This window comes from Typha latifolia, chromosome 9 (genome assembly GCF_019914945.1).
Source record: "Typha latifolia isolate L0001 chromosome 9, TyphaL0001v2, whole genome shotgun sequence".
Lineage (NCBI taxonomy): Eukaryota > Viridiplantae > Streptophyta > Magnoliopsida > Poales > Typhaceae > Typha > Typha latifolia.
Genome location: NC_133094.1, coordinates 8,067,592 through 8,139,680, shown reverse-complemented (window position 1 = coordinate 8,139,680; position 72,089 = coordinate 8,067,592). Strand labels below are relative to the sequence as shown.

At 37.8% G+C, this 72,089-nt stretch overlaps 3 protein-coding genes across 7 annotated transcripts; 1 reads left to right on the top strand and 2 right to left on the bottom strand.

Moving 5' to 3' along the window:
* Positions 1-27,709: 27,709 nt before the first annotated feature.
* Positions 27,710-31,405, top strand: LOC140795501 (cytochrome b5). Its single transcript, XM_073148107.1, has 3 exons — positions 27,710-28,991; positions 30,626-30,692; positions 30,772-31,405. Exons 1-3 carry the CDS (start codon positions 28,911-28,913, stop codon positions 31,020-31,022), a joined length of 399 nt encoding a protein of 132 aa, XP_073004208.1. The 5' UTR covers positions 27,710-28,910; the 3' UTR covers positions 31,023-31,405.
* LOC140795077 (uncharacterized) lies at positions 27,759-28,517 on the bottom strand. The gene has a single exon (XM_073147446.1). The coding sequence runs from the start codon at positions 28,515-28,517 to the stop codon at positions 27,759-27,761; it is 759 nt and encodes a 252-aa protein (XP_073003547.1).
* A 13,559-nt stretch (positions 31,406-44,964) lies between the features above and the next one.
* Positions 44,965-66,694, bottom strand: LOC140795156 (uncharacterized). Of its 5 annotated transcripts, none has more exons than XM_073147568.1 (14): positions 66,428-66,694; positions 66,009-66,162; positions 65,623-65,880; positions 64,943-65,117; positions 64,651-64,712; positions 64,397-64,560; positions 64,148-64,245; positions 49,557-49,639; positions 49,334-49,468; positions 48,962-49,206; positions 48,714-48,870; positions 46,285-46,360; positions 46,171-46,218; positions 44,965-45,318 (listed from the first exon to the last, which is right to left on the bottom strand). In XM_073147568.1, the coding sequence occupies exons 1-14, from the start codon at positions 66,676-66,678 to the stop codon at positions 45,101-45,103; spliced, it is 2,124 nt and encodes a 707-aa protein (XP_073003669.1). In that variant the 5' UTR covers positions 66,679-66,694; the 3' UTR covers positions 44,965-45,100. The 5 variants fall into 5 exon arrangements, with proteins under 5 accessions (XP_073003669.1, XP_073003671.1, XP_073003670.1 ...); XM_073147570.1 differs by having other exon boundaries at positions 66,521-66,694; XM_073147569.1 differs by having other exon boundaries at positions 49,557-49,615; positions 66,428-66,693.
* Between the last annotated feature and the right edge of the window lie 5,395 nt (positions 66,695-72,089).

Here is a 72,089-nt window from a genome sequence, read left to right as displayed (position 1 = left end):
AACACCTCTCTAGAAAAGTATTATATTTGTAGTGCTAAAGTATGCATCCATCTGCTGACCCATCCCAACTACATATATAATAGAGTTATTCAGATATCTCACTATAAACACCAACTACATATATAATTGAGTTATTCAGATATCTCACTATAAACACCTAAGTAAATGATGTTGTTAGGTTTTTAATTGTTGGTAATTGTGTTCAAAATATTCTAAGTGTATTTTTACATGTATATGAGCTTTACTCAAGTCTAGAATATCTCTGGTGTGAAGAATTGCAAGATCATTGGAGAAAAGCCGTCGCGTTCACACCGCGTTCACAAACGCGAAATCTGCGTTCACCCAGACAGAGAGTCGCGTTCACAAACGCGTTCGAACGCGAGCACTGCGTTCACACAGACCGAGAGCCGCGTTCACAAACGCGTTCAACGCGGCACCGCGTTCACACGCACCGAGAGCCGCGTTTACAAATGCGTTCGAACGCGGCACCGCGTTCACACAGGCAAGAGAGCCGCGTTCACAAACGCGTTCGAACGCGGCACCGCGTTCACACGGGGCGAGAGCAGCGTTTACAAACGCGTTCGAACGCAACCTGAAGAATTCAAGCTGTTGCGTTCGAACGCACTTGGGCCCGTTCGAACGCACCTGAGATCAAGTCAGGCCGTTCGAACGCACACGGGCCGCGTTCGAACACACCTATGAAGTTTGCAATTTATTGGATTTTCGTGAGTACGAATATAACTTGGATTTGGCTCTATCTTGGAGATGATATATAAGGATAGTGTTGCCCTAACTTGAAGGGTTGAAGAAGATTATTCAAGGAGACTTTTTGGAGGCTACATTGGTTCTTCAACTCACAAGGCTCTTCTCATCTACAAATCTTAATCTTCGTCTTAAGGGCTATCGAGACGAAAGATCAATCTCGAGGGTTACTGAGATTGGACTTCAATCACGAGAAGCAGTGAATCGTGGGTTCTAGCGAGCAAGACTGAGAGGAACAAAGTCGTTTGGATCGACGGGGTGTTTTGTGAGTCAGTCTTGTAACTGCTACTATTCTAGTGATTGGTTTTGATCTGAGTTTGGATCAGTGGTTTTTTCCCGTTTGGGTTTTTCCACGTTAAAATCTTGGCGTACATCTCTGCTTTTGTTTTTAATATTTCGTCTAATGTTTACTTAAGCAAACGAAAAATATCTTTGCCTAGTGTTTAGATACATACGTATGTCTAGGGGTTATTTCAATTGGTATCAGAGCGGGTTCTCTCACTCTTTGAGAGAGATCAGATAGGCATGGATTTTCATAGAGATGGACCCTCATCTATTAGACCTCCTATTCTAGATGGATCAAATTATGGATATTGGAAAGCTAGGATGAGAGCTTATTTGAAGTCTATAGATGAGTGTGTATGGATGGCCATTGTGAACGGTTGGAGTCCACCAATGTACATGGTGAATGATAAGTTTGTTGAGAAACCGATTGAGTCATGGGATAAGACAGATTATGAAAAAGTTGGCTAGAATAGCAAAGTAATAAATGCAATTTTTAGTTGTGTTTCTTCGGAAGAATTTAGAAGAATTTCTACTTGTGAAATAGCAAAAGAAGCCTGGACGATCTTAGAAATAACTCATGAAGGAACTATGGCTGTGAAACTTTCGAAACTTCAGAGGTTGACTACTAGTTTTGAAACCCTACGTATGGAGGAGAATGAGATATTTAATGAGTTCTATGCAAAGCTGAGTGATATAGTCAACTCCAGTTTCAACCTAGGAGAGAAAATTCCTGAAAAACGCAATTGTCCGTAAGATTCTTAGGTCTCTTCCGAGAAAGGTTTCGGGCGAAAGTTACAAATATTGAGGAAAGTAAAGACATCGACTCTATGAAAGTTGAACAATTGGTAGGAAATCTTCAAACATTTGAGTCCAGTCATTCAAAACCGAGGAAGTCCAAAGGGATGGCTCTATCCACTGTTGAACAAAATTTAGAGGAGTCTGATGATGAAGGTGATTTAGATGTTGAGATGTTGGCTATATTTGTCAAAAAGTTCAATAAATTCTTTCGGAAGCCAAACAAGTTGAATGCTGAAAATTTTGAAAAAAATAAAGCTTTTGTGAAAAAGAAGAATACTGTGAGTTCGAATACAAGTGCTAGCAACAACAATGTCAAACAAAAAAATAAGAATTCTGAGAATAAAGTTCAATGTTTTGAATGTTCTGGTTTTGGACACATCGCACAAGAATGCCCTAATCGTCTTAAGAGAAAGGGTAAAGCTATGAAAGTTACTTGGGATGATTCAGATGAATCTAATGATGATTCTGAAAAAGACGAAGAAAACTTTGTAGCCTTTGCCTCTGCTCTGCTTAATACTGACTCTATTGTTGATTCTGATAGTACAGATGATTTTGATATGCTACCAGCTGAGGAAGATGAATCTGAAATTCAAAAGGCATATAATGACTTGTACTTGGAGTCATTTAAACTCAAGAAAAGCAATCTTAGACTACTTCAAGGACTCAAGGTAATTAAACCAGAAAGAATTCAATTTGAGGAGAAGTACAAATTGGAGCTTGAACGTGTCAAAAACCTTTCTGAACAACTTGGCAATGCGAAAAATAAAATGAAGGCTGATAAAATTGAACTAGAGCGATTGCATAAAGAAGTTACATTTCTAAAAGGGAAGAACAAACTGGACGAGATACTAAAAGCTCAGATCTCTGAAAAAGACAGGTATGGTGTTGGATACAGTGGTAATTCAAATAATAATAAAACTGTTTTTGTTTCTGCAGGTATACAAAAGGAAGAATACCTGATGCCATCAACCGCATTTACAAAGAAATCCTGGATGAATGCTTCTAAACTGAAGTTGAAACTACAAACTAGTGAAACTTCGACGGTACCAAAGGTAAACTCTAGTCACACTCCTCGACAAAAGGTGAGTAGAAAAAGGTTTGTTCCGACATGCTATCATTGCGGCATTCTAGGGCATATTCGACCTCATTGCAAACTTTTGCAAAAACCTAGAAATGCTTTCATTTATGGGATGAAAACAAAGGCCATATGGGTCAAGAAAAGTGATTTAAGATGTTATGTTGTGCATACAGCCTTGAAAGCTTTAAATTCTGATTTGTGGTATTTAGACAGCGGCTGTTCAAGACATATGTCGGGTGACAAGTTGTTATTTTCTAATCTTGAAAAACATGAAGGGGGAGTTGTGACATTCGGAGATGGTAATTCATCAAAGGTAATAGGTAAAGGAAAGGTAAGTATTCCAGGGATTCTTAGTCTCAAAAATGTTCTGTATGTTAAGGGCTTGAAAGCAAATCTACTGAGTATCAGTCAATTTTGTGATGAAGATTATGAGGTAAAATTGTTCAAAAATGATTATACTATTCTAGATCATGATGGCAATGTTGTATGTTATGGATCTAGAACATCTGATAATTGCTATATTGTTGGAACTTCACATAAACTGAAATGTAATAGTGCCTCTTTCGACATTGCAAATATCTGGCATCAACGTCTTGGACATGTGAATCACAAGGAATTATTTACTCTGTCCAAATATGAAGTGGTAAGAGGAATACCTAAGATGAAAGAAATGTCAAAAAGAGTGTGCGGTTCATGTCAAATTGGAAAACAAATTCAAATCTCACACAAGAAGGTAAATTCAGCTACCACCAACCGTGTGCTTCAATTAGTTCACATGGACTTGATGGGTCCAACAAAAACTGAAAGTCTTAGAGGTAAACGCTATATATTCTTAATGGTCGATGATTACTCTAGATATACCTGGGTTGCCTTTCTACGTGAGAAGTCTGAAACCTTTGAAGTTTTTAAATCACTATGCTTAAAATTGCAGAATGAAAAATCTACAACCCTTGTTAGGATTCGTTCTGATCATGGTAGAGAATTTGAAAATGAAAATTTTTCTGTATTTTGTGATTCTCTTGGTATTCAACATGAGTTTTCAGCTCCTATAACTCCACAACAGAACGGGATTGTTGAAAGAAAAAACCGAGTTGTGCAGGAAATGGCTAGGTTTATGCTTCACGCTAAAAATGTTACTCAAAGGTTTTGGGCAGAGGCGGTCAATACAGCGGTACACGTGATAAATCGTGTTTATCTCAGACTAGGTACAAAAATGACTGCTTATGAAATCTGGAAAGGTAAGAAACCTAGTGTTAAATATTTTTGAGTTTTTGGTAGTAAATGTTATATCTTGCGTGATCGAGAATATTTGACTAAATTTGACACTAGAAATAGCGAAGGCATCTTCTTGGGGTATTCGAATAATAGTAGAGCCTACAGAGTATTTAATCTTGACAATTCTACTGTTATGGAATCTGCTAATGTTATGATAGATGAATCCACGACTGACTTAACTAAAGCTACTCCTGTTTCTGTTTCTGCAGATACAAATTACGAAGAAATAGGAAAGGAGCTTGATCTGGAAATTGAGAATTAGAACGAGGACAAAGTTGAAATGAACAAAAATGACTACAACATACCGGAACCATCTGCTAGAGTGAAATCAAATCATCCACTGTCACAAGTGATTGGAGATGTGAATGAACCAATTAAGACAAGACGACAAATCCAAAGTGAGGTATCATTTACTTGTTATACATCTTCTTTTGAACCTAAAAATGTGAAGGAAGCATTGTTAGACGATTCTTGGGTTAATGCTATGCATGAAGAATTAGAGCAATTTTCTAGGAATGATGTTTGGTATTTAGTCCCTAGACCTAAGAATGTGAATGTCATTGAAACAAAATGGATTTACAAGAATAAAAGTGCTGAACATGGCAATATAGTTCGGAATAAAGCCAGACTAGTAGCACAGGGATACACTCAGGTTGAGGGTATAGATTTTGATGAGACTTTTGCTCCTGTTGCTAGATTAGAGTCTATTCGTATACTGCTTGCCATTGCTTGTCATTTAAAATTTTAATTGTTTCAAATTGATGTTAAAAGTGCCTTCTTGAATGGTATCCTGAATAAAGAAGTTTATGTGGAACAACCTAGGGGTTTCGAAGATCAAAAATTTCCTTATCATGTTTTTAAATTGAAAAAGGCCCTCTACGGGCTAAAACAAGCTCCAAGAGCTTGGTATGAGAAGTTGACCACTTTTTTAGTGGATGCGGGGTTCACTCGAGGGGGAGTGGACAAGACATTGTTCATTAGACGGTCGAACAGAAGTTTAGTTGTGGCACAAATATATGTGGATGACATTATCTTCGGGGCAACGAGTCAATCGTTAGCTAAGGAGTTTGCTGATCTCATGCATAGTCATTTTGAGATGAGCATGATGGGTGAGTTGAAGTTCTTTTTGGGACTTCAAATTACTCAATTAGAAAGAGGGATATTTATCGCTCAAACCAAATATGCTAAGGATCTAGTGACTAAATTTGGTTTAGAAAATGCAAAACATGCTAGAACTCCTATGAGTACAACTACCAAACTAGGTAAGGATATTTCAGGACAAAGTGTTGATCGACACACGTATAGGAGCATGATTGGTAGTCTTTTGTACTTAACTGCTAGTAGACCTGACATTGCATTTAGTGTCGGTGTATGTGCTAGGTTTCAGTCTGAACCTAAGGAGTCACATTTGTTTGCTGTGAAACGTATCATAAAATATGTCAAGGGTACGTTGATTTAGGTATCCGGTTTACGTATGACTCGGGTGCTATCATATCGGGATACACGGATTCTAATTGGGCAGGTTCATGTGATGATAGAAAAAGTACTTCAGGTGGATGTTTTTATGTTGGAAACAATCTGGTTGCTTGGCACAGTAAGAAACAAAACTCGGTATCTTTATCTACTGCAGAGGCCGAGTACATTGCAGCAGGGAGTTGTTCTTAGTTACTATGGATGAAACAGATGGTCAAGGATTATGGCATTGAACAAGATACTATGGTGCTTTATTGTGACAACATGAGTGCTATTAATATATCGAAAAATCCTGTTCAGCACTCGCGTACAAAACATATTGATATTTGACATCATTTTATACGCAAGTTAGTTGAAGACAAAACAATAGCACTTGAACATGTTGAGACGGAGAAACAGTTGGGTGATTTGTTTACAAAACCTTTGGATTTATAGAGATTTGAGTATCTTTGTACTTCTTTAGGGATTTGTGCTTTGGATTGATTTTATTGGGATTTGAGTTCTTTTTAGTTTGCGAGTTTCTTATCGTTTCGTTTTTTTTTGTTTTCTTTACTCTGACATTTTCTTTGGTTTTAGTTTTAGATTCGTCGAGAGTTTTTGTTATATAAAAAAAAAAAAATTTGATGCACTCCTAGATTCAATACTATACTCTTGACATAAAAATATGATTTTCCTTTTGATTATGAGTTATTATAGTCAAGTTTGTCATCTTGTAGTATATTGTTTCAATTTTAATTTGGTCACTCCCTCGACTTCAATAATTATAAATGTTTAATGCACTCATAACGTATGTGTATTCTTGTGTGAGCATGATATCATGAATATTTTTTTTAAATAGCTCTCTATTAACTTTGATTTGCACAGTTTGACCTCATGCTTAGTTATCAAATATATTTTTATAAAAGATCAATGAAAAGGGCTACAATGAGTTAGTGTGAAAGCCGTCTTGTTTCGAGTCCAGTTTGACTCAGTACATTATTTGCAATTTAAAAAAAAATGATATATGTGAATCTCTTCTTGCACATCGGTTGATTTGTACTACAAGAAAAGGGCTACCTACTCATGTGTGAAAGCCGTCATTGCACATATATGTTTCAGTAAAAAAAAAAATACAGGAAAAATTCCTGTTGTGTTATGGAGAATAAGTCGAAAAGTGCAACATTTCCATACTAAGTCGGTTTGACTACTGTGTTGCATCATTGTTGATATAGAAAAGTTTGTTTAAAAAGATTGGTTCATGTTATTAATGCACATCTTGCATATGCATATCGTTATGATCAATCAAGATTAATGTAATTTTGAGTGATGCATTCGAATTGATTATAATATGCTTTTGATGATTTGATTGATCTTGTATGACTTATTTCATTTGATTGTCATATTCTATGTCTTGAATATAGTTTGGAATTCTAGAAGTGCATCTCCAAAATGATTTTGAACTTATTTTTAGCTTATAAAAAAAAGAAAAAAAGGGCGTTCGAACGAGGATTTTTGAGTTCGAACGCACTCGTGGGTTCCTTAAATACTGCGTCCGAACCCAAGGGTTTCATCTTCCTTTTTCCGCCAAAGGCAGATGGTGCTTGGAACATGTGAGGCAAATGAACCTGAAATACCTATGGCTAACCTAGGGGTAGCCACAATCAATGGATTAGCCATCCACTTGGGAACAGGAGGAAGACTTGCTCCTTACTCCTCATACATAAAAACAACTAGGGCTAGGGGTTGGTTGGCCTTGCAGGTCCGATACCTTCCCAAAGGAGATCCTATAGGAGGGCCTATATAACGCCCCCGCCCAGCATGAGCACGTGCACGCCTACGCGTCCACACAATAAGCGCGACGCACGTGACAAGTCGGGCGGGGACCGTCACGCACAGATGCATTCTTGTGCACATATAATTATGACATCATCAAACAAAACCTGCTAACATATCCATGATCACATAATCCATTGCCAAATAAATCATACTATTAACCAAATAAACATGTTAATATATGAATATCCAAGTCCACAATAATATGGTAGGACCCACACAGGTCATGACGAACCATCAAGATACAACTAAAATAATTAATACAAGAGCACACTATGATTCGACATGTATTATACAAATCATCGTCTAATACAAAAGAGTACAAATATCAAATACTAGTACAATTTAATTTCTATATAAACCATCATCTATACCGTCTCGCATCTATATCTCACCTCATCATCGCTCTAAATTATCTTCTTAAGATATCTCAAGTCGCTATCACGTACCACATATCTGAGGGGGTTAAGATATCCTGACGCTTTCTATCAATTATTCTATCAATCATATTTTATGCTTTCTTTCTAAATGATAGATCATATGCACATATCCAGTTGAATAACAAGTCAATGCGTAATATGAATTTATGTGGAATAGGAATCAAGAGAAAAATGATGCAATGCAGTCTCCAACCATGTAGTCAACACATGCATACACATGCTAATCTCTCACAACATGCATACTCATGCTACGGATCAATTAGACATAAAATTATAACAGTATAGTCAGTTCTAATCATCTTTATATATCATCATCATACTCATATCCAAGATCAGCCTAATTGCATGCATGATAAAATATGCTCGACTGTAATTATCTTTAGATAAAATCATATAATCATACTAGAGGCCAAAACATGTATATACATAATACATAATATAACATAATTTGAGAAAAGTGTCTAGGGATAAGACTACTCACTTCTGATCAGAAGACAACTCATGTATCCTTCACATCTGGCAACCGAGTGACAACTCGTCATAACAGGATCCATGGGGCCTCACATAAGGGGTTCGGGATCTGAAAATATTTAAGTAGCATGAAGTTAGTCGTTCATCTAATTAAAATCCGTTTATGTAACATATGATGATTTATTAGGGTTTAGAATTTCTACTTATCTCTATAACTAGCTAAATTTTTAATTATAAATAAAAATATAAATATAGATAAAAATCTAATTATAATTAAATTGTGGTTCTCACTCTATCTTGATTAATTAGGGACTATGTAATCATTACTTTATAAAATAATAAATAAATAGATAAGCCTAGTATTTTATTTGTTACAAAATAAGAATGTATTATAAATTATTAGAATTACTTAAAATGTACCTCATAAGAATATTAGTATAGAAAATTTGATAATTATAATTTACAAATCTATATATTAATCTAATAGAGAAATAAATAAATAAATATAAGTATTACCTATATTTATACCTAATTAATTATTACTTATACAAATTATAATTAAAAATAATCATATTAAAGAATATATATTATTATTAAAATAATTAATGTCTAAATAATCAATTTGCATTAATTAAGAAGGAAATACCTAAATAAATAAACTAAACTAAATAAAATAGAATAAATAAAGCACTGACACTAGTGCTGGGCTTGGCTCAGCACTATGCAAAAAGAGAAGGAGAAGAAGTCGAGGAAGAAAAAGAAGAAAGGAAGAAGAAAGAAGAAAGGAAGAAGAAAGAAGAAAGAAGAAAGAAGAAAGAAGAAGAAGAAGAAGAAGAAGAAGAAGAGGAGAAGAAGAAGGGAAAGAGAGGAGGGGATCGGGCCGGCGGGGAGGGAGCTCGGCCGCTGTTGGCCAGCCAGCGGCTGGCCTCTCGCCGGCGGTTCGGTTTAGGTGAACCCGAGAGAGAGAGAGAGAGAGAGAGAGAGAGAGAGAGAGAGAGAGAGAGAGAGAGAGAGAGAGAGATCTAAAGAGGGAGAGAAGGTGGTGGAGGAGGGAGGATGACGGCGACCCCAAGGTTTGCCATGGCAGGTGAGATTTTTTTCTCACCTATTGGGCTTGAGTTGGGCACGAGGCCGGCCACAATGTGGCCGGTCACGTCGTGCCCAAATTTTCTTTCTTTTTCTCTCTTTTTCTATTTTTTTATTTTTTATTTTATTAGTGCTAGGTTGTTACAGCCTAGCCACACTCCAAGAAGGCCCCTCAACTGGGGAAAGGAGGGAGCCTCCAACTATTCATGGTGCAGCAGTGGCCAACTTGAAACGTGCTTTAGGACATGGACAACTTCTAGAGGAGTCTGTGGCCATGGAGACTGACACAGAAGCGCTGCAATTGGCGCTGGTGGGATACAGTGGCCCGGCGAGTACTGAAGGGCTACCTGAGGCAGCGGAAGAGTTGAGGGAAGGCAAGCCAGGGACACGCCAAGCGGGGAGGAAATGCTAACGGTCTTTCCCAAAACTTAATCCCTAGTGTTATCCATGATCAAGACCATATTGTGGAATTGCAGAGGGGCACTCAAGAAGGAGGCTTTGGACAGGTGTAGAGATTTGAACAGGGAGCACCACTTGGACGTGCTCATCCTACTGGAATTGCATGCGAGTTGGGAGGCAACAAAGAAAGTGGCGCGTGAGCTAGGCCGTGGTTGGCGTTGGTTCACAGTCCCGACAATCGGAGTATCAGGTGGTATTATCATCCTATGGAAGGTAGCGCTTAGGTGGGTGGACATTGTCGCAGTCTCATGGTATGTTGTCCACCTGGTCATAACACCTAGCTCAGGCCAACTGTGGATGTTGTTAGCTGTCTCTGCCAACAATGATATCCTTTGCTAGGGTGAACTGTGGGAGGAACTAACCTCCATGGCAAAACTACATGTCCCTTGGATCGTAGGAGGAGACTTCAATGCCTACCTATCAGAAAACGAGAAGCGGAGCAAGGGCACGGTGGAACTCGGCCCAAATTGCAAGGCGTTTAGGGCCTTTGTTGAAAACACAGAACACTGTGACCTCGGCTTCCAAGGGCACCCATTCACTTGGTGCAATAACCAGCGAGGTGCGGGGAGGATCTAGGTCCGCCTCGATCGAGTTCTCGCGAATACGTCTTGGATTGGCAAGTATGCTCAAACAAGGGTAACCACCTCGACAAGACGGCATTGGACCAAGCGCCCCTCCTAGTCACTGTGCAACTCATGCTTGATAGGGTCTCCTGGCCCTTTAGGTTTGAGTTGTACTTGCTGGGGTACAAGGATTGCAAGTGTGAGGTGAAGCGGATCTGGCGGCATGCAGAGAGAGGCAACCTGCTGCATGCTTTCATGCATAAAGTGTGCATGTTGCAGGGTGCCCTATGTAGGTGGGCCAAGCTCACTGTGGGGAACCTTGAGAAGAGATTCCAGGAGACTAAATAAAGTATACAAGAACCGGAGGGCTGAGATGCGGTGGGGAGTCTAGACGATAACGACCTGCTTGCACTAAGGAGCCTGCATAACCTCAAGATAGCCCTTAGCAGGCAAATCAATCTAAAATGGTTGGAACATTAGCGGCTATGATAGGTCCATCAAGGAGACAGAAACTTGGGGTTCTTTCATTTGACTGCAACCATCCGCCAACAACACAACCGCATTCTAGGAATCATGGATGACCAGGAGGAGTGGATTCAAGACCTAGTAGAGGTCAGCAGAATGTTCTCGCATTTCTACGGTAACTTATGGGGTTGTGAAGGTGCAATTAACACCATTGGGAGGGAATGGCCTGTGTTACCATGCATGGCACTGGAAACCAGCCAAGAACTAACATGGCCTATTACCGAGGATGAGATTAAGGACGCCCTATGGACCCTAGCCCGGGGGTAAGCGCTGAGGCTGGACAATCTACAAGTGGAGGTCTATGTTCGCTACAGGGACATCTTGGGCGATAGCCTTCTAAATGCAATAGAGCACTTCTTTGCCTCCGCCTCCCTGCCAACCCGATGGTGTGAGACTTTTATTACGCTCATTTCAAAGCGTGACCATCCCATGCACGTCCATGACTACCGACCGATCGCGTTATGTAACATCGCATACAAGGTCATCACTTGGGTCCTCATGGCAAGACTCAAGCCAACCTTGCCATCCCTGGTCGGGTGGGAACATGAGGCTTTTGTGGTTGGTCGGAGCATCATGGACAACACGCTCGCTGCTTAGGAGGTTGCTCATTCGATGTGCTCGGGCAGGAGAGTTGCCTTAGTGATGATGGCAAAGGTCGACATGGTGAAAGATCGGGTTAGTTGGGAAGCGGTTATGGAAGCACTCTCCCGTATCGGATTCCCCGCTGGCTGGATGGCATGGATATCAACCTGCATTTCCTCCCCCCGCTATGCTGTGTTGGTTAACGGCATGCCTTCTGAGTGGATCTGGCTTTACCGCAATCTCAGACAAGATGATCCGCTATCACCATATCTATTCATCCTTGTCTCGCAGGTGCTCACAAAACTCCTCAATGGCAAGGTTAGGAGTGGGGAGCTCCAGGGCTTTCAAGTGGGAGAAAGCCAACTCTCCCACCTCCTATACGTCGACGATATGTTGATCACGGCCCAAGCAATGCAGGCGAATGCATCGTGTGTGCTTAACTGCCTATGCCACTACTCGGCACTCACCAACCAAAAAGCCAACTTTCAAAAATCTACGCTTTATTTGTCAGATTGGCTTCCTGGAAACCAGAAGGCTCTTCTCGGCGAGACCATGGGACTACAGGCGGCAGACATGCCATTTGTGTATCTGGGCATGCTCATATTCGACAAACGAGTTAAAATTAGAGTTCACCAAGCCTTGGTGGACCGTGTCAATTGGAAGCTTGCCGGATGGAAGCGAGGGATGCTATCGACGGCTGGGAGGTGCACCCTTATCAAGTCGACACTGTTGGCCATCCTAACTTATTGGCTAGGGAGTACCTGGCTGCTTGATGCAGTCCCAAAGGAAGGTGAGGTCCTTCCTTTGGGACAAATAGAGTGGCCACGACCTGCACTTAGTCAACTGGGGGGCGATCACCTTGCCATGGGATGAAGGTGGCCTGGCCATACGAGATCTCAAGCGGGCAAGGGCAGCGCACCTTAGGAAGCTGGTCCTAAAAGTTCTAAACCGGGAAAATGTGCCTTGGGTGAACCTACTCAAGGCCAAATATGGGACGTTGAACCCGTGGGAAAGACCTCGGAGGCAGCCGATATCGTGGGTCAACAGGGCTCTTAACAATGTAGCGGGGAAGATGAAGCTCAGCTCTACCAGCGGGGCGGCAGAGCCGTGGCTGACCTCCATGCCATGGAACCGACAACCAAGGGTCATCTCCCCTAACCTACTTCAAAAGGGGCTGCGGGTTGCCGACATTCTTGACAGACAGCGCTGGGATAGCCATTGGCTGGCTGGGGAGGTGGGGACAGAACTAGCCTTTGAGATCTCAATGTTCCAGATGGGTGGCCCTTCTACTCAAGATCAGTGGATCTGGTGGCCGCATCCACATGGGATGCCGATGGCTAAGTTCATCTACACATTCCAACAGCAACAAGGACTGTGACCTTGGGATGGTTGGAAGGAGGTTTGGATGCTGTAGGTTGCTCCCAGGGTGTAGACCTTTGTTTGGAAGCTGGCATGACAATGACTGCCAACCAAAGACTACCTCCATCGCCTAAACATTGGCCAAGAGGGCTGATGTGCATTCTGCGAGCGACATTGTGAGACTTGTACTCACCTCTTCTTTGCATGCCCCTTCAGCCTTGAGTGCTGGGCAGAGGTGGAGCAACAAGTGGGGTATTTGGCCACCCAGATCAATGAGGAATGGCTCTCTAGTGTCTGGAACCCGAATTCATAGGCAAACAAGAGTGTCAAGGCATTAATTGTGTCAACACTCTAGCAAATCTAGAAGCAACGCAATGCTGTAGTGTTTGGAGCAAGTCGTCAAAGTCCTAGGATAGTGGTAAAGAAGGCAATGCAGCTAGCTAATGAGTACGCAAGACCGGGGAGGACTCCTTCCGCATCCAAGGACAGGAGCTTGGTCAAGTGGGAGGCCCCGGCGGAGGGGTGGCAAAAAATCAACATTGACGAGTGCTTTGTAGAAAGGAGCTATCAAGGGGGAGCGGGTTTTGTGATCCGGGACCCTAACGACCGGCTTATGAAGATGGTGTGGGAACCTTGCCCAAGCATTTCCAGCTTGTTTACTAAGACTTGGGCTGTCCAATTAGGCCTCAGAATGGCAGATAAAAGGTGCAGGTTACAGCTCGAGATGGACTCACTAGTCCTCTCACAAATTCTCCGACATGAGGCAAGTTACCCATGGCAAGTTAGGAACTTGGTGGAAGATTATAGGGTTATGATGAGTGGGATTAGGGAGTGGAAAGTCTCCCATGTGCTACGCGAGGCTAACCAAATAGCAGACTGGGCCGCCAACTCGATTAAAATGGGCTCGGCCCCTACTATATGGGATCCAGGGGACCCCTATACACCCGATCTATCTAATCTGTTATATTTTGATTCACCGGGTTAACCAACCAAGCAAACTAATCTAGCTGACACCAGCTCCTTTCACCTAAAAAAAAAACATGTTCTCAAATAATAATAATAATATATAAAAAATCAAAGAACAATAGTTTTATGCAAATTTGCATAGAAATCATAGTTGGTTTTTGATTGTGTGAGCCTAGCCCCTTTTCGGTTCTATTTGCACATGAGATTTAAATTCTCTTTCTTTTCCAACTTTTTCTTTCCTGTACTTGAGTGTGGCTGGCTGAAGAGACTACAATTAATGATTTTGAATTAAAAATTTATTTTTTTTCCTTTAGTACTTAAAGAACGAAATTGAGTTTTGCTTGAGGATATCCATTGAGCCACCACCTTCGTTCTTCTAAAGAACTCTAGGGTTTTTGTTTCATTGATCAGTTATTTAGCAGTGCTAATATATGTATAAGGGTGTTAATGTTGATATTTAGTAGTGTTACTATCTTTTGAGGTTTTTGTTAAATTTTTTTACTCTTAAGTTTTTATCGGAATTCATCATTTTTATTCATATTTTGTAGTGAAGAAATGAAATCAATGAGTATATACCCATTTTGTAAGAATTTGTTAGACCATTCATTCAGAAAGCCCTCTTGATTTCATTGGATTGTTATTGAGATAGTTTAATTAGGTTTCCATTTTTTCAGTTAATAATATTATGACCAGTTGTTTGTATAGTTATATTTGCATTTTAGGGTTTATTAGTGAATGAGAGAAGATATGAGTAGTTGTAATGTTGCTTTTGTAATTAAATTACCAAAGTTGTAGTTGTAACTTTGGTTTCGCAATTTATTGACAAAATTTGTATTTGTTATTTTTGTTTCGCAACTTATTGACTAAATTGGAACTTTCTATTTTAGTTTCATAGTTTATTGATAAATTTGGTACCGATTATTTATATTTTAATTACCAAATGAATTTTTATTTCACGGTTTTATTACGAATTAGCCGTTATTGAATTAATGGTATAACCTCTTAAAGTTTTATGCGAGGCATATATTTTGTGTGTTGGACAATTATATTTATGTTGACTATTTGAAATCTTATGTTCTTATGATTTGTTCAAATAATTTGGATTTATCTAATCTCAAAGACCAGGAAGAGAGATTCCACTAATTGTAGTGAAAATAAAAAATGTGAATTGATGGAACCTCAACCAAGTCAGACCTCTCTATCAAAGAGGAAGAGAGACTCTAATGATAAAATTTAAACTAATCAGACCCTTCGTCAAAGAAGAAAATTGATAAAGCCACAGAGGGATTTGATGTTAAATGCCGGTAGAGAAACTATAGGGTGTTTAAATCATGCTTGATAACCTCACGATGTTATACAAGTAAAATCAGTGAATTGTTCAAGTTCGTTCGTGATCGACATATGGAAATTGCTTCCAAAACACCTTTTAAATTTTTATTTGACTTTCCTCATCTTGCACAAGGCACACCACTCCTTTGAGAGGTAATTAAGGGATGGAGAAGTGGATCAATATTTATTTATGGAAATTTAAACTTTAGTTAAAGGTAATAAAAAGTGTCGTAATTCTTGGATCAATACGAATGCCTTCTGAACCCCACGATCGCTATGAGCCCAAATCTGACAATAGGATTAGATTCTAACTCTTTACCAGAAAGATAAGGTTACCATGGATTGTCAAGGTTAAGAGCTTACTTGAAATCCAATGGTTAGACGAATGTGGGTTTTTGGGGATAGATTTGGATGAAGGACAATCCATTAGCGTGGATCGTGAAAAGGAGAGGTTGAAGTGGGTGGTGATGATCCGGTCTAAGGTGGCAGTATGGTAGTGGCAATAGTGATGGTAGAAAATCAAGTAGTCGGTTGTGAAGGTGACAGAGAAGAAGTAAAGTCGTTCCTTAAGGTCAAGGTGGTGTAGTCAGACGAGGAGATAGGCAACGGTGGCCGACCTAGATGGTGGTTAGGGCGACCATGGCTGAAGCTAGTCGAACAAGGAATGAGAAGGTAAATCTTGAGAGAATAATTCAATAATCACAAGATAATTCAGATTTGGTCAGCATAGCTAAGTTAGCTTAGGTCCAACTGACTCAAACTAGAACACTAATGCATCAAATTAAAGGCTAGGTTGTAGGCCTAACTTATTACAATTAGCTGTGCACTACAAGCTTGGTGGGTACCTAATTTGACTCAACCAGCCCAGCTTAAAGAGCTCGGGTCTGACTAACCTAACATAAATTCTAAGTAGCAAACAACTAAATAGAAAATGAGTAACATAATCAAATAGATAAATAGATGGATTGGATGCAAAAGTCCTCGGCCCTTCCTTCGTCGCCAGAGCCCAATGTGATTTGGCTCATCCTTCAGGTTGGTTTGTAACAGACCACCACACTTTCATCATCTTATCCCCAAAGCGTGAAGTTGGTGGTCACACATCTAGGCTTGCTATCTCATCTCATGATGGTCCGTTCGCCGGTGATTAAGTGTTGTTCTAGCTTGGATTGTCAACCATGTCATATGGAAGATTGATAATTCAAGTTGGGACAAACATTCAATCCCCAATTTAGCCTCCGTCTGAGGTTTCTCGTCGCTGAGCCTTCATTGTCCTCTTGAGGAAAAAAATGATCTCTTTATATTATCAAGTCGCCAAGAAAAGCACTGCCCAGTGCGGTCCTAGAACTGTCTCCCCCCTTGGGCTTCCTGAACCGCCACTGCCCTTTAAACTTCTCCATCGGTGTTGGCCTAATTGGGTTGCACCTGGGTTCATCTTGTAATTTCCCCATCTTGATTCCATATGACTCTACTGCCTTTGAGTTCAGCTTGGGTCTAATCCAGCGCATTGCATTTTTAATTCTACAACATTTTTAAGTCAAACTTGGCCCAAATATGGGTGAATTTGGGCATGCTGAACCAAACCACGTTCCATGGCCTTAAAGGGTCCGAGTCCCCCACATCGGGCTCAAGCTTGGCCATATCTAGACCCTCTAAGCTAGCTCTCATTGGGTTCCTTAAGCTTTTTCTCCTATGTTGGCTCGACTAGGCCGCACAATCAACTTCAAACTACATCATCCCAATTTGGCTTGACCACATGGCCTTAGGGTTCAGCTTTGGACCAACGCACTGCTCCACAAACTTCACTTTTCCAAAATCAGCTCGGTCAAGCTTGATGAACTCAATCTCTTTGCATTCAGGTTCAAGCTCGTGGAAATGAACCATTTGCATCGATCCCTTGGAGTTTGATTTCACCTTCTCTATTTCAAGCTCAATCCAATTTGGTCCTCCATTTTGGCTTATATTCTGGTTTGAAAAACAAGGTAAAATGCGGTAAAAATAATCAATTCAGTCGGTTGGGTCATCTTGGTGAAGGACCTACTCCTACCCATACCCGATTTCTCCGAACTCGAGCTCAGGCAAAGCCTCCAATTCCCTAGGGTCCATCATCATCATCTCCTTTGTCCTTGGTGGCCAAGACAACTCCTCCATTGAATGCAAAGTGAGTCTCGGTCCAGTCTTCACCCCTTCTAGTCGAACCACTTGCCCGTCCCTTCGAAAGGTCATCCACATGCTACTGAAGTCAAAAGTTATCAGTCACAAACTCTACAGCCATTGGGTGCCAACGAGCATGTCTGCACATCAAAGAGCAAGTGGGTTTCACAATGACCTCGTGACCCTGCACCCAAATTCCCAATTGCCAGCATAAGTTATTTACCCATAGCTTGGAGCCATCCCCGATAGCTACCTCAAATCCTATCGTCGATTCCTCCTCCAATCCCAACTTCTAGACCAGCTGCTCATCTAAAAAATTATGTATATTACCCGAATTGATGAGGATATGCATGCATTGCTTCTTGACTAAGTCGTCCACTCGAAGAGTTTTCGGCGCAATAGTCCCCAAGTACGCATGTAGTGACATCTGTGTTTGCACGCTATCCTCCATGCCCTCCTCTCCATAGCAACATGATCCTCTTCCACTTCATTAAGGCCATCTATCAATATAACACTCCCTGTTGTCTTTACGCATCATTGGTCCAGTATAAAGAACTCATCACAACGAAAGCAAAGTCCTTTCACTTTTCTTTGCTCGACTTGTGTTGGGGTAAGTGTTTAAACAACAAGTGGTCAACCTCCTCTCACATCAACTGAAGGCCTAAAGGGAACCTTCGAACTGGAAAACATAGTGGCTAGTCTCGATAAGGCAACAAATCCGCCTTAACTTTGTTGTTGGTCTAGCCGGGTAGAGGTTGTCCTTGCTGGTCCATATTGTATTGCTTTGGCTCCTCGGCTCCTTTTGCTTCCTCTCCATTAGGATAGCATATTGGAAGGAGTCATCAAGGGTGGCTAGACGAAGAGCTTTAACATATGCTTGGATGTCGCCTCGCTGCCTAGACACGAACATGCTTCACAACAATGGGTTCGACCACCTCGGATTGAACCGGCTACTAATCCACTCAAACTCTTCTTGGTACGCTACCATCATTATCCGCTGCCATCATTATCCGCTGCACCATCTTTGTGAGTAGAGCATCAAAGTCCTCATAGGATTCCGATCCAAAGTGTCGAGATATGCTGGCGCTAAAGTTCGCCCACCTCTCCAGTCGATTGTCAGTAGATGCCGAATTGTACTAATGAAGAGTGAAAGCTTAATTCAAAATGAAAACTTGCTAGCAACACCTTAGACTCTTCTGCTATCCCTTGGAAGGTGAAGAATTGCCCCACATGATAGAGTCACTCCAGGGGATCACTTCCTTGGAACTTCAAAAAACTTAATCGAGTTGATTGAGGTTGGATGCCTCAATCTTCCACTAGTGGACACCACGATGCAGGTGTGAAAGGAAGACACCCTTGGCCTATTCGATGGTAGCCTCTCATGTCCTCTTGTTGTGGTTCATCATCTTTGGAGTCATGGCACCCACCATCTTCTGCGAAGGCCATTAGATTCACTCGATATATCGGTTCACCCTATGGTGGTAGAGGTAACTCCTTCTCCATCGCTTCTTGCCTTGGCGAGTGGGGCAGCAAGTGTTCATTCCTTGGATGAGGACATTCCCTAGATTGGTCAGTGGGTCTGGTTCCATGGGTGCGGCCGCCGGTGGATGGTTCTGACCAGTCACCCTAGCCACAAGTGCATCGGCTAAGATCATCATCATCCTCTTTTGCCTCATCTTTTCTAACATACGGAGGAGTATCATATCTGTGGAGACATGTCTACCCTCCGATTCAACATGGCCAACTATGGATGGTTTCGATTAGCTAGGGTCGATTGGAGTATCCCCAAATCTTTCTTCTTGGTTTGTGGTGATCGAATCACCCTCTTCAACAATCCTCTAAGACCTTGTGTTCACCATCATTGGAGATTCAAGATAGTCCAAGGTCCAAATTGCTCTGATACCACTAATATGAACGACTTTCGAGCCCTACAATTGTTGTGAGTCCAAATCTAAACATAGAATTAGATTTTGACTTTCGAGCAGAAAGCTAGGGTTATCACAAATCATCAAGGTTAAGAGGTTGCTTGAGATCCAACAATTAGACGAACATGGGTTTTTGAGTTTATGATAGATTTGGGATGGAGGACAAATCTATCAGAGTAGATCATGGAAAGAGGAGGCCAAAATGGGTGGTGGTGATCGGCCTAGGGTGGCGGTATGGTAGTGGCACTGATGATGGTGGAAAATCAAGTAGTTGGTAGTGAAGTTGATAGAGAAGAAGTAAAGTCATTCCCTAGGGTCAAGGGGGTGCAACCAAATGAGGTGGTAGGCAATGATGGCCAGCCTAGGTAGTGGTTAGGGCGACCATGGCTTGGAGCTAGTCGAATAAAGAAGGAGGTCGATCTTGAGAGAATAATTCAATAATCTTAGATAATTTAGATTAGGGGCACACCACATGTTATATAATGGCTCCCTAGTTGACTTGGTTAGCCCAGCTAAGTAGCTTAGGTCTGACTAACTCAAACCAGCACCCTAATGCGTCAAATTAAAGGTTATGCTCTAAGCCTAACTGATTACAATTAGGTGCGCACCACAAGCTCGATGGCTACATAACTTGACTCAACCAACTTAGCTTAAAGAGCTTGAGTCAAACTAACCTAACACTAAGAAAACAACTAAATAGCAAATAAGTAACATAATAAAATAGATAAATAGCCAGATTGGATGCGAAAATCCCCGGCCCCTCCTTTATCGCTGGAGCCCATTGTGATTTGGCTCTTCCTTTAGTTCAGTTCGTAGCAATGGTGTAAAGGTAGTCTTCGTCATGAGCAATCCTAAAAATGCAAAAGTGAATGATGAAGTCTATGACATTCCTTTTATAAAGAGACACTTTATTTATGGAACGACAATAGTGAGAAAGCAAATGAAGGATGTGTTGGAGAAGTAGTCTCCCTTGGATGATGAAGAGAGCATATTTGATTTTATTAAAGTGTACATTTTTATTACTATTTTATTTTATCGCAGTAATTATTCTCGCCCCTTAGAGTTTATCACCTATATTGAAAATCTTTAATATATTTGTAAATATAATTAGGGACTCATTGTCCATGAGTTCCTTTTTAATTCCTTCCGATTGATAGTTGAGAAGGTCAACTTCATGAAGGTGAAGGGGAAAATAAAAATGAAGTGTACATGAGTGTTTGTAGCATTGTATTGATGGTAATCACGATTATGTCGATAATTATATATTTTTTACTTTTGATTTTTCTAACTATCTTTGCTTTTCTCACTATATATGTTTGGTTCTTAGAGCTTTGCCAAATTTTGAAACTCAAATTTCCTAACATGACTCATAGAATATTTTGATGAGATAGTGTTCCCAAGTTCGAGAAAGCACTCTTGCAACTATAATACCTCATATTTTAGTGTTAAGATGGTAGGTCAAATTATAAAATAATTTATTACATAGTTATTTTTTTGTGCACGGCATGTTTATATAAACTTTATCTTTTGCATATTCTTCCTCCCATTTAGCTATGTGAAACGAATGGTTAAAGGATTGGATTATGGCTCAAGTGAAATTCTACTAAGAATACATTGTATACGTGATGAGAAAAGAAAAAAAGACTCATATAGGGAGACGTTTTGAGGAGATATAAATTGAGAAGGCAACTGAGATTGTTTAGTGGATTGGTTCACCTAGTTGGTCAATTGTGGTGGACCTAAAAGAGATGTTCAGACTTTGAAGAAGTCCTTATATATGCTTCGTAACAGATTCGGCATTATTCAGCTGCTTGATAATTATTTTTAGATGGGGAAAGATAAAGGAGAAGAGGAAGAGAATGATGTTGAAGAGCATGAGAAAGACGAAGAGAAGGAAAAGAAGGAAGATGAAGAGAGGGAAGAGAATGATGAAAAGGAAGAGAAAGAAAGGGAAAAGGAGAATGATAAGGAAGATAATGGGGGGTAATTGCAAGAAAGATAAGAAAGAGGAGGGGGAGGAAGAGGAGAGAGAACTGTCTAAATAGAGGTGTCGAAAAGTATCGTTCCTTTGGGGGACATAGAATCTGATGGCGGAGTAAGGAAAGCCCATGAGGAACACAAACTAGATCTATTACTTATTGTCGAACTAATTATTTTAAGGGAAAATTGCATAGTCTTTTAACAAAATTATGGTTTACACCCTAAATTTTTACTATTTGCAAATCAAGCCCTATAATTTAATGAATGTGTAGAAAAAACAATGCCGTTGGATAAGTTAGTTAAACTTAACTAAACCTATGGGTTAAGTTAACCATACAAAAATACCTTCAACCAAGTCATACTAAGAGCATTTTAGTTATTTTTAGAAATAAGGACATTTTAATTATTTTAGAAATAAAAACATTTTATCATTTTAAAAATAAAATATCGCTACTTAACGAAATATTCTCATGGTGTTATTCCAAATCTTACACATGGTGTTTTCTGCATATATTTACTAAATCATAATGCTCAATTTACAAATAGTGAAAATATAGGGTGTAAACTATAAGTACATTAAAAAGTAGGGTGTTATATGCAAATTTCCCTTAATTCAATTAAGAACATTTTCTTGGGCAAATAGGAAATTTCTTTGGGAGACAAAGGTGGCAAGAAAATGAAAGTCAACTCTAAAGAAAAAAATAAACATGTCACATTTGATTATCTTAGAACTCAATTTCTGTTGAAAGATGACAAATGTTTAATTAAATGAATGCTTTCGTATCCTAATATCGGGGTCTTTATTTGAAAAGTTGATAAATCGATAATGGAGAAGTATCAGCTCCTACCTCTACTAAGTAATTATGAACTACTTGATGATCAAGTGATCAATTATTTTAGCAGAATTTGTTTTTACTAATAATTAAAGGATCTTGGTTTGTACAACTATAGCATATTTTCATCAGGGTTCAACTGCAAAATGACTCGATGGTTGATGAATTTATTGAAAATTATCTAGTAGAACTTAATAATACATAGTACTAATTTATCCCTCTTCACACTTGTAATCATTATCACCTTTTAGCAGTTGACATATAGAATCAAAAGGGTGTTCATTACAATTCTCCGCTAGACACTAGATAGCACATACTATGAGAAAAATATTGTATAATTTTTTAACATCACATCTGAAATAACCCCTAGACACACGTATGTATCTAAACACTAGGCAAAGATATTTTTCGTTTGCTTAAGTAAACATTAGACGAAATATTAAAAACGAAAGCAGAGATGTACGCCAAGATTTTAACGTGGAAAAACCCAAACGGGAAAAAACCACTGATCCAAACTCAGATCAAAACCAATCACTAGAATAGTAGCAGTTACAAGACTGACTCACAAAACACCCCGTCGATCCAAACGACTTTGTTCCTCTCAGTCTTGCTCGCTAGAACCCACGATTCACCGCTTCGTGATTGAAGTCCAATCTCGCAACCCTCGAGATTGATCTTTCGTCTCGATAGCCCTTAAGACGAAAGATTAAGATTTGTAGATGAGAAGAGCCTTGTGAGTTGAAGAACCAATGTAGCCTCCAAAAAGTCTCCTTGAATAATCTTCTTCAACCCTTCAAGTTAGGGCAACACTATCCTTATATATCATCTCCAAGATAGAGCCAAATCCAAGTTATATTCGTACTCACAAAAATCCAATAAATTGCAAACTTCATAGGTGCGTTCGAACGCGGCCCGTGTGCGTTCGAACGGCCTGACTTGATCTCAGGTGCGTTCGAACGGGCCCAGTGCGTTCGAACGCAACAGCTTGAATTCTTTAGGTTGCGTTCGAACACGTTTGTGAACGTTGCTCTCAGTCTGTGTGAACGCAGTGCCCGCGTTCGAACGCGTTTGTGAACGCGGCTCTCGGTCTGTGTGAACGCAGTGCCCGCGTTCGAACGCGTTTGTGAACGCGGCTCTCGGTCTGTGTGAACGCAGTGCCCGCGTTCGAACGCGTTTGTGAACGCGGCTCTCGGTCTGTGTGAACGCAGTGCTCGCGTTCGAACGCGTTTGTGAACGCGGTGTGAACGCGACGGCTTTTCTCCAATGATCTTGCAATTCTTCACACGAGAGATATTCTAGACTTGAGTAAAGCTCATATACATGTAAAAATACACTTAGAATATTTTGAACATAATTGCCAACAATTAAAAACCTAACAATCTCCCCCTTTGGCAATTTGTGACAAAACACCTAGGTTACAAGATATTACAAAGACTTCAAACTGAGCAACCAACAAGTCTAGAGTATTTTGCATATCAATCCCTGCAAAGAAACATATACCAATCCAAGATCAAGTGAAAATAACTTGAAATAAAAAAAATCAAAACACAGGTTATCACAAGAGCAAAAAATTTAACCAGACAAAGATTAAACACACGTTATCACAATTACTTCAAGTTAAGTTCAAATGCCAACGACACTAAGACAGAGCAAGGTTTCAACATTAAGAAAACTCCACTAAACTCCCCCTATGCCCATACCCCCCCACACACCTAGACACCTAAACACTAAGACACTATCTAAGACACTCTCCCCCTTTTTGGCACAAATGCCAAAGACTAGGAACTCGGAGGAAACTGACGATGAAGAATCGTCAACACGGAGTCAAGAACAGTCCCCTGACAAGCTTGCTCAGCTCGTAATTCATTTACTGCCGAATGGAGATCCTGGACTTGAGTACAAAGCTGATCGAAACGGTCCGAGTTTTGAGGTAACTCCCCCTCAGTGGGAGATGAGTCATCGGCAGAGCTATTATCAGAACTGTCGAGGTGCGATGACCGACCAACGGTGGAAGAGGATGGTTTGAGAGGAGACAACTGGTCGTGAGCTTGACTCCGCTTAAGAGTTATCCGATCCAATGGTTTCTGCGAAGTAAGAGAAGGTTCTGAAGCATCGACTCGCACCCCACTTTGAGTGCACAGATTTGTAAGAAAAATACCAAATGATAATCCCTCACGAGGTGCTTCTTTCTGTGCAGCTGAGAGAATCGAATCATAGATCACGGCAGCTAAGTCAATAGAGACACCCGATAACATGGCATGAAGAAGGAACGCACGATCGAGACTAATGCTGGAATGTCGAGTCTTGGGTGTAACATTGTACGAACAAAAAGAGGTGAAGCATGCGAGCCACGGATGTCGGCTTTGCATGCGGCATCATGTTACCTTTCCAACGTTCCCCTTGATCGGGGCAGTGCCGGCATATTCATTGACATCGAAAGTGGAGCGGACGTTGGATACCGGTACTCACCATCGGGAAGACGAAGTTCAGCACGAATAACATCGGAATCCGGGTAGATAGATACACCACGAACGGTAGAACGTATACGGTGATCGAAAATCGTGGCATTACTAAAGAATTCCTGAACAATTTCCACATAAGCAGTCCCGCTCATCCGACACACTGATAACCATCCTCGTTCAGTAAAGATCTGTTCAATCCCTAATTCAGAAAAATCAGATATAACCACGGGTCTTTCACAGATAACAGGACGGGTGCCAAAATTATGATTGTAGCGACCCGCAGCCGCTGTTGAAGAAAACTTGGGAGCCAAGGATGGCGATGAAGGCGGCCTTGGTTTCTTGGTCACTGTCGCCTTTTTAGGCATTCTTGAAAAGAAAACACGTTGCAATATTCAATACATGCCCAAAGCAACCAAAAAAATAGCAAGAATTTGAAAAAAAACTAGTAGAAACCATGAAGCCCCAAAAGGAAAAACATCTTTCACTTGAAAAACACTAAGATATCACGTTCAATCTCACAAGAACCATCAAGAGTTTAACATTAACGTGATCAAAAGTTGAGAACGCACAAAATCACTCTCAAGATCAAGCATGTTTAAATTAAATTCCCCCCTGTCATGTCGGAAGGGGGCGCTACACCAGAAGTGTCCTCCCACCTTTTGTTATGGCAAGCTGACACCCCCCACTTTATGTGATAAAGGTCCTTGATGTGGACCCCCTGGTTGACTTGGAGCTTGAGTGTCATTCTCAGCTTTGCCCTTGCCCTTGTCAACTACATGCGGTCGCTGCTGGCCCCACAGCCCCCCATCCTCCTTAGGCGCTTGCTGATGACAGTCCTAGAAAGGCTTTGATCTCTTCACGCTATCGACAACCTTGGCAGCATGCATGGGCTGTATTGCTACTTTGCCATGGTAAGAGTGGTGTCTTTTTCGGCATCAGCCATCCTCCCCTCGTTGGCCTTGCTGTGAGGTGACCCGTTCTTGGGCAGTCGTGTTTTGGACTTAGGTCCAGCCGTCCTCTCCTTCTAGTCCGCCCTCTCGCCCCATCTAGCCTTCATGGCTCCATCCTTCTTTCTCGATTTTCATTGCACCACGATTAGGGGTGAAAACAGGTCGGATTAAGTTTGACCCGACCCACTATCCGATCCAGATCGGATCAGATCGGATACGGATAAAAAAATTATATTCGATTTGGATCTAGATACGGATACGAATAGGGGTGTAATAAAATGTCCGAATCTGAATCTTGATACGGATAGTCTATTAGAAAAAATTTGGATTCAAATACGGATACAGGTATAGCTAATGTTATCGGTTTCAGATTCGGATAACGGATATCTGTTTAACCGCTTATATAAATACCCAACCCCAACCCACTTATCTACCCTAACCCTTCCCTCTCCATCTCTAACCCAATCGGTAGCCGTCTCCACCTCCACAACCCAAAATCTCTCCTCGCCATCACCGATCACCATCTTTGTCGCCATCACCTCTCCAACCTTTCCGTCGTCATCACCACTCTGTCGCGGCGTCACCAAGCTCTGCCTCCTATGGTCCTCCCTCCTTGAGCTTGGCGTCACCAAGCTCCGCCTCCTTCGGTCCTCCCTCGTCGAGCTCGTCATCACCAAGGGTCCATTGTAGCACTGTTGGCTTGGAACTCCATTGTGACTAAGGGTCCGTTGCACTATTACTCTGGCTACTACAATTTTCTAGCAATCTCCCATTACAATAGTTGCAATATGCAATCTGTGTGCTGGAGATGGTATGAAAATTATTTCTTGTTATCTAATATACTCATATACTGCTTTATTACTAGTTTAATGATTTACGCTATTACTTGTTGATTGCTGAATTTGACTTGATCAAATTAGATTCTAGGAGAGATCTTAGAGAAGCAGGCTTGAGATGACATCTAGAAGATGTGAAATCATTTTCTCTGTCATGATAAATAGCATCTTTCTTAAGCTCAGACATTATAGATGTTATTGGGTATTACCTTTAAGTTCTAATTGGATATTCATGAAAACAAACAACAAAATATTCATAAATTATATAAGCAATATTCCACCTTTTTGTGTGCTATCAGGTGTGGCTAACATAGTGGGAAGACGATTTGGAAGGGAAAAGCTCCCATACAACCCTAATAAGTCCTATATCAGCACCATAGCGATGTTACTTGCTAGTTTCATAGCAATAGTTGGGTAAGCAAACAGACTAAGCAGATCATTTATTTCACTGTAGCTGCTTTTAAGACCTGAGATTTCAATAACTGATATTTGATACATGACTTCAAATTAGGAGAAAATGGCAGCTATGCAGTGCCCATTACAAATAGCAGATTGACCTCAAGGGTTAAAAGAACTAGTGAGGCAAATCTCTCCAAATTGACTTTAGAAGATCGTCAATGTTTGTGTTTTCTGCCTTTGTTGTCGATTCTCTTTGGAGGCTATGCAAAAATGAAGAATATATATGTTAGAAGAGCAAATTGCATGTTTTCTTCTCTATTACATCTTTTTAAAGAATTCATATATGTTGTTTTTGTCACAACCATTTACATTCTTATTGTTCTTATCATTGTGTCCACTAAATATTACATTCTTTTCTATAGTTTAAAAGTTAGTATATCTTTAGCTTAGAAATCGAGTCTAAAGTGAAATGTGTTTTTGACTTGTTATCAAAGCTTTCTATATTATTTTAGGTGCAAGGGAAATGTGATTTGACTATTTGTTATTGAAGCTTTCTCTTGTTATCAAAGTTTTCTTTTTGAAATAATCATTTGTGTTAATTGTGTCTATAATTTGTTTATGATCTCATTTGTATCCGTTTAAAATTTGATTTATATTTGAAAATTATCTGATCAAAATCCGAAAATTATTCCATTCGTATTCAAAAATTATCCACATCCGTTTAGTTAAGATATGGTTTTAAATTTTGCTATCCGTTTAATGTCTAATATCTGTATTTGAACTAAAAATATGGATTCGGATATAAATTGAGCTCTATCGGATCAGTATCTCATCTGTTTTCACCCCTAACCACGATCCATGGGCCATACTTTGATATCTCCTCCAGCGGTGCTTCCTAGAGCATCAGTCTTGTGACTGCAGTCTGGGGGCAGAGGGGCATGCCTCCGCTGTATGCCCTATTACCCCACATAGGTAGCACAAAGCTGGGATGTCTCATACATCACCATTTGTTCCAACTGTTCTTCTTTAGGGCCGAGCCAGACCGCAGTTTTGAGCAGCTGACGTAGATTCACCTCTATGCAAACCCTGGCAAAACGACTTCGAGTGTGGTCCAAGGTCGTCTCCTCCATCCGTAACGGCTTCCTGAAGTAGGCCGCCACTTGAATTAGCGCTTCCAGCTCCCAATATTCATTTGGGAGATTGTGGAGTTGAATCCAAACCGGAGCCGTGGCGAACGCATCCAAGGAGGGCCTGAAGTTGTTTCTCCATGGCAGCAAGCTCAGAACTTTCCCCAGGATGGTCCAGGGGCCATTTGCCAAAACATAGTTGAGGTCCTCCGACCGTTCGAACCAGAATACATAGTAACCCTCTTGCATATCCGAGACCGAAAATCCTTCTATCCCCATCCAGAGGTTGGCCAAGATGCTCTTCAGTCTAAAGAGCGGGATCCCGTTACCCAGGAACCTGCCAAAAAGGGTGAGTTTCCACCTCTCGCGGCAGCGCTCTAGGGTTTCAGGGTCGATCACCACCGAGTCCACCAGCTGGGCCTTAATTTTGGCCATTACTTCTTCTGGAATGGAGCTCCCCTTTGGACTCGAAGCAGTCTGTCCTCCTGCCACTATAGATGCCCATGAGCGGGGAGCCGTCCCCTCTCGAGCCCTACCAGCTTTGGAAGAAGAAGCTCGCCGGCGTGCGACATCCTCACCCTCGTCGCCCATTAGAGTGAGATTGGTTGAGAGGAGAAAGAGGTTTTCGTTTTTTTTTTCTGCTATTTCTTGAGAACATGTTGTTCTTTGATCTGTTTCTATTTTGACCACATTATGGACCTATATAAGAGCAGATGGTCTGCTGACTGGGTTGTAGGCATTCGGTATACGTGGTACAGAACTCAGTGCATCCGAAATTCCGAACAGAAAACGCCTGCATCGGTGCGTCCTGATCTGCAGATAATCTCCACCAAGATTTTAATAGAGCTGAATTTACTTTTGTGCCCTTCATCTACTCCTTGCCCTTATTATTTTTCGCTCGAGTCAAAACTTGCAGTTTCTTGAATCTTGATACGATTTGAGAGAGAGAGAGAGAGAGAGAGAGAGAGAGAGAGAGAGAGAGAGATGGCGAGTAAGGTTTACACGCTAGAGGAGGTGTCAAAGCACAACACCAACAAGGACTGCTGGCTCATCATAAACGGCAAGGTATTACCGATCTGTACCCCATCTAAATCTAAAGATCTTATCTGCTGATATTTGATCATCCATGATTTTAAGCTATAGATCTGTGAAATTTCCTACGATTTTCTTCTTCTAGATTTGTTATTCTATGATCTGTTTTGATGTTGGATCCACAAACACCCGTCTCCGTGTTCTTTATGTGGGTAATCTATATGTTGGGCTTTTTGTACTCAGATCTGTTTGGTAGATGCATGGAACCTCGGTAGGTTCTCATGCGCAAAGGTGAAATCTTCAAGGTTACAAAAGTAAATAAATATGCGTCGAAAGGTACTTTGATTGATTTTACAACAAGCGAGTAAAAAAAAATTAATTTGTTGAAACTACATAGAACACCACAGGTAAAAGATAGTTACCTAAGGAAAAGATCAGAAAGTCAGTAAATATTTTAACTTGGATACGATTAATCAATTAAAACCCAACAAAGGACCTACCCTGGGATTCTATGAACTTTTTGGATGCACTTGAGATGTCTGGCTGCCCATTGATTGCGATGGAATATCCAGGGAGGGAGGGAGTTTACTATGCCACTAAGATTCATATTAGTTCTACCTTTCAACCTGGATACGGAAGGAAATAAAAGTAACTTTAGATATGTTATACTTATGAGAGTTTACTATGTTATCAGCTAATTTTGTACTCTTCCATGATTTATATGGTATGATGCTGCCTGGTGCCCTGTAGTTCTGTTGAATTTCATACATTTACCACTTCGTGTCTACATTTGCATGTTACAGATACCCTATTAAGTTCTAAGTTTTCTTTTAATAATGGTGTTGGAAGTATTTTATCCATTGTCATTGTGATCCTTGTTTAGCTAGCATCTTTGTAAATTTCTTTGTTCTTATTCACGTTATAGAAAAATAATTAAAATTTCTTTGCTGGGATAGTAATAAAATATTATAAGCAAGTTCTTTTTGTTTACCTTTTAGTTTGTAACAATTGCTTTGTTTAGCATTGTTGTAAGTGTTCATTTTCTTGTGGTTTAGAAGTTTACTTGTATGCTTGATTATTTTGGGAGTAGTTGCCTTGCCTCCTTGCTCATTTCTTATGATCGGCTCATATCTTTCAGTAGTATTCTTATATGATCATACTGAATATGAGAATCATACTAAAGCTTTGTCAAATTCATTTGTTTTTGTCATGCTTTGGTTTTGTTTTCTCATAACAAAATCATGATCTCTCTCTATATATATATTAGAGAGACTAACCGCAAACATCATATCTTATTCTTTGGAAGCCAAGATCCTGTATACTTCTAAAAAAAGATGTGGTTGTATTACTGCTCAAGCATTTAATGAACTTGTATTAAATAATGCAGAGCTAGTTGGCTCAGATTTATTAGTTGATCTGGATTATGATTATCACTTAAGGCTAAGCCTAAAGCCTTGTATTACACAACATGTAATCTAGGTTGATAATTTCAGCAACAAACATGATCAGATATAACACTGAAAGTTGGCTGATGAACCAATCTCATGCCTACTGTGCATATTATACTGTTTGGACAAGTTCATTTCATTTCTCTCAAACATCAAGTTTTGTTTAATGTCTACCCTAATACAATAACTCCCTGTAAAATGCCTTGATGTTTTGCACAGGTATATGATGTGACCAAATTCTTGGAAGATCACCCTGGTGGAGATGACGTTTTGTTGTCATCTACTGGTACATTGTTTGCCAACAATCAGAGAAACCTTAAAATTTACATCCACTACTTTGTCAACTAAATGGTCATGTTCTGCAGGGAAGGATGCAACAGATGATTTCGAGGATGTTGGTCATAGCACCACTGCTAGATCAATGATGGATGAATACCTTGTTGGGAACATTGATGGATCTACAATACCCACCAAAGTCAAATATACCCCTCCCAAGCAGCCTCACTATAACCAGGACAAGACCTCCGACTTCATTATCAAGCTTCTCCAGTTCTTAGTTCCATTGGCAATCTTGGGTTTGGCAGTTGCTGTCAGAATCTACACCAAATCAGAGTAGCTTCTTTTAACACCATGCAAGTTTACAATAAATTATCAAGATTATCAAGAAGATCATCGGTTATTTTATGTAATGACAGCTTCAAGGGAACTATAGTAGTAACTTTTCGTGTGGTTCATTATCAGACCTCTGCAAAACTGGGACTGATTCATTTAGTGTGATGTTTTGTCTCTCAGATTTGTTCATCTTCCTCTTAATTAGTGTTTTATCCTGGATGGTACCTGAAATAACTTCGACAAACATTGTGCTGTTCCGGTCTTTTTGACCACAATTGTGGAGAAGATAGGTGCAGCTACCCTGAAGTTAAGGTTTTCGAGATGTTTCGCTGAGTCCAAAATTGAAGTCCTATTATTATTAAGCATGTCTAAATTTGGTTCCTTCAATGCAGGTTTGTTTCAGTTTAAATTTTAATTGTTGCATGCAAACTGTAAGGTATGTCTGGTCTACTGGGCACCTGAAAGTTAGAAGAGCTAATCTCTTGTCACTTGAATAAGATAAATAAAAGGTACCTCCTTGAGGTACTGAGTTGATTGTTTTAAGTGCTTTCTTATTTCTTTGAGAAAATTATAAACATCACCCTACATTATAAATAAAGCATTCTCTTTTCAGTATTTATAAATAGGCTATTTACTAAAAATTACAAATTGTTAGGGGTTTTTTGCATGAAAAAATTTACTTGGTTTTTAGGGTTATTTGCATTGAAAACCTGCTTGGTTTTTGATTTGATAAGGCAGAGTCATTTTGAATTTCTGTTGCATTTAAGCTTTTTTTATACTTTTCTTCTAATATTGTTCTTTTTGTCGTTTAGTGTCTTATTAAATATTAATGGGACACTATAAGAGAGATAGAAATAACCCGTACTTATCTTTTTCTTCATTTTTTTATTTTCTTTATTCTTTATTTTCTTTATCTTCTACTTCATATGTTGTTGTTAATTCTTCTTCTTTTTCTTTATCTTTATGTTCTTCTATTGTTCCTTTTTTTATCTCTTAATTTTTTTATACAAGTCTCTAATTGCTCTTTAATTAATAAAATAAGAGACTAATTAGAGGTAGTTTAAATTGCAAATTTTTGTCAAAATTTCATACTTACACTATGAATTTCGTATTTAAACTATGAATTCTTCATTCGGCCGTAGAACATGACATCATATTTGGAGTTTATGATCTAGAACTATTGTATTTGGAGTTTCTTCATATTTGAAATTTATCTATGAAACAAAAAAATATGAGAAGAAATTCATAGTTAAGTATGAAATTCTGACAATAATTTAAATATTTTAAGTATATATTATAATTTATTTGTAATATTAGATTAAGTTATATTTTTGAAACATTGATTAATGAGTTTTTATTTATTTAAACTATTTGTAATTTATTTATATGTAAATTGTAATGGTGAAATATATAAATTATGCAATGTAAAAAAAAATAACGAAAGTTGTTAAAAATTAATGAAAGTTATTATTATATTTACGAAAATAACTAATTAGAGATATTTTTTCTATACAAGTCTCTCTAATTGCTCTCTAATTAATACAGTAAAAGTCTAATTAGAGATAGTTTAAACTACGAATATTTGTCAGGATTTCATATTTAAACTACAAATTTTGTACTTAAACTATTAATTCTTCACACTGTAGATATATTTCGAATATGAAGAAACTCTAAATAAAAAGTTAATCTAATATTACAAGTAAATTATAATATATACTTAAAAAATTGTGAATTATTGTCAGAATTTTATACTTAAACCACGAATTTCATACTTAAACTATAAATTTCATACTTAAACTACAAATTTTATACTTAAATTATAAATTTCTTGTCAAATTGTTTGTTTCACTATATATAAATTTTAAATATGAAGAAACTCTAATTCATGATGTCACGAATTTTATCCAATTAGTTTCATATTTTTTGGATGTCAGATACATACCTTTTGAATATTTTGCTAAAATTACGCAAAATTAGAATTTCGTAATTTAAGTATGAAATTCATACTTTAAATACAAATTTCGTACTTAAACTATGAAATTTCAGTTGTGCATAGTTTTAAAAAAATATTCACAATATAATTATTTGAAGTCCAAAAATTATGAAATCAATTGAATAAAATTTATGACATCATATACTAGAACTTTTTTATTTGGAGTTTTTTTAGATTTGAAATATATCTATAGCATAATGAAGAATTCATAGTTTAAATATGAAATTCTGACAAAAATTAATAGTTAAAACTATCTCAAATTAGTCTCTTATTTTATTAATTAAAGAGCAATTAGAGACTTATATAAAAAAAGAAAGAATTAAGAGATAGAAAAATGAGCACTAGAAGAAGAAAATGAAGACGAAGAAGATGAAGAATAAAATGAGTACAGGTCATTTCTGTAACACTCATGTCCGACATAGGCACATACACGCCTATGTTCTCACATGGCACGTGCGGTGCACACGACAAGAGTAGCGAGGCCCGTCACGCATAGATACATATGAACTCAATATAATCCATCTTAGAGATCAATCATATTATCAACCAAATAAACATGTTAACATATGAATGTCTAAGTCTAGAACAATCATACTAGACAGCTACATAATCTGGTAGGCCCACATCGGCCACGGCAAACCATCAAAATACAACTAAAATCACTAATACCTGAGTACACTATAATCTAATATATATTATACAAATCATCGTCTATACAATATAGTACAAATATCAAATAATAGTACAACTCAATATCTTGATAAACTATCTTCTATACCATCTCATGTCTATAGCTCACCTTATTTTTGCTCTAAAATATCTCCTCAGGATATCTCAAATCGCTATCACGCATCATAATATCTGGGAGGTTATTAAAAAAATAAAGAGAGTCATGAGCAAAAGGCTCAGTGAATAGACCTTACCCTGAATCAGTAATGTCAAACAAAGAGTATATCATGCAATGGATAATATGAATTAGAAAATGCATCATGTCATTAATTAGTATATAAATGTGTCCTCAATAATACATAAATAAAAAGTAAATAACATATAATTAATAAAAGTATATAATCCTCGACAATGAATAAACGAATCTCTATGTCATATCATCATCATAACTCTCTCTCAAATGACACCTATGATACATGTCGATCATGATCATATTATAATACCAAATGTACTCATAAATGATGTATATTGATAACTCGATAATTAGATATATCAGATAATAATGAAATTATATGCATTTCTCAACATCTCAATCATCAATGTAATCACTAAATGTCATCATCATACTAGACCACTATGCACAGTCAACATTCGATACCCAATCTCCTAATCCAACCCGAAGGCTCAGAGCATACCTTGCCAACCGTTAAGGGTAATTCAATCATATAATCATACCCTGCCAACCGTTAAGGGTATCATTATTATCCAGACCTGGGTACCCAACTAGATGATAGAAATTACATAAGGATAACTCGCCACATATACTTTGGTAAATGGTTCGTGTCTGAATGTCTACTGCGCACACAGACTACTGACCTCGGACGTAAGGCCAATAGGATCGCGACTATGTCGAGTCTCCAAGCATGTTTTGACCCTTGCGCCTACTCGTGTATCCTTATGCTTTATACCAACTATCCTATCAATCAGATATCATGCTTTCCTTCTAAATAATAGATCATATGCATATATTCAATACGATAACAAGTCAATGCATAACAGGAATTTAGGTGAAATAGGAGTCAAGAGAAAAATGATGCAACATAGTCTCCAACTATATAGTCAACACATGCATACCCATGATAATCTATCATATGCATACTCATGCTATAGAATAACTAGACATAAAATTATAACAGTATAGTTATCTCTAATCACATCTATATATCATCATCATACTCATTCAAGGTCAGCCTAATAACATCCATGATAAAATATGCTGACTGTAATCATCTCTAGAGGCTAAAATATAATCATGCTGGAAGCCAAAATATGCATATACATAATTATATAATAGATCCTAATTTGAGAAAGACATCTAGAGGATAAACTACTCACATCTAATCAGAAGACACAAACCACGTATCCCTCACGTCCGACAACCGATTGTCAACTCATCGCTAACAGGGTCCACGGGGTCTCACATAAGAAGTCTGGGATCTAAACATATTTAGGTAACATAAAATTAATCGTTTATTCGATTATAATCTGTTCGAGTAAAATATGATGATTTATTAGGTTTTAGAATTTTTACTTATCTTTATAACTAGTTAGATTTATAATTAAAAATAAAAATATAAACATAAATATAGATAAAAAATCTAATTATAATTAAGTTGTGGTTCTAACTCTATCTTGAGTAATTAGGGACTATGTAATATTTACTTTATAAAATAATAAGTAAATAAGCCTAGTATTTTATTTGTTACAAAATAATAGTATATAATAAATTATTAGAATTACTTAAAAAGTATATCATAAGAATAATAGTACATAAATCTAATAATTATAATTTACAAATCTATCTATGAACTTAATAGAGATATAAATAAATAAATATAAGTATTACCTATATCTATGAATAATAGCTTATAACCTAATTAATTATTAATTATACTAATTATAATTAATAATAATTATATTGAAGAATATATATTATTATTAAAATAATTAATATCTAAATAATCTATTTGCATTAATTAAGAAAGAAGTACCTAAATTAATAACATAAATAAAATAAAACAAAATAAATAAATAACACTACCACCAGTGCTGAGCTCGGCCCAGCATTGCCTGCCACTATGTAGAAATAGGAGAAGAAGCTGAGGAAGAAGAAGAAAGGAATAAGAAAGAAGAAAGAAGAAGGAAGAAGAAGAGAAGAGAAGAGAAGAAGAAGGAAAAGGAAGGGAGGAGGAGGACCGGCACCAGCAGGGAGGGCATCGGCTGTAATTCTCAATTGGGTATCTCTATTTTTGACTTGTAGATGGCTAAGATTAGGCTTTTAAGGAGGAAGCTGAGAAGTTGAAATAGGAATTTAATAAGATTGGAGTTCGAGGAGAAAAATAAATATTTTCATATATTAGAAGATTAGAAATTTTACAAATCACACTCTACGGTTTATTTATTTTGTGATTCACACCCCGTTTTTAAGAATTTACTTTCCTAATTTTTATTTAACACCCTAATATTACTTTAACTAACTAACATTAATTATATTATATGGTTTATATAACTCTATTTATCAAATTACTAAAATACACCCACTACCCTCTCACATCCTCTCTACCCCCATCTAGTGAACTCTACCGATGAAAAAAGTAGACTCGTCGACGCTGCAAGGTTTATCATCGGTGGAATCGCCTAGATCGACGATTCAATTTCTTAGCATTGCAAGCCATCTGAAAGTCGCTCAACAATATGCTTGGGTTCAACCTCCATTTCTTAGCTTTTAGCAAGAACTTCCTCCGGGGTTTGATTTCGACAACACTCTCTTCTCTCCCCCATCTTTGCACATTTGATCTCAGCTATAACCAACTCTCCAGTACTATTCCCCCATCTGTCCCTTCCATCCCTTTCCTTCTCCAACATAATCCTTTGTCGCAACTAGCTCCCCGACTCCATTCCCTCTTTCTCGGATTCCTTCTCCCCTGCCTCGACCTCAAGCACAACTCCCTCTCCAACACAATTCCCTAACCTCCTTGTCACCCTCTAATACCTCTCCCTCTCCTCCAACAACCTCTTCGGCCATGTCAACGTTGTTCTCCCTAAGCTCTCCTAGCTCTGGGGCCTATGTCGTCACTGCTGTCGACGGTGAGCTTTATTTGAACAATGACCTGTTCACCGATGAGGTTGGTCCCAAGAGCTAATGGGCTCTAGTGGGCTATAAGTGTTGTACTTGCATCATAACTTTTTGATTGTGGTGGAGATTGGGCTGGCGGTGGCGCTATCGATTAGATAATCATTGTGCTTGTAAAACAAATGCTTGGTGCTGTCGGTGGAGGCGTTGTGCCCACTCAAGGTCGGGATGGTGGTGGCGATTGTAGGGATCATGCTAATTTCGATGGCAAATATGATTGTTGGCTTGGGCAAGATGAGGCGGTGAGGTGATAAGGAAAACAAAAAAGGAGAAGATGCAAGAGATATGGGTAGTTTTGATATTCTATAAATTACTTAGTGTATTATAACAGAGTATTTTTTTTTCTAGTACCAATATGTTTAGTTACAGTTAGGTTATATTAGTTTAGGGTGTTAAATAAAACTTATAGGAAAAAAATCAAGAGTACAAAGATTTAATTATACGTTAAGTTAACTACAAAGCATGGTTCAAGTTTTCTTTGAAACTGAGACATTTCATCAAAATGTTTAGCGTTTCAATCATATCTAATCCAAAACTGCCTAGCATCCAACAGAAACAATCCTAACGAATATTTTAATGTATGTTTTTTATTTCTAAGTTGGATTTGACTTAAATGCTATTAGATTTTATGTGATGCAGTCAAAAATAATATAAAGAAGACTATTTTTTAAAAGAAAGTTTGAAACCAATACAATGGAACTAAAACCGAAACCAATAAAAAATGAATGGAAGATTTTATGTTTTTTAACCAAGTTGAAATCAAAATTGAAACTTCAAAACTATGACGTAGGGGAAGTGCATAACTTTTGTGCATAGATGATAACAAACCAAAAGAAATTAAATATCATGATATAACTTTTTTAACAAAAGAAAGATTGGATAAATGGAGGATAAAAATCAAAGAGAGTACCTGGGAACAATGCTAATCAATGAAGTAGAAAATATAATGAATTGCCTTTTAACTTAGGAGAGTCAAACAAAGCATTTGTCCTAATAGCTTTGAAGTGAAACTTTGTCAATGTTTTAGGGCCGGACTTACTCAAAGAACAACTTTTTGGACGTGTTTGAGGATTGATATTATGGTCTTAAGATACACTGCACCCCAACTACACTGTGCTTTGCTTAATTCTCAAAATGCAAGATGCAGAGTAAGTGGAAGGATATAGACCTATTAGCATGATTAACTATGTTGCTCCAAAGAAATTATGAAGGTTATAGCTAATAGATTGAACACGGAGATTGACAAGTTAACTGTGACGGGCATAAGTGTCTTAATCAAAACTAGATATATTTTGGATTGTATAACTAATGCTCATAAAATAATATTTAATGACAAGGAGTACAATTAACTTTCATGATTTACGTGATCATATATATAAATCATGTCTTCCAAGCCTACATAATAAATCCCAAAGCAAAGTTTTTCTCTTCATGATTTATATGTATGGATAATTTCACTTAGATCCCCCTAAACTATTACTATTTTTCACATACACTTTTGAACTTTTTTATAACCCACATACCTTGCTAAACTAAGAAACATATTTGCATATACCTTTTGAATTAGGAAAAAAAATAACTATACAAACCTCTAAACTAAAAAACTTGTTTTGGATCAAGAGATGTATGTGATAAAAAAAGTTCAGAAAGTGTATACAAAAAATAGGATGATTTAGAGAATCTAAGTAAAATTATCCCTTATATATATGATCATGTTTCTCAGTGTTCTTTACCATCAATCGCTACCACCAGTTCACCATCAAAAGTTTCCATCTTTTATACTCTCTCTCTCTCAAAAAAAAATCCTAAATTTCAATACATGAAATTATGTTCCCAAAGGCTGTTGTTGAGACGAAATTTATTGTCCAACATTGATATATGCTACTCTTTTGGCAAGATAAATGCTACTTTGTAAAGAAGAAGAAGACTAACACCCCACCTATCTCAGCTTGTCTTCAAGAGAATATTCTCATCTCTTATTCCTCTTAGTGGACTATCTTGACCTAAAAAAGAAGAAGCATTGCTAGGGGAACCAATTTAATTCAAATTCAAGATGGTGCTCTTTGGTGGTTTCCCTATGAATGAAATATTTTAAGGAACAACTTGTAGGCAGATAACTTCATTGAATCCAATTACATTTTACAAGCTTGATATACATAGAAAAGGAGATATATTTTGAAGAGCCCATTACAAAAAAAAAGCATCAAGCCTAAAAAGCATACAAGATATGAATGAGGAACACTCAACACATTCAAACATAACAAGCTATCTAGTTTTAGCTTCCTCTCAATCTCAAATGGATCTTTAAACAACGTAATCATAACTTGCAAAAATGCTAAAACAAACAATCACTTAAGGAACACCTAAAAAACCACACCTAAGCAATCTCGATATGAACGAGGAATACCCAACAAAGCACCAACTAAAACAAACTAGCTAACTTTTCCCCAAAATGTTGTTTCACAATAAATCTCTTTATTTAGCCTTATCCTAGGGTGGATTTTAATCAGAATCCACTTCTATCATTTGGAAGTTATATTGCCCTTAGAAGATTAAAGATCTTTCTTTAGCCCACAAGCAATAGAAGGATTCACATGAGAGATTCTTTGCTTCATTTGGAAATGGGAGTAACTTCAATCTTTGTGGTTTGGATGAATTGGCTAATAACATTTTTGGAATGTCCTTTTTTTTGGAAAAGGAAAGATTTTATAAAACTCGATTCCACGGTTTATAAAAAGCTTCGTCAGAGTTGGAGGCCAAAAATTGTAGAAGATTTACAAGAAAATCCCCATCCTAGGTATAACCATAATCAATATTTCTACTATAATTAGCAAGTCAATTAGCCTCTCTAAAAATATGATATACTTTATAATTTTGATAATTGCAAGCAAATAATTTGATGTCTTCAACTATGGCTTCCATCGCCCAAGCAGGTTAACTTAATAAATTGACCAAAAGGAAGAGTCAAGACTCAATAATGACATTTGAGAGAATTTTGTTCGTCCAGAATAAAATCACCTCTCTAACAGCCATTGCTCAACCATTAAGACAGAAGTATACCACCCATAGTGAGCAACTACAAAAATAGGAGCGCAATTAGCTTGGCGAACTACAAAGCCTACACCTCCAACTTCCTCATTACTCTCAAAAGAGTCATCAGTGTTTATCTTCCACCGGCCAGGAGGAGATTATTCCTACTGAATGAGAATGTTCAAGGAAATAGGTTTCGTATGTTCAACAAAACGGTGTTCAACATATTCATTAGTTAGAATAATAAGGCGTGAGCAAACATGATCTATATTTTTCCTATCTTTGTTGAAAACTATCCGAATTTGATAATTCCAGATCTGCCAAAATGTGACAACAATCAAGGCTCTTAACTAGGTTTTGTCCTTGGGTCGGAGACCGTACTCCTTATAGAGTTAGGCACTGTCGCCCAAGCTGTCCCAATAGATTAGACTTTGTGCCACATGATCTTTCACATAATTCATATCACAGTAGCAACACGATAATGAAATGAAAAGATGATTAGTAGTTTCATGCTGCAAAGAACAAACTGGGCAATGCAGGTCCACAATCAACCCAAAGTTGCCAAGGTTACAACTAGTAGAAAGTTTGTCTCAACATAATTTTCAAAGAAAGATTTTAATCTTCGAGGGGATAGACAAATCCCAAAGATTTTTTCACCCAGCCTAGCATGCTGTCCTGTCGAGCTGGTTCTTGATGTGGCAATAAGCAGTTTTAGAAGAAATTTGACCAGAGGGATGAAACTGCCAGATCCACCTATCAGTCCCCACATAAAGAGAAAATGTTAATCTTGAGGATAGCATGACTCAGATCGGCACCACAGGTAGAGTTAACCAAATTCTCATTCCAACTTTTCCTATGCATGAGGTTGGAGACTTTGGAAATAGAGTGGACCATATTAATATTGGCGAAAGTAGGCCAGCAGTTCAGAGGAGTGGAGGAGATCCAGGGATCCCTCTAAACATTACCCCTACCGTCACGAATAACATTAATGAAGCCACCCATGATTTTCTTGACAACACTAAGGATAAGCCTCCAAGCCCAAGAACAATGCCTAGGCTTGTTAGAGGCCCAAGGGTGGGGAGCCCCATATCTGGCCCAAATATCATTTTCCCCATTCAAAACTTTGTTAATGTTCTTAGCCATTAAGAAAATCCTCATAGTGCGAAGATCCATAATATTAAGCCCACCATCACACTTGGGCTTGGTAACCGTGTCCCGCTCAACCAGGTGTAGCCCTTTGTTATAATGACTCTTCTCCCAAAAGAATTTCCGGAATAGCTTAGCTATTCGGTTAGCCATAGCTATGGGCGTCTAAGCAGATGACATGAGGTGTACGTGCATGGAATTGAGGACATATTTGATTAAGACAACTCGTCCAGCCTGAGTTAAACAAGATCTTTTCCATCCCGCAAGCTTATCATTCATTTTAGAGAGGAAGTCCTCGTGATCCTTAATGAGCAATCTATTTAGTAAAAATTTAGAGCGTACTTAAAAGGAAATTCCCTACTAAGCATATGAAGGTTATTAAGGATAACAACTCACTTGTGCAAAGGCATCTTATCCGAGAAATAAACCTAAGACTTGGCCTTATTAATCCTCAAATTAGTAATCCGTTCATAGTTCTCAAACATGTCAACCATAGATTTGCATGCATAGGGACAAGTCTCAATGACCAAAAGGAGATCATCGGCATACATCATATGACTAACAGAAACATTGTTACCAAAACAGATAGAATTAATATTGCCAATGATAATCTCTTGCTTCATAAGACAAGTAAATATTTTAGATACCAAAGTAAAACGATTAGATGAGAAAGGATTTCTTTGTCGAATATTCATACCCCCTTTGAACCGTTCAGAAGAACCATTTATCAAGATTGAAAATATAGGCGATCGGATATAACCATCAATCCATTTGACATAATTAGCAAGAGATATAGCAGACCAATTGTTTTCTAGATCTATCTTGATCATAATATATTTTTTTCTCACATTTAACATAATTCATAAAATTTGAAATTTTCTGAGCAAGAGCTATGTTTTCATGAATATGCCGACCAGCCATAAAGGCTATTTGCTTAGAACTAATCAAGCTCGGGAGAATAGGTTTAATCCTATTGGCTAGTAATTTAGCTAGGATAAGATAGTTCACGTTGCAAAGTGAGATAGGCTGAAAGTCCCCCACCTTGATTGAATTTGGCTTTTTTTGAAATAAAAGTTAAAAACGTCTGCTCCCATTGAGTAGGAAGGAAAGAACAATTTTGAAAATGCAAAAGCAATTTAAGTAAATCAAGACCAATGATGTCCCAGTAATTTTTATAAAACTTAACCTGAAAATCATTAGGGCTAGTAGCCTTACTAATCGGCATGGACAATAAGGCTTTTCTCACTTCATCAACGGTGAATTCCTATGCCACCTAACTTTGGTAGAAAGATGAAAAACTTTGTTTCATCCCTATCAAGAAGTCAATTGTTTCAAGATTTACTACGTCATTTCATGCAAATTTGCTTAAGCAGAACAACGACGATTAAGCATGCCAAGTGTAGTGCTATTAGTAACAGATAGCGGGGTTAGACTCTCCCTCCTTTCCAAAGCCACAATATCCCTCTTAACTTTATCCAATTATCCTTTAGCCAACCCAAGTTAGATTGGTTCTAGTGGGAAACAGAGGATTGGACAGCCTTAAGCCTAGAAAGAAAACTATGAAGGAAAGGAAGATTTTTAGAAAATAATCTACTCAAAATATTTGAAACCAATTCCCGAACTTGCAGATAATCAAACCAAAACCATTCAAAACGGAAAGGCAATTTTTTTTCAATTTTAAAAGAGCCAAGAATGAGCATAATTAGAGCTTAATCAGAGGCAATACACAACAAGTGTTTCAAAGAAATCCAAGAGTACAAGGCCAATAAAGCTAAATTAATGAACACCCTATCCAAGCGCACCAAAATCCTAACTAGACTATGCCTATTGTTACACCAAGTATATGGAGTCCCAGAAAACCAAATATCATGAAGATCAATTTTGCTAATTAAATATCGAAAAGTTGTGACCAAATAAGACAAAGAAAAGGGTCTTCCCCCAATTTTATTTTTAGGATTAAGAGTGCAGTTAAAGTCTCCCATGAGGATCCAAGGCAAGTTAAAATACAGAAAACTCAGTTCGTACTATAACTAGTTGTGAATTTGAGGATCTATATTAGCATAGATAATAGATAGTAGGCTGGGGCTAATACCTAGTTTAGAGGCAATGACATGTAAGGCTTGAGCAGAATAGTGTACCACGGTGACCTAAAAGACTTTGGTGCGCCAGCAGATTAAGATTCCTCCTGCCACACTCGTCCTTAGAACACAGATACCTCCCACTCTGGTTCAAGTTTATGAAGAGTTTTGTATTATGCTCATCAATATGGGTTTCAAGTGCAGAAATATTAGGAGAATAACTCAAAATAAGCTTAAAGAGGTGAGTTTGGCCTTCCTTTTTTAAGAGAACCCAGATGTTCCATGAGATCGCACGCATTAAGATACCATGGGGGTTGGTTGATCCTTCTCGGCAAGTGCCGGGTTGGGGCTTTGAGAAGCCCGCTCTTGACCAACATCACAAGCCATCTTCTTAGCATTCTTTCTCTGAGGTTTGAGAAGAGAAGCTACTTTGAATTACGAGGACGAGTTTTGCAATTTCCTCTACCGAAATTACTTGGGAGTAGAGTACACACCTAGATAGAAGTTAGGGTCAGATAGCTCTTTCAAGATGAAAATTATCTCAGATGTTGCCCTTTCCCGAGCCACGCTTAGGGCATTACTAGCTAGAGTGACTATGTTGAGATGGTTCAGCCCCCTATCCGAGTCAAGAGGAGAAGCAGGTAGAATAAATAAATTATGGAGAAATTGAAAACACTCAGAAGGCTCAATCTCTTACAAGTTTGTAGAGGAGAGAACCATAAGGAAGTCAAGGTGTAAAAGGGGAAATAGAGGAGGAGGTTAAGTTTCTTACTGATTAAGCCCTTAGAAACTATAGAAGCAGGAGCAGAGAAGTCAATCTTTGGGATATCGGAGCTAAGGACACTAGAAGTGAAGTCTGGGCAAAGCACTACTCATGTGCATGTCAGGCATTTGAACCAAAGGATTTGAATCATTGCATTGACGTGGCCACTCGAGGAGCCATTGTGAGGCTTGCATGGAGGAAGAGCAAGAGGGCACCCGAGGAGTCAGAGCGCATGGCACGAGGCACCCTACCTCGAGCCTTGGATGGGTTGCTCGGAAAAGTTACGCCCAAGATGGGGGGGGGGGGACAAGGAAGGCATTTTCTACTAAGGTCATTTAGCGAATGGTGCCTTGACTAGCAATAACTACCTTCTCGGTAGGCAGAGCAGCATTTACTTTCACCGCAAAAGTGTGAGCATCACTTGAGTAGCATTTACTAGCACCACGAGAATGGGAATATTAACTCAACTAGTAACCAGTGGCGAATACGAGGGTTCAGGGGAGAAAATAAGAGGTCGAGGCGAGGGTATAGAGCCAGCACAATTAGAAAGTCAGCCATTTCTTCAAAATTATCTCTCTTCGGTAAGCTCTCAACACAATGTCCATTTTTTTCAACCATCCTCAATCTCTCTTTTAGTTTTAGTAGGGAATATAAAATATGTTTTAATTAAGAGTACAACCATATCTAATCGATTGTAAGGTGTATTTAATAAGCTAATTAATGCAATATCGTATTGCTCTCTTTTTTCACATAGTTAATGGCAAACTGGGAAGAAAATAAAAATGAAAAAGGCATCCATGCAAAGAAAACACAAAGCAGGCCTCCTATAAAAATAGAAAATAAAATGTGTTTTTGGTAAAACTAAAAAAATCAATTTAAACGAGACAACTTGTAGAAATGCCACAAAAAAAAAATTCACAAGAAACAATTATCCCAATAAATGAGTTTTCAAAACTAGTACAATTTTAGGTGTCTCTCCCTATGTTATTAATTAATTAAGTTGTCATAATAACAACCATTTTCACTTTTACTGTTGCAATAAAACTCCATAAGCGAATTTTTGGAATTGCGAAGTTACTCATCAACTTAGCTGTCGGGAGACACTAAAAGCTCCATTACTTTAGAAACTCAACTATGAAAGTATTTAGTTCCCCTGAAACTTATTTTCAGTATGTAAGCTCACTGATTTTGTTCTAAATAAGGGAAATTTTTAACAGCTCAATACAAAGAGTGAACATCCATGCTTCTCAACCATTGCTGATAGTTTTCCTCTTACTAGACCTAAACTTCTCCCACTCCAAATTTCTGTGCAATTACATGATCCTTTGCTGAAGAAGCTACTGCCAAGAACTTTCGTCAAGTCTGATATTTTTGCCGATATTAGTGCCCTCACATCGTTGAGGTTGAAAAATGATACGTAGATTTCCCCTACATCATTATAAGAATTAAATTTAAAGAGAAAAGTTAACTTTTAGGAAAAAAGTGAGTTTTGGATTGGTCGTCCAAGTCTACACACAAACAATGTACCCAAATAAGTGAGTTACAAATTTATTTACCTTATTAGTTGAGTTTTGATCCATGTGAATGCCACTTAAGATAATATATACACGTTTATAAAAATTATTGTCTGAGTTAGCGGTTTTACTTAATATAAATCCCTTTCTGTATGAACACTTTGGGTATGTACAGATAGAAAACATTACTAGTTCATAAATCGCTCAATAGTTCAGCGATTTCTATTGCAATCCTTTAATTTGGTAATGGTAAGGGAACAGAAAATCACTCATCAAGTTAGCAGTTAGCAAGTTTATTGGACAAAATCGCAATTTTCGAAAGCAATCCTCCTTGACGTACCTACGTTGGCATCCAGGTGGGCTAGAAATCACCTATGTACTTGGGTAAATAAGTTTGTAATTCAACTATCTGGGTACAATGTTTGGCGTGCAGACCTTATGAAAAAAACTTAATCTTATGCTACAACATCCAAGCATACAAATGATCTGATCAACAAAGGACTGCTTCGTATATGCAAACCTTGTAGGAAACTTCAATTAGTAGAACCTTTGAGTTGCTTTTACTTGTTCAAGGAAGAAATGAAGAAAATTGATATGAGAAATGCAATGTAAATCGTGAATCAGATGCCAAAGAGGCCATATTGTCTAACAGGATTTGGTTGTCGAGTGAACCAATTCTATATATAAGATTATATATGTAAAAGTACTTGATTACATTTTAAATGAGAAAAATTAATATTAAGTTAAAATGCTAGAGTTTATTTACCTCTTCTACCAGTTGCAATCCAAGAACGGACTCCATTGATGGTATTCACTGCAACAGAAGTTAGTTAGCTACTGTATTCTATGAAGTGTAAGCAATAGTAATTTAGTCCGTCACCTTTCTTGGAACTGATAATTGCACACAAGTTAGAGTAGCTGTTCATGAGAGTTCCATTCTCATTTAATCCCCATATCTGCAGTTGCAAGTTACAAGGCTCCAACATTTTAAAGGAGACAACTAAAACCAAATAAGATAAGACAATTCCCTTATAAAATTACTATGTTCTTTTATGGGATAACTGCGAACAAATTCATCTTAGCAATGCTTTGAATCAAGTATAGTAAGTCATCTTTACAGTCACAATCACCAAAAAAAAAAAAAAAAAAATCATCCACCCTTCTATTCTAAAAAAACACTATTTCTTCTTATCGATGCAAACTGTATCTTTTCCAAATAAGGGTTGATGTCAATCAAAAACTATGACAAAGATGTGTATTAAGGATCAGTAGAAAAAATGAAATACATGATATGTCGTATCTATCTCCCACGGCACAAAATAATCTTTGATTTCAAGAAACTTTTTATTCATTTCTTGCCGATTTCCAGAGATATCATAATTTTTTGCGTTGCTTGGTTGTCTATATGTAGCGTCATGATATCTTCCGATTTTCATAATGACCTTTCTCGCATGAAATAGGAGTCCTCAGTAAGGTATCAGTTCGAGAACCCGAACAGTTGAAATAGTGCATTTGAGCCAACTGCCACACTTTTGCACTTGCATGGGTTGCCTGACATGCAATACAAATTCTGTATTTATTTAAGTTCTCCAAACTATTTTCTATTAATGAAACAGGAAGTTCACTCTTTCCATCCTTTATCTGATTCATGTGCAACTAGAAGATTAAAACTAGGTTTTAGCATCTCTGTCCATGAACAGAAAATAGATGACAATCATATGACACAACATTATATTCAGTAGGCAATAGTTGTCAAAGGTTCTATTTTTGCGTGATAATGGGGTCTTACTGGAAATAAAAATCCCTTAACAAGGCCTTACAAAGGTGGGTGGGAAAAGGAATCGCATAAAGTTGTATCCTTATTCCCGTTTTCTCATCCTACCCAGCAAAGTAAGATAAGCAATGATGGATGATAACCCCTCACCTTTTTCCTCCCCTCCTTACTAAATTGGAAAATGTCCATAATTGATACCAAAAGAGTAACTCCATCCATCCATTTCTCAAACAATAACAGTCGATAAAGGATAACACCCTCTCAAAGACTCTGATGAGTGTGCTTATCAAGTTTTCTTATCCATGAATCTAACAAGTCCTTAATCTTTTAGGATTCTTAGATCAAACAACAACTAAAACTTCTTGGATCTTGATCTAGGACCAGTGGCATTGACCTACAATTTGTGGATGAGAAAAGAGTAAGATCCAATTAGGATTTACACTAGCTTCTCATTTACCTGCACTCAACTGATCATATATAACTTGTGATAGTATATATTTAAGCACATCTTCAACTTATTCATCAACAAAACTAATCTTTTATAGCATTAGACACTTATATTAAGAGTAAAGTAATATCGAGGGTCGACTTTAGTGTAAACTAGAAAACACGGATACTTCTTCCATACTATTGTTGTATCTTTGTTTACTGTATTGGATGCAATACTCATCAGATACTTTCTGATATGTATTGGATGCTTCCTAAAAGTATCTGATTTTCTAAAATTAGAATTAATATTATGAAAGCTTTTCAGATACTTCTTAGAAACTTCTTGGTACTTCCAAAATCCCTATAAACATGAGTCAAATTGAAGGAAACTATTAGCTTTCATTTCTCACCATATTTAGAAGGTTCTTTTTGTGAAAGTATTGAGTTTGTTTGTTTTCTTTTGATGATCTATATTAGCAATCATATTATAATGGTCAATTTCTTATGATTTATAGATTGAATTAACTTATTTATCTTCCTTCTATCTTAGAAGTAATACACTATGTAATATACTGGACGTTTTGTTAAGAAAGGTACATGTACAAGCTACATAGCCAAGTATATCATATTCTTATTTTCTAAGATTTTTCATATTTGACGAATCCATATCGTGTCATATCTATATCCATGTTTCACAGGTTGCAAATAGAATCTTCATTGACCTAATTTAAAACCTCCATATTTGACTTGTCTTTTTATTTTTATTTTAAAAAATTTGAACATATAAAAGGATCTGACATGTATCTGTTGAAATATTTGACAAGTATAGTATCCTATTCAGTGTTCAATAGGATAGTGTTAGAATTTTGAAGTATTCGTGTTTCCTATATCCAGTTTACTTTACTTGTAGGTTCAGGTATCATTAAATAGAACTAACAATTTCTAGACATATGAGAACCATTTAAACAATACGGTTTTATCTAGTTCTGGAGTACATTATCTCATAAATAACATATAACAGGACATAAACAAAAGGACAGAGAAATTCACACTAACAATGATAAAAGGAAAGTACAGAAACGTCAATATTATTTTTCACATCATACCTGCTTGGCATGCCACCTGCAAGTTGACCAAGTATTCCGCATCTCTGATGCACTATGTTTTCCATTTACAGATGCATCTAGACAAGCATCTGCAGTCTCCATACTTGATAAGTGAAATCTTCCTTTATATTCATGTTTGTTTATAATATCTTCATCTCTACAAAGAGGACAGAACTAATATCAATAAGAAACTAAGATTATGTATGTCATATCTAACTCATATGCTAGAACAATCCAATGTTTCATACGATGTCAAAAGATTCTTCTTTATGGCTAAACAGTACGGGAGACTATCACTTGTTTTTGTGTCAGAATTCCAACATGTCTGATCCAAGCTCCCATCTTGTCTCACAACAAACCATCCTTTTGCCTTTTCATCATTGCAGCTGGTCAAATGAAGAACTTTGTCCTCAGCCATACGAATCTGGTTCTCCAACTTCTTAAGAGCAAGAATTTTACTTTCAGGATTCTCCTTGGCGAAAACATGATGAAACTGGTCATAATTGCAAAGGAAGTTGATCCACAGTTACATTACCATTTTAGTAGAGTAAAATGCTACTGCTAGGATGCTCTTTCTGGAGAACTTATTAAAAAGATATACAATGCCATAGATCAAGTACCTCCATGTTGTTTGTTGAGTAAGAGTTAATCTCCAATATGGTAGGGTTGGTGATAAGATTGAATGTAGTCCTATCAATTTGCCTTAAATCTCCTCCAAACATGAGAGGGGACTTGGCAATGGACCAAAGTGTCATCTGCATATAGTAATACAGCAGTACCAAGAAATCAAGTCATGATAATTGAGAAAATAACCCATAAATGGGAGACCTAAGGATTATATACCTGGGTTTTCTGTTCATCAAGACTGAGTTTACATTTCCTATGAGGGCCTTCTTGTGCATCTGTTTTTATATACAGAAAAATTTCTGTATTCTCAATACACAAATGATTATGTGGGCAGTAGAACAGAAGAAAGAGGATGAGGCTTAATAAGATGGTCAATCATTGAAAGAAAAGACATTGCACAACCATGACAAACATAATACTTCGTAAGCAAAACAAAGTATTGGACTAAATAATTCCACATTGAAATGCTTCAGAAGTCCGATATGTGAGTATTGTGTTTTTCTTGTGTACATACACACACAAGACATGTATATGTTCTTAGAGACGGATATATGCACAGTCAAATTGTACCACATCTCATATTACATAATATTCTTCTCCTTATGACATCAGGAAGACAATGGATCTTAATATTGTAATTTGAAAAACTGAGAAATTGTTCACAATCAAACAAGGCAATACCAGACCATGCAATCTTTCTTAAATTCCTACAATAATCATTTCCTGGCTACTTCCTTAAGAACATTATCATGCATCATGGAAGAATAATTCTTCTTGATTATATCACGTTGGATCACAATCAGTTTACCTCAAACAGACCTCGAAACTTCATTTATTATCATAGTTCAATTCGTAAAATTTTTGTCTTCATGTTTGTCATTTTTTTCTTGATTCACTGTGTCACGATCCAAAATCGGAATTATGACCAGCCATGCACCTCAATACACTTGAGATACACGAAGTCATACTAATACTTCCTAACTGTACAATGACAAGAATAAATAAACGAAGAGAATCTACTTTATTAAATTTAAACTAATTGCAATGAACATAAAACAATGTCATTATTTGTGTCTCTAAACGAAATAAAATTAACAATTAATCTAAAACATAAGACCAAAAGAGCAAAAAGATAAATAAGTCGGTCCTAAGTGGAGGTAGGATCTCACTGTATCTCGCTTGGTCGCCATATTGACTATTACTTGAGATAATAAAAGATAGAAAAAGAAATCCATGAGCCAACAACTATAGCTTAGTAAATGGAATCCACTCAAAAACTAAATAAATTCTAAAATTTTACAGTGTTAAATAAAACCCAAATTGTTAGGACCAGAAAAAAAAAAAATTGGGTTGAGAGAGGAGGGTGCACGTGCTCTGCACGTGCAGCCCCTCCCCTCTCCCTCTCCGGTGCGCAGCGGGAAAGAAGGGATTTCATCTAATCCAAATCGAATTAGATTTGATCCTCATCTAAACTATAAATTAAACCCTAATCTCTCTCTCTCTCTCTCTCTGCTTAATGCTTAATAATCTCAACCCTCTCCTCTCTCTTTTCTTCCTCTTTCATCGACGGAGTCACGCCGTGGAATCGGCCTACCGGAGCGTCGTTGGAGCCAGCAGAGACCACCACGCGACTCCCCTGTAAGCCCTCTCTAACCCCTCAAAGTTAATTTAAGAATAATAGGGTTTAGTGAAAATACCTAATTTGGGGGTTTTCGGCCTCGTCGGCAAATCTGGCCGGCCGGCGGCTTCGAGTCGCAGCCGCTACCTCTGGAAGCGCCTTGCCGTTGGCCTCGTGCCGTGGGCAGTCACCGTTGGAGCCCTCGTGGCTCCGGTCGCCGTCGGTCATGGGATAGACCACCGTTCGCGGGTTCTCCTCCACCTCGTGAGGACGGCGGCATCGTATGGGTGTTGAGAAGCCAGGGGTGCGGCCGGCGAACCTTCGCCGTGGCGGTCGCCGGCGTCTTCCTCTTTCTCTTCTTCTTTCTCTCTCTTTTCCTCTTTTTTTCTCTCTCTCTCTCTCTTCGGTTTGGGGAAGACAGACTCGGGTTGCCCGAGTTTGATCTTCTCCCTTTTAGTGATGGATTCGGGTCGGGTTGGATCCGAATCCAAGGAACCCGACCCGGTTCCATTATCTATTTGGATTGGGCCTTGGCCCAATCCATTTAAGAATTAATTGGGTGGGCTACGGGCCAACTGCAGCCCAGCCCAATTGATTTGGGCTTATTTTAGCCCAAATTAATTATTCTTAGGTTAAATTATATAAACATTTTTAATAATTGTTTTAATTAAAAATGTTATTGTTATTTATTATTTAAGGTGGTGATTTTTAGTACGTGGGCTAGAGATTTGAGATTTTGGTTGTCTTGCCTAGACTCAGGTGAGTGGGTTCATTCACATGTTTATTTCATTGTATTTCGTATTTTTGTCAGAATATGTAAATTTTCTGTGTAAATTTATTTATTTCATCAGTACGTGCGAAAATTTAATTGTTTTATTTTCTGTGTGCATTTAGTTATTATATTCAGTACATCACCATACTTCGTGCAAATATTGAAATTTGTGAAAATAAAAATGAGACTAGTATTGATATGACCTAGAGAATAGTCCCAGTATAAATCGTGTGCGATTTTCCGTGGTGACTCAAGTCTATCTGGAAGTCCAGGGGAAAGTCCTAAATTAGATCACTGCGGTGACTTTCTTAGGTGACTCTGGCGGGGTTAGGGAACAGTCCTAGGAAGTATGAGAAAATTTCCTAGGTGACTCTAACTTCTCTCAACGGTTAGAGGAAAAAACAGAGTGTGTTGATCACAGAGTGATACCTTTTGATGACCCTAACCGGATCAGCTATGAAGAAAAATCCCGAGCGTCATCTCGAGGTGACTTCTAGTTGATGTGGATCCACAGGGTTTAGACCCATTGAGACATATGATAGTATAAATATCAAGAAGATGTTAATATGTTGAAAACGTGCAAGGTTACAAGTTGTGACATTTCTCTATTGTTATCATTGTTATTATGTAGAGAGCATGCCTATTGCATATTATGATGGATATTGTTGCTTTTAGTTTAATTTATTCAGCATTATTATGTTTTAAAATTTATTTGGTTTGAGTGGATTCCACTCACTGAGCTATAATTGTTGGCTCACGAGTTCTATTTTTTTTTTGTATTTGTTTATTTATTTCAGGTAATAGTCAGCGGGGCGACTGAGCGTGATGTACCTAGATTCCACCTCCACTTAGGATTCACCTATTTACCTTTCCGCTCTTTTAGATTTTGTGCTTTAGATTAGAAATTTTTATTTTATTTCTTTTAATTTAGAAACTCAAAAACATTAACATTGTTTTTATTTTAATTGCATTTAGAAATAAAATTTTAATATAGCACATTTTCATTTTATTTATTTATCTTGTCATCGTATACGTAAAGAGTATTATTAAGGCTTCGTGCATCTCAAGCATATTGAGATGCATGGCCGGTCATGATTCCTATTTTGGGTCGTGACACAAATTCAACAATATAAATAACAATTTCCAATAGGCATGCTCTTAAATAATGATAATGATAATAATAGAGAGTCATAACTTGTAGCCTTGCTCAGTTTCAACATATTAACATTTTTCCAATGTTTATAATGTCATTTGTCTCAATGGGTCTATACCCTGTGGATCCACATCAACTATAAGTCACCTCGAGATGATACTCGAGACTTTTCTTCATAGTTAATCCGGTTAAGGTCATTAGATAGTGTTACTATGCGATCAATACACCCTGGTCTTTTTACTAACCGTTGAGAGAGGTTAGAGTCACTTTAGAAAATTGTTCATTCATCTTGGAACTGTTCCCTAGCCCCGCCAGAGTCATCTAAGAAAGTCACCGCAGTAATTTGATATAAGATTTTTTCCTAGATTTCCTGATAGATTTGAGTCACCATGGAAAGCCGCAAGCGACCTATACCGGGACTGTTCTCTAAGTCATTACAATACTAGTTTTCTTTTTCTTTACACTAAAATTTATAATTTACACAGGGTACGGCAATGCACTGAGTATAATGATTAAATGTACATAGAAAATATAATAAATAAATTTGCACAGAAGAATGAAATAAATAAATTTGCACACAGCAAAATTACATGGTTAGACAAAGGTACGAAGTAAAATATGAATAAATATATGAGTGAACCTACTCACCTGAGTCTAGGTAAGATAATTAAAATCTCTAATATCTAATTCATGTGTTGAAAATCACCACCTTTAAACAATACAAAAATAACCATAATTTAAATAAAACTCATTGGATTAGACTAGGCTGCAGCTGGCCTGCAGCCCACCCTTCCACTTGATGCTAGTTGGGCTGGGCTAGGGCCCAACCCAAAGCCAACAAGGAACCGAGCTGCAGGTCGGCCTACAACCCATGACTTAATGTTAGAGGGTCGAGTCGGGTCCGCAACCTAGACCCGAACCAGAGAGAAGAAAATGATTGGCTTGGTTGAACCCGAGACCAACCTTTTTTTTTCTTCCCCAATGAGATTGGTGAGGGAGAAAGAAGAGAGGAGGAAAGGGAAGGGAGAGAGAGCACTGCCGACAACCACTGTCACCGGCGGCCTGCCGATCTCGCCGAAGCCTTCCTAGCGACCTCAACGATCAGTACTAAAGGAAGGAAGATCGATCATAGCGACCAGTATTGGGAAACTTCCTACCTATGGCCGACCACGACCCGAGCCACGACGGCCTCCCTCGAAGGTATCATTGACACCAGGCTTAAAGCGCGAAGCTTTCAGTGATGGAGCGGTAGCGACCCAAAGTCGCCGGGCGACGAGGTTCACAGATGAGGCCGTAACACCGAAATTAGGTATTTCTAATTTACTACATTAAACTGAAATTAAACTTGAGGGGTGAGAGAGGGCTTACCGAGGAAGAGCATGACGGTCCCTTATTACTCCAGTAATGCTCCGACGGTCCGAACCCACGTCGTGACTCCGATGGCAAGAAAGAAGAAAACGAAGGAGAAGAAGAAGAAGAGGGAAAGGAGGCTGGGTAAAAGAGAGAGAATTAGGATTTAATTTATAGGGTAAAAATCCAAATCTAAATTAGAGTTAGATTCGGTGAGATCTCTATGGCCACCTCGTTGCTTGCCGGAGAGGGAGAGGGCTGCACGTGCAACGCACGTGCACCCTCTTCTCTCTCAATTATTTATTAATTAATTTATATATTATTATTTAATTTTTTTCTCAGTTCTTACACACTGTATCATCAATTTGGTTCTAGAGAAAGAAATTTCATTCTTAGCATTGAGCATTATTGTTGTGACTGGCCGAATCCAATTTTACAGGTGTGTGGACTTATTTGATTACTTGTTAAGGATTAGTTTTTGTACTTTTTCTTTAGAGAAACAAGCCTGTCTTTAAATTCTTGTTCCAATCTTTTCTATGACTTAATGTTTTAACCTTTACTAGATTGATCTTCAAGTTTTCATGAATACAAGTTGAAATCATGGATAGCCATGCCTGCAACTTACAGGCGTGTGGCACAAGGGGTGCCGTACGGCACCCCTCCTAGTAGCTTCGCCCAATGTAGTGGTCTAGTGTATATTTTGTAGGCTTAGATATTCATATATTAACAGGTTTATTTGGTTGATAGTATGATTTATTTGGTGTTAGATTACATGTGCACAGGAGTGTATCTGTGCATGACGAGCCCCGCCGGACCTGTCGTGTGTGCCGCGCGTGCCGTGTGGGCGCATGGGCGTGCATGTGCCTGTGCCGGGCGAGGGCGTTACAATTTGAGCCTCTTGTCGAGGTATTATGACTTGTAGACAGTGATGACAATCTGAAATGGGTTTCTTATACAAAGCTATGGACTTAGAAAGAAAGTCAATAAAAAAATTATGAGCAAAAGTTATAGGAAATAGTAGAAGTTGATTGACTTTATGTGGAATAAACAACTACATAGAGATATATACGCTGCTGATAAGCATTAATTTATTAATTTATTTATTTTAAATATTTTAATATTGAATGCGTAAAAATTTTAAATGATAAATTTCTACAGAATATTTTATGAATCCCATATTTAAATTCTTTACAAATGTCAATAATGATACTGATGTCTTGTTGGGAGTTAGAAAAGTAATCAGCAGACTAGAGCCTGATATTTATAAGCAAATCCTTCACGATAGAGAAGTGAGTTATTATTCAATTAAATAATTTTATTATTATTTATTTCAAGTTTCAATACATTCAATTTCTTATAAAATGTATTCAATTATATATTTTAGATAGAAAAATATAGATTGAAAGCTGGCCAATTTAGTACTACTAAAGTTGCTGCAACTATATCTCATAACAGTCTAGCTGAATGGTGATCCATTTATGATAGGAGGAAGCACCAAATCTAACACCAATAGCAAAGAAGATCTTAAATCAAACTGTATCTTCATCACAGTATGAAAGAAATTGGATTACATTTTTTTTTATCCACACCAAAACACGTTATCGATTGACAATGGAGAGATTAAAGAAATTAGTGTTTTGCCATTTTAATATGAGATTGAGGAAGAGAAATTAAAAAAAAAGACAGAAAATAATTAGTTGATTGATTTAAATCATATTTTTGATAAAGAAGACCCTTTGACTCTATGGATCAGAGAAGTGGAAGATAGATTATTAGATGATAGAGTTTACTCATAGTTAGATAAGGTATTAGAGAAGATCACGACTAGAGCAAAAGTTGGTACAAATCGTTCGACAGCAAAAGATAGTATAACTACTAGTGCTAGTGATAATCCTGATAATCCTGATGATACACCTAGTGGTGAGATCGTCCCTTCCACATTTACTAAGGGAAGTCAATAAGGTATAGAAATTAAAGAAAGAAACTGAGGATGTACATACATATCAGCAACATCATAATCAAGATGTTTCTTCCTATAACTATGATTCATCAAGTATTTATATTTTGGAACCATCACATGATCCATATATTGATTATTATCCTCGTCAGTATCATCAGCATTCTCAGACAGAAGATCCACATATTGATTATTATCCACCTCAAAGACAACAAAATTCATTTAATATGAACCAATCACTCTTTGGAGTACCAGGCCCTAGACACTATTATTTACAAACTTATGGTGATTATGATGAAAACGACTATAGGGATTTACGAGAGCCAGCTCGATATTCATCGAAGTTTTGACTTTTGAGTAAGTTAGTACTTTTATTTAATTTTTAAGGCTCATATGTGAATAATTATTATTTTCTTATTCTTTTATCATATTTTCTAAATTTTTTTAAATTTTCCTGCATTTTTAAAAAAATATTTAGAATTTTTTTGTGATGAAAAAAAATTCGATCTAATCCGAGCAACTGATCCAACCAATCCAACTGCTATGTATCGTTTCCCCAGAAAGTTGATCCTGATGCTGATTTTTTGAACCTTGGCTTCTCCGCGATCTTATCGTCGCCAATTGCCACTCGCTGTCTCCGAGTCACCACTCACCCTCTTTCTCCCTCCCTCCCTCATTTTCTTCCTCCCTCTCTCGAGCTAGGGCACCCGATGGGGGTGCGAACTTGGGCGATGACGAGCGGCGAGCAACGACTGCGAAGGTAAGTAATCCCTTACCTTTTTCTCTCCCTCTCTTACGGCACGTGCCATGGCGTGCCATGCTGTGATGATAGTCGGCACGGCCATCGTTGGTTAAAATAATGTTTAAGACATACTTTAAATACATAATGGACTTCATTAGTGACTATTGGATAATACAGAGAATATAGGAGAAGAGGAATAGATGAAGGATATCAAGTTACTAATCTTTTATGTATGCAGAATAAAAGAGGCTTCTAAATTTTTGTGAAATTTTTGTGTAACAGTGAATGAAATTGTTTATTGTATTACTTGATAAGTTTCAATGTATGGATTTTTAGTTCAACAATTAATTTAATGCCATTCATTTAATTTTGCAGATCCTCTTTAAAGTGTATCAATGTTGGGTTGACTTATTTGAAAATTGGAAAAATATGTATGTTGGGCTATTTGTAATGTTGTTGTAATGTTTAAATTGTAGTGGAATTGATGGTCACTTTGTTGATAATGGTACTACTGTTTGTTGTATCTAAGTTTGACTTTTGTCCTTAAATTATTTTTCGAGTCGTGGTGTAGGGTCGTTACAATTACTATGTGAACAAGATTTATTGAAAGGTCTAAGCATGCATGTCATGAAATATTTCAGTTTAATTCCAAGACTGCAATAGATGTGTACAAGTTGCTTCTTACAAGATGAGCATTTATTATTTGAGATATTATATTCTTTATAATGTTACATATGCTGTGCAATAGATGTTCATTTATTTGAGGAAATTGTCTTGGCATTTGAAGAATTATTCAGTTTTCTGGTAAACTACATTTCAGTTTGTAATCTGCTGAGCACTAGAAATGTGGAAATGAGTGCTTCATGATATTTGTTAGTGGTGTTAATTTTTGTTAGAATCTTATGTTTCATGTTATTTGAAAGATAAATAATATTTGACATATAGATGATATCATTTATATTTGACACTAAGTCTATTGGTATGCATCACTTGCAGAAGCAATGGTCTACTAAAATTGTTATTGTTCAATATTTAATAGTAGTTTAATAGTTGTTTCTTGTTCTGTTTATCATTTACCTATTTTGATAAATACTATTGGTTTGTTTTTGTAGTGAATTGATTAGTTGATTTTGTGAGTTATCCTCTTTCATGTATAGATGCTATTGAAAGATTCATTTTATATTTGTATCCGATTAAGATCCGATGCGTATCCAGTTTATATTTGCATCATGTAATATTTGGAGGAAAAAAAAACTGTTGCATGCGAGGCACGTGCCTCACTAATCTCCTCCTCTCCTTCTCTTCTCTTCTTTCCTTTTCCGACTCGTGGTAGGGTGATTACCGGATCAATAGTTAGTAGAAAAAATATGTTACCTTTATCATATAGTGACAACTCCTGGTAATCCTAACCAGATTAGCTATAAGAAAAAGACTCGAGTGCATCTAAAGTAATTTCTAGTTGATGTGGATCATCGAGCACAGTCCTAAGTTGAGACATATAACATTATTATAAATATTAAGATAAATGCAGCATACTGATACGAAGCATGTTATAAGTTATATTTTATGTTATTATTACTATTGTCATGAACATGCTTAGTCATTTTGTATCGCTGGATTTGGATTTTATGTTATTTAAAGTTATAAATTTCGGATTTAATTGACTCTTGAGTGAATTTTACTTACTGAGCTATAGTTGTTGGCTCATAGAATCTCTATTCTAATATTTAAAGTATTAGTCAACGTGGCGATTGAGCGGGATGCATCGGGACATCACCTCTATTTAGAATCTTATTATTTTATCCATCGATTGTATTAAACATATTATTCTAAATCATTTGTTATTTTAGTTTAATCAGAGATATATTAATGATAACATTGGTTTTTTCTTTATTGTTGGATTATATTTATTGGAGTTAGTTTTTCACATAGATCCCAGTTTCGGTTGATCGCGATCCGAGCCAAAACCAGCCGGCACTTTAGCAGGCCGCTACAGTAGCGTGCAACTGCTCCTACTGTACTGTAGAGAGAGAGACAGAGAGAGAGAGAGAGGAAAATAGATTTTTAAGCTTTATATATGAGTAATTATTATTTTCTTATTTTCTTATAATTTTTCTAAATTTTTAGAAATTTCTCAATATTTTTAAATAATATTTAGAATTTTATTTAATTAAAATAGTTCGATCCAATACAGACGACCAATATGACCGATATTGTAATTTGGTTAATACGTTTTTTCAGACAGTCGATTCCTATCCCGATACCGATTTTTAGAACCTTGGTTTTTCATAATTAAATTTTTGTCACTTTGGGATTTAAAAAAATATTAGTGAAAGCTTCATGTATTTCAAGTGTATTGAGATACATGGCCAGTCATGATTCCGATTCTGGGTCGTGACATATCAGGTTCATATTCTTATCCGTTTAACATCCAGTCTATATTCAAAAACTATTGGTATCTATTTAATTGAGATATGATTTCAAATTTTGCTACCCATATAATATCCATATCCATTTAGTTAGAATATGATTTTAAATTTTACTATTCGTTCAATATTCATATCCAAAAACGTATTCGAAGCAAAAAGTATAGGTCTAGATATGAGTTGAGCACTATCCAATCATTTTTCGCCCTTATTTCTAATACATAAAAAGAGACTTGTTTCCTAAATATCCCAATTTTCTCCCCATAACTTAAAGCGGTATGGATCCAAAGAAAACCCCACTTCTAGCCTTATTTTTGCCACAATGTTTGTAATGTATACCTTTTGATCTGTAGGTTCCAAATGAAAACTTCCAAGTTGATCTTAATTCAAAAATTTTAAAACAGTTACACCTCAATTCTTGCTTGATTGTTTGCTTCCACTATAGGACATTTATCTAATATCACACTTGATGTAACTTGGGGAATACATAAGATGCAATCAGGTGGCAGTTTTAGGAACAATCTGAGATTTAAGATAAGAACGTAAGAAAGCATATTAGAGTTACTCCACAAAAGAAAAAAAAAATTGAGAAAACTAGAAGAAGAGAAGGGAATTCATAGACCCTTAAACAACCCTAAAATATATCTTCAAAAAAGAAGAAAAAACTGGATGGCTTTCCTGAAGGTACATAGTATGACTGAAGGTACCAACTAGAAATTAGCATGACATGCCCAATTTGAATCAAGGACTCAAAATAGAAGCACTTTATAAAAGTCCTTTTGGAAATATAATTTTAAAGTTGGCCTCTATTACTACTTAAAATAAGTACCTTTCTTTAGTTTTTAAGACCTATTGCAAACAAAGAGATATTGGTCATCTATCTGACCATTCCAGTGCTTCCAATTGCAAGAGAGCCTTCATATTATAAAGTAAGTCAAGAAACATAAAACGGTCTTGTTCTACAAATTATCATAAGCTGATATTACTATCAAACTTTGTATATCCTTTATGTGTTATAAAGCTGAACGTATGACTCTGTGCCATAAACTCATCATTCGAACCTACAAGGACAGTGGGAAGTCTTTTAACACTTATTCATATAAGGCACGATGAAGCACCAATATAAGTAGTCACTACAAAATGCAACTCGTAATTAGATTGAAACTAACAACAATTTTCATCAGTTCTTAATCATCAGCTCAAACTATTTGTACCCTTGAACTTCAAGTGCCTATAACTTTTAAGTACTCTAAGTCTCATCACACCTGCCCTACAAATCCAATGGATATCTAAAGTAGGCCATCAAATGGCCCTTACACAATCGAATTGTCTGATCAAGATCTTAGCTCCTGATCTTAAGTATCTTGCATGTTAGGCCTTCAACCTGACTCAAAACGGCCAATATTGTAGCTGTATCCTAATATATGAGGAAACAATAATATTAGGTTAATCATTTGCATGAGAGGCTGTCATCTTTTCTCCATAAGAAGAACTTGGCAAAGCCATAACACACAAGAACTAACCGATGATGAGATATTAGGCACAATCTCATGGTCTTTGTATATTTATATAGTGAAGAGTGTTAAGGGGAACTATAAGCCCTATTACTTAATTTTCAAGCATGATATTATCAAGTTAAAAGTTTTTTAATCTGTTGAGGAAGGCTGCATTGAACCACCAATGAATTTATCATGATGTAACCAGCTCCTAAATAAGTAAATATAACTAGGTTTCCCCATGCCTAGCATTAATTTGCATCACTTCAGTCTTCATATAACTATCCAACTATAGGTCCATGTAATTTAGATCAAAATGGTAAATATCAGGTTATTCTGATCAGAAATCCCCTGCATACCAGCAGATCCTTTCTTTATAACTTTTATGACATTACTGCAGTGCCACCGCAGCTTACCGAAATTCTTTTTTTTCTTTTGTTACTTTGTACCTCAAAGTTCATATTATAAAATTTTATGATTTCTATATAGTAGATAATAAAATCATAAACTATAGATTTATATAGTAAAGTTGTAACACCCCAAAATAAAAAAATTTAAAAAATAGTAAGGGGGGACCCACGCACGCGCCGAGGAGCGCGTGCGTGTGTCCCAGCACCACTGCCACCCACCCCACCCCCCACTGCTTTTCTTCTTCTTCCTCTTCCCTTGCCGTGCATGCCACCATCCCCACCTCCATTAATCCCCTTCTCTCCCCTCCCACCGCACCATCTCTCCTCCACCTCGCTACCTCTCTTTCCCTCTTCTCTCTCTCGGGTTGCCGAGGCTGGAGACGAAGCCCCGGAGCCGACGGCCGACGAAGCCAACTATGCGACCCCTCGGTAAATCTTCCTTTTCTTTTGTTGTCTTTCCTTCTTTCACCGTGCCTTACCCCTCTCGGCCGCGTGGCTGCGCCGCCGGCGCCGTCGACCTCGATGGTGGCCGCACCTCGCTCTCTCTCCCCTTGATTTCCTCCTCTCGTTTTCCTCCCCTTCCCTCCGGCGAGCCACCCAACCCGGGTGAGGGCCGCGGGCCGCCGACCGCCGACATCAAGGGCGGGCTGTCGACGGCATGGGCCACCGGTAGTGTCGGGCCCTTCTCTCTCCCCCCTCTGTCTTCTTCCCTCAAAAGGAGATGGTGTGGGAGGGTGAGGGTTAAACAAACCCCCACCCATCCCCTTAGTGGGCTGTGCTGAACCGCAGCCCACCAATCCAACCCTTTGATGGGTTGCGGTTGGACTGCAGCCCACAGCCAGCCTTGGTGGTCTATGGTTGGACCCCCAGCCCACCCCATGCAACCTTGTGGGCTGCAGTTGGACTACAGCCCACCAAAGCCTCCTTTGCCCTATTGGGTTAGGTTTGAGCCCAACCCAATACCCCAGCCTAGCCCATTCGGGGCTATTTGGACCCTATAACTCATTTATCTATTTCCACTTGATTTATTAGCTTAACCACTCCCCTAAGGACAAATTATTATTACCTAATTAGTGTGAATTTTAGGATAACATAGAACCACCCTAGGGGACCCTTGACTCATGTATACGCCTAAACATAAATTCTATAATAAGATAATTAATTCTATTAATTCGCTAATCTTACGTATGGCTTTACTTGCGTGAATTAATATGATTGACACTGCATGAGGAGGATTTTCAGATTCCGGAGGAGCCGGCTAACTGACGAGATTTAGTGTACTGTGGAGACCCCTAGGCGGGTAGAGTTTATACAAGTCTAGAATAATGTAGTTACAGTTATTATACCTTCCATGACACTGTAGAAAATGTCGGTATTAATACATGCATCTAGTGTACCATGATATATCTTGACATATGCAGTTATTGATAATTTACTTATCATGATATTATGAGAATGTTAGCATATGCATTAGTATAACGATGCTCTACATGTATCATGTATGATAAAGTCTTGCATAAATATCTACTGTGAATATAAAATGTAACGATCATGATGATTATGACATGCCTTATACACTTACAAACACTGCACCACTTCCACCTATCATTAGTAGTCGGGTTTTGACTAGGTAATGCCCCTACTCACTCAGCCTAGGGTTAAGGGTAGAGTATATCATATATGACTATACTATTAGCGGCCTATACCTGAGGTCAGGAGCCTGTGTAGTATTCGGGTAATTATACTGCATAGTTAGAACTAGATTATGATGATAGAAGAAACATGATTGTGAGGCGGGGATATATCTCTAGCGGTATCCGCAGGGTTAGGACGTCCGTTTATAAACCGAGGGCTCCTAATTCTCCCACTAAGGGCGGTTATGTTTTAGAGAGAGTGAGATATGAGCTTACGACCAGGGTCCTTAGTCTAATGGCCACAAATATGCGGTGTCGCCATGCATGTGTAGGTGACATTACCGCTAGATGTGTATATATCCTCCTCGATGTATGAGATGATGCATGGTTATGTGATGGATGATTTTTTTGAAAGTATCTACTATATGTAGTGAATGGCTCGATGAGCTATGATAAAATATGATTAATGTCTTGGTGAGCATGAGATGACTAAACTACTATTTTATTGCTATGCATAACATGTAAACACTATGATTGAGATTTGTATGAATAAAGATTGTATCAAGCCTTATATCTGTGTGGACTTATTCTGATACGTTTAAGAATTGGCATGTTCCAGGATAGTGACGTGTAATCTTTATTGATTGCATTGATTTAGTAACTCATGGTAAGTCATTTAAGTAAACATCTTGTTATTGCTAGCAACTATAGGCATGCATTGAATATGCACCTGTGATTTTATTATTATAGATTGTATGGATTCTACTCGCTGGACTATGTGCTCACCATCTCTTGGTAGCATTATTTCAGAGCTAGAGGATGCAGGTGCGGGTAGTGAAGAGTAGCTGCCTTTCTATTTCAGTTATGTCTATTAGTTGTATTGAGCCCCTGCGAGGGCGTTATGATTGACTTTGTATTTTGGACTTTGGAGTTGTATTTTGGATATGTATCTTAAAAGCTTGTTGTGGCCTGTGGAATTTATAGCTGGACTCTTATGGTTGAGTTTATTTATAGTATGAACTTATACTGCTTTGTGTCTTATAAAACCCCATTACTGACAGGTCATGTGATGCACTGCGTGGGAGGATTTATCTATGCGGTTTACACGTGTATTTAGAGGTATAGATGTTTCAAAAGTACTTATCGTGCACAACAGGTAAGCTAGCCCTACTAATATGTTTATATTCATAATATGACAAAAAATGTTTTGTAGAACTACTGAACTATCCAGAAGGGGATATCAAATTACTTGGGTCAGTGAGCCACCCAAGTGGTAGCATGTCTAAGTCAGGCCAAGACCTTCCATGAAATCCCTTGGCTCCAATTTTCTTGGCAGCAGCAAATTCCCTGGATCAAATTAAAAATTTGTGCGGTTAAAAAGGTCATACATAAAGCAATGCAGTGAGCCAGTAATTTTAGAAATTCATACAAGGTATATCTGACTAGGAAAAGAGAATCATCTAATAAGAACCAAAATATATTCAAGGCCTTCATCTACCTCGATACATCAAAATGAGCTGTGACATCTGGCCAAGTATCCCAGTCGTCCGCAGTTATCCTATACATATTGACAGATCTAGTAATGTCCTCAGCCATGGATGGAGTCACGCTAGTTCCAGGAGAGATAGAGAATACCACTGGGCGTTCAAGCTCTTCTAAGAACTGCAAGCCATACAATTATTCTAGATAAGTATCAATTTCAGTAGAATATCATCTGAAATGTGCTTCCAACATTATCAGGTTCTTATGTACCTTAGATACTGCAATTATCTCCTTAGATTCGAAGTCACCACCAAAGACACAATCGAGTTTCACTGAGAAGAAAGAAATGTGAAGATGAGAACAAGCCAAGCCTGGATGAAAGCCCAAATGGCTATTTCACTCTTTTGGCCATTTTTTTCTTACATTAGCTCTTCAAGAACACCAGAAATAGGTATGTTAACGTTATCAACTATTATTCAAATAAGTTTCCTCACATATTACTGCATATGTCTATTGAAAGTTAAGCGAGAAAAGATAATGCAGAAGGGTGTCCAATCAGTACCAAAATCAACACCCCATTCAGCATACTGTTGATACAGGGATTTTAAGAATGCTTTTCCAGCTGCTAAATCAGTATTAACACTCATAAATCCATTTTTCATCCATGCACATGTCTTATGTCTGAGACCTATATCATTTGCTGACCATTTTCGAGCACCCTCCGCATAACCAACTCCCTGAAAAAGGAAAGAAGATCACCCAAAGGAAACAGTATCAAGTTCTAAGATACTTCTTGCTAAAATAATGGCCTTGTCTTATCTTGACCAGCAGCCAACCAGGAACTTTTTATTAGACTAGACATAACTGAACTACTATTCTCACAGGAATAATAATTCTAGTAGCTAAAAAGAAGGTGTAAAGATAGTTTGATATTCACTAGAATTATATAAATAGATCCATTATTTCCACAAAGCTGGATATAAGGGAAAAATCTTGAAATGTTCCATTAAAGAATAGACCTGGTTTTCCTATTGATTTTTAATTGAAAGGCTTGTAATATGCATATTTATTGTACAATATAGTCAGTATCCATTTAAAGACTTAAAAGGTTCATTAGTGAAGCAATCAGTTGTTATTTGGCTAGATTGGAGGAAACTTTAAATGGGATAGGGTTTAACTAAAGAAAATACACATTCTAGAGTTAACCCACCATAGACTATGCAATCGGAAGAAGAAAGATACCGTGTGGACATCTAAGATGGGTTTGCTGGCATTGACTGCCTGTGTACTTATTCCTCTCATCACATGAATACCAAACTTCAAACCCATTTCATGAACCTTCTCTGCAACTATTTTGAACCCTTTGCCACCTATAGATGATGGCCATCTCTCGGGGTCAGGAATCGGTCTCCCCCATTCATCAATATTGTCATAACCATATGAATCAAACTGTGCTCCCTTCTCGTTCTTTCGATACCATAGGAAGTCCACCACAACATACTAATGAAAATCCACAAAACAAAATGTTAATATATATATATATATAAATCTTGAGCATCTTCCTTCCAGCAATAGAAATTTAAATGCTATTTTAGATTATTTAGCGCATTAAATTATATGGATCTAACCTCATATCCGTATGTTAGCAGTCTCTCAGACACAATTTCAGCATTATTCAGAAATTCTGCTTCATTTATAACCCACGAGAAGGAATCATAAGAATTCCATCCCCTCGGCGGCGTCTTGGCAAGTTCCAACTCTCCATTTGCAACAAGAAATCCCCTGAAATTGTTGCAGAGACAACCATGCAAAGATTCACGAACTGAACAGATACAAAATTCACACTCTCAATCATAAAAACAGGTATCCATCCTTCCAGTGACTTGAGAATATGACCTTCTTGCAGTAACCATCAAGGAGAAATAATGATTGCAGAAACCAAATTTATCAAGTAAAAAGTATTGCAAGTCTCCTAATATTATGGCTATTAATATGTAAATTCTTCCCAGTAACTGCAATTGATGAAAAAGGCAGAGCAGCTACAAACCCGCGGGAGAAGAGTTTAGGGACAAGAAGAAGAAGAAGAAGAAGAAGAAGAAATACAGATTCTCCCATGAATTCAGGAAGAGAAATCACCAACTGAGCCTCTCGATTGTTAGAACGAGGCGTGCTGGGGCGGGTCCGGTTTTGGGCCAAAATATTGGTCGGACTTTCGGGCCTAGCCGCGTGCCCGTCGCACTGCAGGCTGTTCAGGCCAGGTCTTGGAGTGGGAGAATTCGGGCCCCTTCGGGCCGGCATGGGGATATGTGCAGTGTGCTTACAATCCTGTCTTATTCTTGGTTTTCAGGAGAAGAGGGTAGTTTTACTTGGGAAATCAATGTAACTAAACCTCGTCAATTTTCATATGCATCCTTTCCTTTCTATTTTTTTCTTGCAACACATTGACTTAAATTATTAAAAACTTATCAACTCGGACTATCTTTCTTCCCTATAAAATAAATGTAAAATACTAAAGAGCCTAAAATTGAAGCGGTCAATGTGTCGAAGAAAAATAAATAAAAGGTTCATATGGAAATAGGCAATAGTTGAGGAATTTAAGTATAATTAGTGATTATCTTTAAATGTAAACTACTTAAAAAAACACATAGCATGCACTTCCATCATCTTACAAGGAAAAAAAAACATGTTTAAATGATATACAAAAAACATGGCTACCATGAAAAGAGAAACTCATTCATACACAGCTAGAAAAAATATTTTCATTTTGATAATCATGCTACTTCAAGTGCACAAAGTATCAATGCAAAGCATAAAAAAAATTTGCAAGTTTCTATAAGTGACCAACATCAAATCAAGAATAGAATTTAAGAAAGTAGCATCTCATGAGTTGTTGCATGCTTTCAATAAGTTACACAAGTAATATGGAAAGATAAAACTTAGTACAATGCAAGTTATATGTACTGGAAATTTTTAGGGCAACATTGTGACTTCCATGTTTCTATAAAAAAATTGGATAGGAAAGATGATGTTTTTACCTCTTGATGCTATACATCCATAGTAGAGAATTGACATCAAATCTTTGATTTTTATCACTATTAAATTAAATAACAAAGTTGATGCAATTAAAGTAGTTTTTGACTAAAATAGTAATGTTTTAATTTTAATTTACCAAAATAAATCACTCCTCAAACTTATTACCAAAAGGGTATTAGGCATTATAACCCTTACTGAAAACACTAAAATTTTAGTGTTTAAAGATTTAAGAAAAATGCTACTAGATAAACCACCGATCAAGCGGATAGTTAAAGCTTAAGAGTAAAATGCCGAATCTTGAGCTATTCATATGTCTGCATAAATCAACAACATTACCAAGCTACAACAGTTGTTTAAAGAACCTTAATAATGATAATGTAAAACGAATGATACATTAACAAGCTACAGCAGTTGTTGAAAAACACTGACAAAATGAATCTTAATGATGATATACACTATTTCATATGTCCGCATAAATTAACACCAAAGATTTTTAAGAAGTATAAATCTTAAAAGAAGATCCTACAAAGCAAAAATCTCCTTTTTCAAAACAATCAAGCAATCAAGCCTTAAATGTTGCAGTGAGGACAAAATAGAACACTATCAATCGTGAGCAGAACCTAACATATAATGAAAGTTGAAAACAACAAATAAATATTTTACATCTCTATTGTTTATCAAACATCACTATATTCAAATACACCGCCTACTCAATATTCAAATACAAACAATAATGGAAACATTATATATTTAAGGATCCACCAAATCAAGTAAAAGCAATAAATTACACCATCATATCATATCGAAAATAAACCACTAAATGAGATATATTTACATAAAAATATTTCAAGTTCCTAAATAAGTATCTACTATTTTGGTACATAAAATCATAAATGTTGTTTTTTTTCCCTAAGCAACCATAGGTTATACGATGTAGACGACTCATCTATAAAGTCTGCCATAGGTACGTCTACATCTGTTGGTTGCTCTATCGTAATCTGCTCTTCTCTAATTGGCACCTCCCTAGTCACTCATCTCTAGTCGCCTCTACTAACACCTCTATAATCGGCTCCTCTATGGATTGCTCTACAGTAGCTATTCCTCTCTCTTTCCCTCTACCTCATGCTCTACCTCTACCTTTGCCGCTAACACACATGTCAGCAATCTCGCTTATCAATGCTCGACCACCACTGCTATTCCATGCAGCAAGTGCATTTAAGCCGATGAATATTTGCTAAAGTATGAACCTACACCAAATATTTAATAGTTATTAAATTTTTTTGACAAATCTCAAACATTTAAGAATATAAAACATACCAAACATAAAATATTATAATTTATACTAGACATACCATAGCCTCAATAGTCATGCTAGAGGGCGAAAATCGCATGTGTGGTCTATCTGATAATAGAGAAATCAACGGTCGTGTAATCATTCTATACCAATGTAAAATATAATCAACAATACAAACCTCAACCCTCCATATCACCTCGGACCTATGGTGTCTCTACAGACTTAGCACAAATATATCAATAAGCCCTAGGTCCTTGTGTGCAGCTACCAAAAGTCTACATAACACAGGTAGTCTACATAAACAACAAGAAAATTCTAAGTGCTTTTATGAACATAAAAATAACATAATCTGATACTTAACTAATGATCTAAGAATGCCTAGCAGTTGTACTTTTATCCTTGTAGCTACGTCGATTATGCCCTTCTTGCCTACATATACTGTATAATTGTTTGCAAGCTCCCTAATGTGTTCTAGATCAAATTGGACCATCTCGTGGACATTAGGCTCATGGCTTGAGTCACTTGTCTAGTAAGAAGTTTAATTTTAACACTTAGTTTAAGTTATTTTCAGCTTATGCTAGTCGAGTCAGTTTATTGATGGACTAAATATGATTTGGTTAATAATTGTGGTTTGAGTTAACCAATTAGCTTCCAATACAAATTATGGAGTGCAACCTCGATTAATCATGTTTTGATAAATTGATCTAGTTCCCCTATCTCTCCTCCCCTCTCAACCTAGACTCTCCCTCCCCTCTCCTTCAACGTTAGTCGCAATCCATTATTGGGCATCGACTCCTCCCTCCCTTTCTTCGTCAGACCTCCCCTCCTTCTTAGGCACCGACCACCTTCTCCCCTCTCTTTCTTCTCTACTTATCATGTGTTATTGCCTGTCTGGAAGCAGCACGTCCAGATCTACATCGTCACCACCCATCAAGTCGATCGCCACCACCAAGCTGTAAGCACCATAGCTATTTCCATCTCCATCCTTGGTCCTCCCTCCCTCCTTCACCACCACTCACTCACCCTAAGCCACCATCGTTACCATTTGAACCATCCATCATAGCCTCACTATGTTATGAACTCCATTAGAGACCTAAAATCCACTTTTAGCCATCTAACCCGAGATCATGTCCACCTACCTCCAACACCACCACTAGAACTCCATCGATATTATACCTAGATACAGTCTGAATCCGAGAAGGCCATGAATATAAAAAATGTAGAGAAGAAGGTTATGGAACAAACCCATCTAGGTTTATAATTTTTGAGCATCAAACAAATATTTGGCAAATATCTTCCACCGACTGCACAGACTATGTTCCTACTCCTGATCTTGTAGCCAGGATTAGTTTATATTAAGTGGTATCAGAGTCACTATTCCTCGAGCACCATAACCATGACCAGAGCCATGTCTGCAAGTAGGGGTGGCAAATTTTGACCCTACATGATAACTCGTCTCTTAATTGGGTTTGAGTTTAGCTTAATCTAGTTCGAGTCATGAACGGGTCAACCCACCTAACCTAATTAATAATTGAGTCACGTTTGGGTTTATATAACTGACCCATTTTGACTCATTTAACCCGTTTAAATAAACGGGTCAGGAAGGGTCAAGTTGAGTCGGGTCAACTCGCCAACCCTTACTATATAAACTAAACACTAAACCTAACCCTACCTCTCACACAATCTCTCACTCTCACTACCTCACCCTCACCCTCAAACTGACTCATCTCACCTCCACCAGTCTTCCTCACATTGACCGCCCTCATTTCCCCATGCCACCCCCCTCATCTCCCTACACTAGCACCCTCATTTCTCTAGTCGCCCTCATCTCCCTATGTCGTCGCCCAAATCTCGCTTGCCTGCCCTCACTCTTAGCTTGCCTGTCATCCTCATCTCCTCATGTCGTCGCCCTCAACTTGCTCGCTGCTCTCAACTTGCCTGCTGCCCTTATCTCCCAACGTCACTGCCCACAGCTTGCTTGCTGCCCTCATCTCCCCATGCCAATAGCCCAAAAACCCCTTTCAACTCGTATGCCGCCTTCCTCAGCTCGCCCGTTCCTTCATCTTCCTCACAAGTCAAACAAAACCCTCTTCACTCCTTTCGACGGAACCCTCCACCTCATGTTGCTGTTTGTCGAGCCCTCGCCACCGCAATTGCAAAGCATATATCTTAGTTTATAAGAATTCATTAATTAATTAGATACTAATTGTGCTTATTTGTTACTCATTATACCTATTGTGGTGGACTAATTACTTGATTAGATGTTAATTATGCTTACTTGTTATACATAATATGGACTGTTTACTTAATTAGATGTTAATTGTGCTTACTTGATTAAACGGGTTATCGTGCCGTGTTAATGTGTCGAGTTAACACACACAACCCATTTATTAAATGAGTTATCATATCGTGTTAACGTGTTGGATTAACATGGCACGCTTATTAAACGAGTTAAACGGATCGTGTTAACCCGACCTATTTATTAAACGGGTTAGACGGGTCATGTCATGTTACCCATTTAATAATTGAGTCATGTTTGTGTTAGGGTGAAGTTGACCCAACCCAAACTCGACCCGACCCAATTGCCACCCCTATCTACAAGAGGCCAAGGGGAAACTTCTCAAGCCGTGGATGCCACAAAAGTCATGGAGGCAAGGGCATCACCTACTCCAATCTTGCCACAGTGGCCCATTCCTCCACCTACTCCAAATCATCAACCCAATATGAGAGACATGACCAACATGTTTGCCATCATGCAAGTGGCATTGCTAGACATCCATAGTAGCCTTGCAATCCTGACCCTAGGACACCAAGAAGAACTAAGGGTAGATAACCTCCAATAAGTGTTTATGTTGGGGCTCAACCTCTAATAACGGGGCCGATCAATTTTATCATGAAGGTGTTGTTGTGATGTTGAATATCATGAGAAACATGGTGGTTATGTTGGGGCTCAACCTAGAAGTCCGCAGGTGCCCACATTGCCCATAGGAAGAGCTAAACTGACGTCGGTGTTTCACCACAATCGGGCACTACTAAATCCTCATCTTGAAGAAGACAACTTATGGGCTGAACTTGATGAACCAAAGCCTCAGAGACCTCATTCTAGAGCTGCTGGGATGAACCATAGAAGGCGAAGGACATTCCAACCAGAGGACAAAGAGGAACCGGCCATCCAAGATGGAACCATTCACCTCAACTTCTCTCAATTTATTAGGGGTGATCCACTCGATTAGGTCTATCAAGCAGAGCAATTCTTTGAGTACCCGCGAACACTAGAGGTCAAAAGGTATTATTGGCATCATTTAATCTCGTGTAGATCGCTATACAATGGTACCAAGCCTCTAATCGAGCTCAATCATTCCGGTCTTGGGACGAGTTCGTG

Excerpts from the sequence above, each read along its gene's own strand:
- LOC140795501 (XM_073148107.1), top strand. The coding sequence starts at position 28,911 with ATGGCGAGTAAGGTTTACACGCTAGAGGAGGTGTCAAAGCACAACACC. Across the intron at positions 28,992-30,625 it reads GGCTCATCATAAACGGCAAG|GTATATGATGTGACCAAATT; the intron begins GTATTACCGATC and ends TGTTTTGCACAG. Across the intron at positions 30,693-30,771 it reads CGTTTTGTTGTCATCTACTG|GGAAGGATGCAACAGATGAT; the intron begins GTACATTGTTTG and ends CATGTTCTGCAG.
- LOC140795156 (XM_073147568.1), bottom strand. The coding sequence starts at position 66,678 with ATGCCGGCCCGAAGGGGCCCGAATTCTCCCACTCCAAGACCTGGCCTG. Across the intron at positions 65,881-66,008 it reads TGCTAACATACGGATATGAG|TATGTTGTGGTGGACTTCCT; the intron begins GTTAGATCCATA and ends GATTTTCATTAG. Across the intron at positions 64,713-64,942 it reads TGAATGGGGTGTTGATTTTG|TGAAACTCGATTGTGTCTTT; the intron begins GTACTGATTGGA and ends CTTTCTTCTCAG.
- LOC140795077 (XM_073147446.1), bottom strand. The coding sequence starts at position 28,517 with ATGGGCGACGAGGGTGAGGATGTCGCACGCCGGCGAGCTTCTTCTTCC.